The sequence below is a fragment of the Quercus lobata genome, chromosome 1 (assembly GCF_001633185.2).
Source record: "Quercus lobata isolate SW786 chromosome 1, ValleyOak3.0 Primary Assembly, whole genome shotgun sequence".
NCBI lineage: Eukaryota > Viridiplantae > Streptophyta > Magnoliopsida > Fagales > Fagaceae > Quercus > Quercus lobata.
Window position 1 is genome coordinate 17,355,866 of NC_044904.1, and position 72,089 is coordinate 17,427,954.

General features: G+C 33.7%; 3 protein-coding genes across 3 annotated transcripts; 1 reads left to right on the top strand and 2 right to left on the bottom strand.

Moving 5' to 3' along the window:
• The first annotated feature begins 27,516 nt into the window (after nt 1-27,516).
• Nucleotides 27,517-28,344, top strand: LOC115983131. Its single transcript, XM_031105796.1, has one exon. The coding sequence runs from the start codon at nt 27,634-27,636 to the stop codon at nt 28,273-28,275; it is 642 nt and encodes a 213-aa protein (XP_030961656.1). The 5' UTR covers nt 27,517-27,633; the 3' UTR covers nt 28,276-28,344.
• Nucleotides 28,345-48,968: 20,624 nt separating this feature from the next.
• Nucleotides 48,969-54,291, bottom strand: LOC115981544 (pentatricopeptide repeat-containing protein At5g27110-like). Its single transcript, XM_031103759.1, has 3 exons — nt 51,731-54,291; nt 50,562-50,646; nt 48,969-49,461 (listed from the first exon to the last, which is right to left on the bottom strand). Exon 1 carries the CDS (start codon nt 54,075-54,077, stop codon nt 51,978-51,980), a length of 2,100 nt encoding a protein of 699 aa, XP_030959619.1. The 5' UTR covers nt 54,078-54,291; the 3' UTR covers nt 48,969-49,461; nt 50,562-50,646; nt 51,731-51,977.
• Nucleotides 54,292-60,250: 5,959 nt separating this feature from the next.
• Nucleotides 60,251-71,893, bottom strand: LOC115981551 (PH, RCC1 and FYVE domains-containing protein 1-like). Its single transcript, XM_031103772.1, has 9 exons — nt 71,171-71,893; nt 69,872-69,958; nt 68,600-68,689; nt 67,530-67,610; nt 67,161-67,355; nt 64,936-67,074; nt 62,864-63,010; nt 61,117-61,502; nt 60,251-60,770 (listed from the first exon to the last, which is right to left on the bottom strand). Exons 1-9 carry the CDS (start codon nt 71,237-71,239, stop codon nt 60,638-60,640), a joined length of 3,327 nt encoding a protein of 1,108 aa, XP_030959632.1. The 5' UTR covers nt 71,240-71,893; the 3' UTR covers nt 60,251-60,637.
• Between the last annotated feature and the right edge of the window lie 196 nt (nt 71,894-72,089).

Consider the following 72,089-nt stretch of genomic DNA (forward strand, 5'->3'; position numbering starts at 1 on the left):
AAACAAGGATATTTTTGACGAAGTTATAGTTACTTTGACTTTGCTTAACATATCGCCGTAAAATAGGACCCACCATTTAGTTAAAAATATTTCATAAAATGCATGCACAGTGGTACTGGTATTATCATACTCAAAAGAGATGGAGTAAGTGAAGAAAATGATTTTCCTTTTCCTTGTTTGGCAGAAAGAGGAGATTGAAAAGTAATAATTCAATATAAACACCCTTCCCAAAATTAGTTTAAAAAAAAATCAAACCCTCCCTTTCCAAATTTAACTGTCAAGTTGTTATTGATAATTAAAAAAATAATGTTAATTATTAACTTATACGAGAATTAATAAAACCTTACTAAGTTAACTATTGTTACAAAATGCTATAAAAATTGTTGATTTTGTAATATTACTCCTCACTTATTAGAAAAATTGGTTTGATAGGTAAATTCTTTTCCCCTCCTCTAGCTCCTTTTACCATTTCAACCCAACGAGAGATTTCTGTTTTCTTCTCTCTCTTTATCTTATTTCACTTCATCCACCCAAAAATCTAATCAAACAGATTCAATGGAAAAATTAGGATGCCAAAAAAGAAAGGATCAAAATTAATGGGAAGCACTTCCCTCATCAAATAGACATCCAAAAAGTACAAGTCAAAATCAAGTTTTTTCCTTTTTTTAATTTTAGATAAAAGCAAGTGTAGATTCAACATTGCTCTCACCTTAAATATTCTCTAATAGTTATGTCATGGCATAATGTAAAATCCCCCTTTTTTTGGTAAGTAAAACCCAGCAAGCTGATTTTAGGTTTTCTTATGCTTTCATTAGTCTAATCCTATAATACACATGAATCTTTTTCTGTGTTTTCCATCAAAATCACACTGTCAAATTAATCGGGAATAATATGTCAAGATTGGAAAAGAATGAAATGATAGAAAGTAAAATTGATGATGTAAGCAGTAACTGCCACAAAGAAGCCCACATATGCAAATATTCTCTTTCTCTTTCTCTCTCCCAATCAATGATTAGCATGATGAATGGTTTTATTTATAACTAAGTTTAGGCTTAGCTTAATGATTCTAAGTTTTAGGCTATATCTAGTTTCTCCAAATATTCATCTGACTTTTTGTTCTTCTTATGTTTCATTAATAAGTTTCATGATTCAGACAGTTCATCCTTCGTGGGCACTGAAATGAGCAAAAATTTGCTTCCCTTTCTTTTTAACCCTAGGGAGCAGACAGCATTTGACTAGGATCTTGGGTCATATTGTAGTGTAGTACTAGGGAATAGCTAGCTATTATGATTATGATGTTTAATTTGCCTAGTTTATTAAGAAAAATTATTATTGTTTAAAAGGATTTATAGGGCTGCAAGTTCTGTGAAGTGGGGTGCTCTAGGTAGTGCTTCATTTAGTAATTACAATGTGGCTTTGTGAGAGTGGTCACCACTGAGCATCTAGCTGCCACTCTATAGAGATTGTTCATAGCTCAGATTAGTTATTCTGTCAACTTATACAATTGGAAATTATTGTACAGTAACTCAACATCACTAATCCTAAACATGTGAATAAAACCTAGTAACCTACTACATATAGAATTTGAACCTACCATATATAGGTAAAGATGCATAGAAATATATTTTGTACAGTCCAAAAGCAGGAAAGTAAAAAAGCTGGATGACTCTACCATGCTTTTGGCCAGCTTATTTACTGTCAGTCTAATTATTTAAAAATAAATTGATTTTAACAAATAAATTGATTTATTTCAGATATAAATATATCAGGGGAAAAAAAAGGTAACAGAGAGAAAAAGAAAACTGAATAATTGGAGACAAGACAAGAATTATCATAAGATTAAATCAGAAATAATTAGTCAATTATTTGAATCCAAATAAATCAGTGACAAAGCGTGCTGTTCTACAGTGCTACAATAAAGACTTTTAAAATGAAAATTAAACGCAAGAAATGAAGATAGTCAATGAAAACTTGCATTATTACTCAATCTTATTTGATGTATAGTAGTACAAGCAATTATTTCACATCCCAACACCGTTAAAATACCAACTAATAATCCACGTATGTTTGCATATAAGACATAGAAACCAAAGTCACTGTATAATTTGAGTGAGATAGGTTGACAATTATTGTTTGAGCACCGCTTTCTACTCTTGTACCTCTCAACCCCAGCGATTCCAGATGGATAGTAATTTCTTAATTTGTGGATCTGAAAGCCATTAATTGTGTGTGTTTCTTCAAAGTGAAGCATATTTGAGTGATTCAATTTGTCAAAGTTCCAAAATAACAAAATAAAATGATGGTTTATGCACTTATAAATTACTAACTTTACTCGTTTCATAGCGACAGGTGGTTGGACTTTTCATTAAATTACATGTTACTACTTACCACCAAAGTCTTTAAACACTATTGGTGGATTTGAATTCATTGGCCAAAAGTACATTTTTTATTTTATTTTTTATAATTCAATGATTCGGAGAGGGATTTGGATCGTAGATATCTAATTGAAAACATCAAAAAATACCAACTAATTAAATTACAAAACTTTTGACTTACCCTAAGTCTAGTGAACCATAGGTTTTTTTTTTTTTGGTTTACATGAACCATAGTTAGTAATATTCATGATGTGATATTTACAATATGGAATAGATATATGTATTTCATTCAATTCAAAGTTTTATTAATGTTTTAAAATTTTAGCATATATATATATATATAGTCATTCTTATGGGTATATTACATATTTGAATTTTTTTTTTTTAAATGGGACTAGAACAACGGATATGTTTATTATATTCCAATATAATAAACAATAATTTGAATGAAAAAATTGTGTCAAGGTGGTATGTTATCAGAGTATAATTTTGTAATTACATATAATAAAAAAAACCAATTACATATTTTATATATTTGGAATTTTATTTTTCAATTTTTGGTGGTGTTTTCAAGTGATATAACAAAATAATAATAATAATAATAATAATAATCATCCTTGTCATATTATTATAATTTAAATTGATATATAATAACACACATTGACACAATATACAATCATATGGTGCTGATAAGAGTATTTTGGAGAGATTATAATAGCTTAATTAAATTACGTATTTTTGTATAAATATAGTATGGAAGGTGGTTAATCCATGTTTAATACTATCATAAACAACATATATTTTCAAAATATTTTTATTTTTCAATCTAAAATGTAAATTGTAACATGCATTATGATATTTATATTTTACTAATTATGACTTGGACTTAATTATAAGCTACATTACAATATTTTTTTGTAAGGAATTTCTTGATTTGTTCAATTTTTTTGATTAAATTGAGGTTATTTAATACTTTCTGCGAGGTTTTAGATTTATAAGATAAAGAACCTAAGATTGGAGAAAATTCTAAGATAATATCTTGCCAATTCTAAAGAATATATGCAGTAATTATTGAAACAAATACATCCTCCCTTCGCCTATTACACTACAATATTACATATTTTTTCCAGCTCGTTTATTTGTAATTTACTAAATTTTCACGTTTGTTTACACTACAATATCCACATCTTCTAGTAACAAGTTGCCTTCATTTTTCATTCTAAGTAGGGCATATGTTCATGAAAATATTATAAGTTTTACACATTTTTTTCCCTCTCAATGCAATTTTTTTAATGTTAAATTTTGTTTATTTATTGCTAAATAATATTTTTATATATTTTGATGCAAAATTATTTGGTCTGAGAGGTAGTTTGTAAGCTTTATAGATCACCCAGCCTTATGCTGCATGATATTAGTTTTAACATTTGATTTAATGTATATTCTTAGAACTCTATTAAATACCCAATTTTGTTCTTTTCTTAATTTAAATTTTAAGAAATTATAGTGTCTTGATGAAACCAAATTGTGGTGCAATTACTATAATCCTTGATCATTTTAGGATTTAACTTATCATAATATTTTTCTATGGGTTCATTGTACAAATAGAGTTTAATAATAACGATGTAATCATTAAGGACTTTCTATTTTGAAAGTATAATATTTTTCAATGGGTTCATTGTACAAATAGAGTTTAATAATAATGATGTAATCATTAAGGATTTTCTATTTTGAATGTAGGTCTTTAAGGTTGAACCAAGTTAATTTCTTATATAACTCATTATAATATCTTTCAAGTAAACATAGAATTTAATGCTAATGATGTCATCATTAAGGACTTTCTATTTTGAATGTAGGCCTTTGAGGCCGAACCAAGTTAGTTCCTTGGTCGATCCTCAAAAAAAAAAAAAGTTAGTTCCTTGGTCATTAAAATCTCTCTCTCTCTCTCCATTTGCATTCTTTTTCAATTTTTCTAATAATGTCCAAGTAATGCCTCGAATTTTCTGATATAGTACTAGAGTTATATTTTGTCTTTTTTAATATGATATCAGAACCATGTGTTATTTTTTGTAATAGATTTGTAGTTTGAGAATATAAGTTGAAGTTTCTATTCTTCTTTAATTATAAATTGTAATGTTGTCGCAACTTTTCTAATACCAAGTCATCAACAATATGAGATTATTAATATGTTGAATTTGGTAGTTGTGATATATATTTGCGAACGTGGGTGTCTATAATTCTTTGAGCATATGAATATTCCCCTAGTATGTGTAGTTCCCTGTCCAATACACACCATATAATTACAATGAATAATTCATTGGGAGTGGCAACAATATATTGACTGAGAGATTTGAATTTAGGAACTCAAGAATCTCTATAATGTATACTTGGCATGACCGGTACTGACTGATGCATGCTACATGTTTAGGATTGTTTTTTCTTTCTTCCCTTTCTCAATGACATATTGTGAGATTTTCGCATAAGTAAAATATGTCAATTGCCAAATATATAAATAATATATCTGTCAATTGCACAAGGTTTCTTCAAGATCCACCAATAAAGTTTCTTTAAATCAAACCCAAATTCTTAACATTAGTGAAAATTTCAGAGATAAAACAAAGTTAAAATGCACTACTTTTCCTAACTTTAGTGTAGTTGTTCCTTAAGTTTAAAACTTACATTTAGCTCCCGAACTTTAGATTATTGTCAGTTGGTCCTTCAATCAAGTTTTGTTATCTATTGACTGTTAAAGGGTTAAAAAATCATAGCAATTTGAAATTTCAAGAGATTAATTGTAAAATTCAAAACAAATGGGATCAGAATGAAATAATTCAAAAGTCTAGGGAGTTAATTACAAGTTTCAAAATTTGAAGAATCAAAAAGACATAACAAAGTTAAAGGGACTAAGATTTATGAAAAGAAAAGAAGGAGAAGTGAAAAAGGAGAGGTGGATCTGTTGAAGCAGTTTGCTTTGACATGTACTTGAACGAGGGAACTGAAACTATAGTTTTGGCATTTTTTGAATTTTTTATATATATCTTTCTTTGATGGATAGTAAGATTTAAATTAAATAGCTTTAACGTATAAAATTTTAATTTTGAGCCAAGAATTTTATAATTTAATTGACATTTATTGATATTTTTAACAAAGTCATTCAAAATTAAAATTTCCTTTCTCTCAATTATTGAATTATTAAAAAAATTAAGCTTAAAATTTATCAACTAAATAAACTATTATGGGGTTTAGAGTTGGAGTGCAAAATATTAGAATAAACACTCAACTACTAAAATCTAATTATTAGAGATTTAAAATTGGATTATTGCTTCACTCAAGATGTGGGATTTGCTAGAAAAAATACTACTTCCATTTTGCAGCCCAATCATTAAACAAACAAAAATATATATTTAATGATAGATCATCATTAACAATTGAAGTTACCTTAATGATTTTTCAGTTGTCTCCAACTCAAAAAAGAAAAAGAAAAAGTCACAAAAAATGAAATAACTTTATCTTAACTTTATTTGTTTCATAAAAACTCTTTTCAAATGGAATGGAATCGCTATAAATCATATTATAAGCATAACACTTACCCTTATGTTTAAATGGAAAGAAATGAAAAAAATAGGAGAATAAAAGATTATTAAAATGTACAAAATTTTAATATATTTTGATCGCTAATTGTTTTCGTTACTCATCTCTTTCCATTCCAAAGAATGGAGTTTACTATACACAAAGAAGTTCATAATTAAATCCATCCTGTAAAAGAGGTTGATGTAATAGAAATGATTAGCGACGTGGAAATAAGACGCGTGCAAACAAGATTAAGAGTGGACATCACAATTCACAAAGGTGGTGGATTTTATTGGAGGGGCCAATTGAAAGCGTGTAAAATTATTGGATGGTTGAGATTTAAAAGCAAAAGAAAATTTAAAAAAAAAAATTAAATTAAATTGTGACCCTACTGTTGTTGTACGGCTAGGTTGAGACAACACGCCACCTCCGTGAATTTAGGTTTAGTTGTCTTCTCTATTATTATGCCCTTCTTTCTTCTTGAGCTCCGTGCCCTATATATATTTTATTAGCCGTGGTCCTTATACACTCTCACACTCTTTTTTAATCATTATATTACTACTTATTAATTCATTAATTGTTGTTTCTTTACTGTTAATTTTTATTGATTCTGCTTAGCAGAAAGTTCTAACTATCTCTCTCTCTCTCTCTCTCCGTGTCACGTGCAAAGAGCTTCTTTTTATCTTTGTCCATTAAATTATCACCGACCATGACGATTGTCTCCACACATCACTTCCATGGGAAATCATGTCATTTCCAAAAGAGAAAAGAAATTTATGCTTATTCTTCTCTAATAAAGTGTTTTAAACTTTATTTTCATCAATGTTCGGTTTGAAATGTATGTATTTTCTTGTAAATGAGGGAACAAAACCATAGATTGTTGAATTTACTTGGTTTGATTAAGGTGAACTTTCTTGAAAGAGAAAAATTCAGTTGTACAAGGATCCCTAGGTTGTACTTAGATCTCTCAGCTGAAAAATGCTTCAAATTTTTATTAATAAATCACATAATTTGTGCATGAATCTATGTGTGGTGTGCATGAATCTATGTGTAGTATGAAAATACATCAATTAAAAAAAAAAAAAAGTTTTATATTATTTGCATGCAACAATGTAATTAAGTACTGAATGCAACTTGACATGATACTAATATCATAGCAACATCTAATGCAATTATTAGCATTAGCACAATGTTAACACATAATCATATTGACATTTGCGCAAATCAAATCAGAGAGAGCTTCTAAAAATAAAACATATAAAATGTGAAGGGAAAAATGATAGTATGCACTTTATTCAACTTCTAACAACTCCTTAATTAACATGATAAGCACAAATGCCACTGGAATTATCTTATGTAAAAGTACATAACTGAAACACCCCCCCCCCCCCCCCCCCAAAAAAAAAAAGGAGTGAGATTCACATTTGATGAAATATCATGCATTGATTTTGTTTTTGGTTGAGAAACCAATATCATGCATTGATTGATTTAAAGTAATAAGTGAGATTCACACTAAGAACATGTATTCATATATGGTAACAAAGGCAAAAGTGGTAGAATGCATCCGTACAATATTAACATTAATACAAGCGGACCATTCGCAGCTACAATATTTTAATGATTGTCAACAGAATTTATTAATAAACAATAATGAAAAAATAAAACATAACAATGTTAGAACAGGAGAAACATAGCTTCACCCTGACAAAGTATATGAGAAAAAAAAAAAAAAAAAAAAAAAAAAAAAAAAAAAAAAAAAAAAAAAAAAAAAAAAAAAAAAAAAAAAAAAAAAAAAAAAAAAAAAAAAGAAGAAGAAAAGAGCATGGATGTTTCAAAGAGCATTCACAGCAGAACATCTAAAAAATTTAACTTTTAACCACTCAGAATACCACTTTATCTAATTTAACGACTCACTTTATAATATATCCTACAACAAAGATTTTATATTGACATTCAACACATTAAAATAATATAAACAATATAATAAAATAATATATCTAACACAATAAACAACGACCACAATCATCAATACATTAAAATTTTTTTTTTAACTCTACATTAAAATATTATTTTTTGTTTTGAGTTTTGAACTACAATGGGCTGCTATCTATAGCAGCTCACTGTAGTTGAAACTTGAATACTTTTATCTTTAGCTTCTTTGCTGTAGAAGCTATTTTAAGGGAATTGGTTGCTAAATTAACCAATTTAGCAACCTTACTGCTAACAGCACTTACACCCCCCAGTTGCTATTTTACAACCCAGTTGCTATTTAATTTTATGGTTGTGTGTGAAGAGAAGAAAAAGATAGTGGGAGGAAATAGAGAAAATAATACTTTTTATTATTTCATTAGGTAGTTTATATTATTTTATTGGATTGTATTTAAAAATAAAAACTAGGATATAAAGTGAGTTGTAAAATGAATTGGTAAAATAGATAAAATAGTATTTTTTTTTTTTTTTTTTTGAGAAGCAAATAAAGTAGTGTTTAAGAATGCAAAATAGATTTTTTTTTTTTTTTGGTTGCATCCCTAGATGCTAGTGCTCTAATGTTTTTATTAGTCTAAGTTCACAATAGAATGCATTTGATAGTCACGTCTTTATTTATCAAGTTTTATGTGTTATAATGAACCCATTATCCATTGATGGCTATTTATAACAGACTAAGTCTCCATTTGGATACCAATGAAAAATGAAAATTATTTCACTATTCAGCTTATTTTTGGTACTATTGATGGGTTTCACTGCACTTTTTGGTACTATTCATGAGTCATATTGTATTATTTTAACTAACTTTTACCTTTATCTACAGTACTTTCAGCAATAAATTTTCAGTTTCAGCAAAATAAGCAGTATCCAAACAGACCATAAGGCTATGTGTTGTTTCAATGAAAATTGATTTCTTAAAAAAAGAAAAAAAGAAATTCCACTTATGCAAGTGTTTGGGGCAACTGAAATTTTTGGTCAACCAGAAATTGTTTTTTAGTTGATCATAAAATAGAGGCAATTTTGATGGAAAATGTTTTACACTTTCATTTGCAGTTTATTCATTTATAAAATGTTAAATCATAAACTAAAAATATTTGAATTATAAGTAGGATATGAAAAGAGTAGTGTGGCTTAGTGTCATAACCTAGTCTCCCTTACGAGGAAAACTAGGGTTTGAATTAATATCCTCTCTCTCACTTCTTGTAGTCATGGGCGGCTTGATGCATTGCCTTAGGCGAAAACTGAATTAAGGCATTTCATATATATATATATATATATATATAATAAAAAATAAATATTACTTAAACTTTATTTATTTATTTTAGATGCAAAAGTACTAATTAACCATGTATGTAGATTTTTTTTTTTTAGAAAGTCTATAAACACATAATTTATTACACATGTTGATGTGATTGATTGATAGTGGTAAGTAAGAATGTGACGTTAGTGTGGACTAAGATAAGAACAAGTAAAAGTTTGTCAACTCAATTATTGTGAAAAATGTTGTGAAATTTTTTATGTATTGCTTTTTTTTTTTTTTTTTTTTTGAGAAGTGCTACATTCACAACAAATTCCTAGTGTTAAATTGTTACTGTTTCTAATTTGAACTCACCACTTAAATTATTTTTTTGTCTACTAATAATGATCCGTAATAACCTGCCACTTAAGATTTTTTTTTTGAAAAATGTTGTGGATGCAAAATTTTTCTCTTTTTTTTTTCTTGCTTTTCATTTGATAAATAAAATATTATTTTATTCATTGGTTAATATTTGAGTTTGATTAATACTATTATAATGAAAGAAATAACTCTATTAGTTGAAATTTGGGGGCCTTTTTTTACTTGGGGGCCTTAGTTAACCTAATTTGCCTACACTATAGAACTGGCCTTGCTTGTAGCAATTATATATAAGTAGGATTTGAGTTAATTTGCTTGCACTTCAAGAAATGTAGGATTTTACTTGCACTCTAAGTAGAATTAGATACAATGAATCTAAATTATAGTATTGTAGAAAACTTGAGTCTTGATATCTTTAGTTTAATCAATATATTTAACCAAAAAAAAAAAGACAAATTCTTAGGCGCAATGCTATTGATTCAAAGAATTGTACAATAAAGATATACAAAATAAGGTGTTTTAATTTCATCTTTTTGGAAAACTAAATTGATGTATCTCGTCAGTCATCACATTGATATTTTTTAGAAACCTCTTTTTGTTTTTAATTGGTGACCAACAAGAGTTTTCTATAAAAACCTTATCAAAATGAAATATGTTCCATTGCGTGAAAAGTGTCTAAAAAATGTGTGTTTCTGTAATAGCCCAAGTGTGAAAGGACAATTGGCATTGCTGCTTAGGCTGTTTTTTTTTTTTTTTTTTGGGGGGGGGGGGGGCTAGAATGTTGGGACATAACATGACTACAGGTCTAATTGCACTTTCCTATGATGAAATAGGTTCTGGACCCAGCCAATGCTTAATGTTTAATTGCTTAAATAAGTGGGTAAAATCATTCTGTTAGACATACTAATAATGAGAACACAACAAAACAATCCCCATTGTTTTATTACTCTCAGATCTAAACTTAAGATTTCAACATATATACGTACGTTTCTATTCACTATGGGATTGGTGGAATGGATTCTCTCATGATGTTACTACCCAAAAAGAAAGATTCTCCTATGATGCTACACTATTGTCTTTTTGGTTTAGGGGGAAAGTAGTAGAAGAGACTAGAGAGAGGTAGTAGATTATTATTAATACAAGAAAAAGGGTCTATTTTATATTCCTAGTAGGATTTTTGTTTTATTTATTTCTCTTTTCTTTTGTGTAATTAATTTGAACACTTTGGATGTTCATGCATGCTTTATACTATCAGTCGAAAAAGATATTAAAAAAAAGAAAGTAGAATCAGATAAAACAAAAGAAAATAAACAATGGGGAAAAAGATTAGCTAGAGATATAAATCGAAAAAGCTGTAGCTAGCATCCCTTGCTTTACTTGTTTGTCATTAGCTAGCTCTTCCTTAACCATTATTTTTTTACATAAACAACATAAAGATTTTGGTTATAGTATCAATACCCTAGCAATATCTCTAGGCAACTTTGTTGCAAAGCCCAATTTGTGTTTGCTCTACTGGTCCTTTCTAACTTTAGTGGATTTTTAAGCATGTTATTCCCGCCAACCCATAATGGCCATTAATGGCCCTAGATGGTGATTCTGAATGACTAGAAAAACATGATCAGCTTCTGCATGCTTAATGCGATTTCCATGAAAACCTTAATCAAATCAGCTTTTTCTACGAGCTTTTTGGTTATATTCTATGTATTTAATCTGATTATCCTCGCGTAAATTTGAGCAAACCATTAAACCTTCATGAAGCATAAAATAAAATATATACTTATAAAAACATATCTATACAATATAATTAGTTTTAATCTCCAATGCCTTGGGGCTCTTGTGGATGCTTTTAGAATCACCATGATTGAGGTTATATCATATGGACCACCTTTTTTTTTTCCCTTTCACGCTTTAATATAGTCACTAACTTGTGCGATGTACGGAAATAGATACCAAATGAATTTTAGAAAAAAAAAATCATTATTTTTGAGTTGGAGTAGTTAGCAAAAATACATGAAAAAAAAAAAATGATATTGAAATAAATAACATAGAGTTTTATTAGTTAAATAGATGAAAACAATATTGTTTTATTTATTAGTTTTTTGTGAGAAGGAACAAGAGACAGAATATTGTGTCTCTAGTTTAATTATATAGGTATATATAAGATATATTGTAATATATACAAAAAAGTGTCTGTTGAAATGTCATAACCTTTTAAATTTGATATATATCTATTGAAATGTTATAACCATTTATATTAGATATATCAAAAGGTATCTATTTACCGAAAATATGCCTATTGATCGAAAAAGTGCCTATTGAATGAAAATGTATCTATTAACCGAAAAGGCCCCTTGAAAGTGCATATTGAACCAAAAATGTGTCTATTGAAAAATGAAAAGGTACAAATATTTGGTATTTTTAAATGAATATGTGACATTAATATATATAACCACATGTCGCAATAAGGAGTAATCAATAATAAGTCAAACATTTCTCTTTATATATATATAACAAGAGTCATTTTTTTGATAGATATTCACTATGAGTCAGATTCAATAGAATTTTATCAATTTTTTTTTTTTTTTTAGTCGTTAAGGTGGAGAATTGAACCAAGAATTCTATTTTTTTATCATCAATCAAATCACTGTTCGAGACCCAAGATTCTATTCGATCATCAATCCAATCACCGTTCATTTTTTTTGTTTTGTTTTGCCTCTTTACTTGTACGATATAGATGTCTCGTATCTCTTCAAGCATATTGCCCATGAGCTCTGCAAAAATTTGTGACAACTCAACCAAAAATCTGATAAATCTTACTGCAAAATTCTTTTGTTGTCTTAGAATATGCCATTCAATATTTCAAACGTAATTATGAGCAATTTATTAAAGGAGAGACTTGAGGGAATGCATGTAGCACTAAAATCTTACTTTCAGTAACAAGCAGTCAAGATGGGAATATTATGATCCCACTTAAATCAGCGTGCCTATGTGATCTCCTGGAAAAGCCCCATGATGCGGTAAAGAGATCGAGGAGGTAAGCATTGGAGCTTTGTTTCTTTTTGGAGGTAAAAAGCATTGGATATTTGTGGTCTAAATTACTAATAGTGTTAAATTGCACTTTGTTTCTCTCAAATTATTGAGTCAATTTAAATTCTTCATAAATTGCCCCTGTTGTTAATAAATTTCTTTAAATTAATTTTTTTTTTAATAAAAAGTGCATTTGTTTGAAATCCATGAAATGAGCCCATTGGAATGTCTATTAATTGAAGTCTTTCACAACACAAATTAAAAAATGGGGGAAAATCCCCAAATTAATTACTATTTTAAATACTTCACATTATTTAATTTTTTAAACATGTTAGTGAATGCAGATTTACAAGTAGGAACTTGAAAGCCTATTGGCTGGTGAGGGGAAAAACATGTTTTCCTTTTAAGATGTAATGAGAAGAAACCTGAAAACTTTGTTTTGTTTTTTCTTTCTTCAATTTTCTTGAGAAACAAACGAAGTTTAGATGATTAATCATTCAATCCTTGCAAGTTTATTTTCTCGACCAATTTTTTTGGCACACATACAAAAGAAAAATAAAACAAAACTCCATCTGCACATACATTCCATTAGCAATTGATTAGTCTCTAAAAGCACTTCTTATCTCTTGGAAACCCTAGCAAGGCTTTTGGCAAGGTGGAGAAGGAGTTGGGCGAGCATATCTAAAACATGACTTGCTTAAGTGGATGGATTGTTGAAAAATTAAGAATTTTGCTGATTTTTAACATGTAAGAATAATATGAATTGGGGTATTTCCATATTTGGGTTTAATTTGTGAATTTTTTTCGCTAAATGGGTTCCATGTGGACTTAGGTAACAAATTTTTGATCTTTGGGTTTAAAATTTTCATTTTCATTGTTTTTATTTTTTATTTTATTTTTTACTTTCATAACTTTTCTTTTTCTTTCTTTTTAAATTGTGGCATGTAAGGGTCAATAGATATCTCAGTTTGCTCACTAGACATGACTTAAAAAAAAAGATCCCACTTTCCATTTTTAATTTAATTTTAACGAAATTTATTAATAACAAGGCAACTTGCTTATTATCAATCGATTAGGGGAGGCAATGCTCCATTTTTATAATTTATGAGAATTAAAATTCACCAAATCATTTAAGAGACAAAATTATAATTAACACTACATAATAAATTAACTTGATTTATCTAAATACTTTTATATTATGTAATTGGTTTAAAAGTGGTAGTGGACTCAAGAATGAAAGTGACTGATATTAATTTGTAAAGTTACGTGATATTTTTAAAAAATAATTTGACAATATATGTCATGTCATGTGAAATAATTTGTCAAGTCATAGACTACTTTCCTGCCTTGCATCATAACACTACAATATACATTGTTGTAAAATTGGACTGACGGCAATCGCATTTGTTATGTAAAGTTAACCTATAAATATTCTTTGGTGAGAGATGAACATGTGGTAAACTGTAAAAGACATTTCCTGGTTTCTTATATGTAGAAAATCTCTATTAATTATCAGCAAAATATAAATTTCTAAGTAGATTTGAATTTGAATAAGGTAACAATTTACAAATTGTTTATTATCATAATAAATTCATAATATAATTACCAATATTTTCATTTTGGCTTAGAGTTAGAGAATTGATGGTCAATTTATTGGTTTACTCCATTGAAGCTTTAAGTTCTTCATAAAAACAAAACTTAGGTACAGTATCTTAAGTATTGTTCTTTAGATTCTCCTTTTAAGATTTAGTCATGTATCTAATTAATTAAAAAATACACTTCTACCTGATGAGAAAAATTTTACATAATTTTAAAAGAAGAATCTAAGAAATAGCATCTAAATATTGTACCTATGTTTTGTTTTCTTTATAAAATAGGTGGAATCCAATTCAATAAGTTCTGTGAAATCCATGGGCTTTTAGAGCCAAACCCCAATTATTTGGTAACTACAAAAACACAGGCACAATAAGAGTATGATGTGGGTATGTGAGGAATTGCAGGAAATGTAAATGAATGAATGAATGAATGCATATATATAGGCATATGATTGATGATGAGAATGACATTACCGAGGTAACAAAACAGTAAAAAGTAAACGCAGTGAGAAAGTGAAGACAGACAGAGCATACCATATAGAGTATGCACACAAAAAAACAAACTACAGTACCTTCCAAAGCCCAACACCACACAACACAGCATAACACAAAACCCACCATTATATCTACCTCTTCTCTCTCTCCCCTAGTTCTCCACCCCCAAACCAACCTTTTTCAAAAAGAAAAGCGGCGCTCTCAGAAACCTATAGACTTTTCTATCTCTCACTCCTCTTTCTTTCTTTCTTTTTTTTTTCTTTTTTTTTTTTTTAAGGGTCTCTTTGCCCATCCACTTGTTATGTCCCCTCCATTTACTTCCTACTCTATCCCCAAATTTCTTACATTAGTAGGTACACAACACGTTCAAAAAGTGAAAAGCAATCCCAGTGATACGCCGACAACGTGTTAATAATATTTTCGCAACAACTATTAATGATAAGACGTTATTAACTCGGACTCATAAGTAAAATTTTTTTTTAAAAGTATTATGAACATAACATTTTTCTATATAAATTGTATTTTTTTTTTTTTACAATTAATTGAAAATTTTGAATTTTTATCCACTCCAAACAAAATAGGACTTGAGAATTTTTTTTAGAAAAAAAAAAAAAAAAAAGTATGAACAAGAAAGGGCATGTAGCACACGCGGTAGTGGTGAAAATGAATATTGGCAACACAGTGAATTGTATTGTATTACAGCGCGGATCTAGTTCTCACCAGCTCTCTTAGGTGACGCACATGCCGAGGATTTGCCTCGAGCCCTGCAAATGAGAGACCTAGCCCCACTTTCCACACAACCCCCCAAGCTCTCCCTCAATAAAACCCGCAATATCTTTCACCCCCCGTACTTTTTGTTTTTTTTTTTTTTTGTTGTTGTTGTTGTTGCTTCCCAAAACCAGTAAGCCCAAACACAACTCCACGCGCAACACCATGCTTTTCACACACGCGCCTGTTGTTTTCCCTGCGGGTCCCATTAGGTGTTGGAATATCAGGCGCGTGGGAACTTGTTCTCTTGTTAAGTCACATGGGTAGGGATAGGGAGTTAGAGAAGGGTCATGTTGGGTTTTGGACCCAAAAGTACTGCATAAAGAGAAGCTAGGAAAATCGGCTTTGGAACAAAAAGGCCTATCATGCTATATATGAGAGAGAGAGAGAGAGAGAGAGAGAGAGAGAGAGAGAGAGAGGTTTTTTGGTTTTGGGGAAGAGAGGGAGAGAGTTTGTATACGTGTTATCACCTAAATGGGGTTATTGCCAACACTGTTTTTTCAAGAATGGTTGTTCCAGATGTAAGAATTTTCCACTTTTTAGAAAAAATAGGGCCACTACATTCTCCTTAAAGTCCTAACCATTGGATTTTATTTCTCAAACTATATTAATTATTTATTTGCTAAAATAAGCGGATTGGGATTTGCCACGTGTTTGTAGGGAAAAATAAATAAAAATACTGTTTTGTTTAAAAGAGAAATTTGTTTTTGTGGGGGTGTAGTGTACTACTTAATAAAAAGAAAAGAAATGGAAAGCTACTATGACCTGAGAATGGGAAACTTACTGGCTTTAAGGAAGCCCATCAAAGGGTCATGTCACTATCTATATGTTAGTATAGGATTCTACCTCTATATAGGGCTAGGGCAGGCCTTGGGTCACATGACTCTTATATCAGCCAAAATATACGTTTGGGCTTTTTGGATATCTGATCCAATATTGGGTTTTGTAAGCAATTTTGTAGGTCAGCTTTATTTTTTACTTTTTGAATTATCCTTCTAATTATACTTTAAAGTCATAAAATATTTACCTTAACCAAATTAGCCTATAATCTTTAGAGGTCAGGCATGTGAAAGTAGAAACAAATGGTACAGTAGTGTTGACCTAAGGGTCAACACTTCTGTACCTTTCAAACGATTAATTGCTTAAAATGGTCCCCTTTCTAAAAACTATTTAGGACGGCCTCCCTAGTCACCCTAATACCTATCTATGGCTATGCTATTGCTAACATAGCTTATAGTCTCTACTCTATAGCCTCTAGTCTATAGGGTCTAAACACCTAAAAAAAGGAGCTAAAACGAGAGAGTACTTTTATGAAAAGTGGGGTCCCTTCTAATTTTTCCATAGCTTTGTAGAGCCTATAAGCTTATAAATTATTGATATAAATAATGTCTACCCGCCCGTTTGTTTCCATAATCCCAACAGGACAAGTGGCCAACAGTAATCATTTAAGTGTTTCCTTCATGTACAATGTTTTATTTATATTACAAAATTTCATTAGTTTATAACAGAATAATAAGAGGGTGAGTTTAATTTAGTTGAATTTTGAGTTTAATATTAGTTTGATTCCAACCTCCAAGTCGTTTTTTTTTTTAACCTATGAATACACAAACAAGAAGTTATGCTTTGTCAACAAAAAGCAAGCAACTTTGTTTTCAAAACTTTACGATTAAAGAGACGTTTAATTTGTTTTTTTGTTAATACTTACAAATGTGTGTATTATCATTAGTCTTTTATCTCCTAATCATGCTTGTGATTCTTAAGGAACTTGATCTGGCCCAGCCTTGAAATACAAAAAAACTTTCTTTTTGAAGAGAAAAAGAACAAACTTTCTAGAAATTGAACTTCTAGCCCAAGGAAAAGCAGGCTTTCAAATCTTAGGGCCCATAGTCATATAACCATAGAACATGGCCGATGAACTAGTTGACTAACTTTAATCTTATGACCCAAAAGAAAACAGAAAAATGAAAAAGAAGAAAACACAAGCCCAATCTCTAATTGGGTAATTCATCCAAGGCAAAATAGTTTAGGCTACAGACAATGTCTTTTAATGATGATCCTATGGATCCAAAAGGTTTTCAGGGTTGTCCTGAGTTTAGACATATCTCTCTCATTCTTCTTATTCCTGTTTTTCTTGGACTAGGTGTTTGGTGTTGGGCTCTTGTTGCAACTTCAATCTAATGCAGCCTGCTTAATTTAAATCTCATGGATGGTCTTGGACCTCTTGGTTAATTTAGTTGATAATGATGCCAACTAGTTGGTTAATTTAGGTTGCAAATTTGTTCAATTTGAAGGTGATGCCAAGGTCGTAATAGACTCCATCAATGATCCTAATCAAATGCCAGGTTAGGACTTCATTTCTGTTGTGGAAGACAATATATTTTCTCTTTAATTTTAATGTATTTTCTTTCTCCGTTTGCCCAAGGCTCTTAATGGCCTTGCACATAATGTAGCCCATTGGCTTCCTTTTAGAGTGGATCAACTCTATTCTCCTTTAGACTCTTGTTGATGTTAAGAGCATCTCCAATGGTGCAAAATACTCTCTATAATAAAGAGTGAGAGCAAAAAAAGGGGCTCCAACAGCCTCTCTATACATCAAATTTTTTTTTGCTAATGAACAGTAGCTCATCAGGTTTGATGAGCTACTATTCATTCTTCAAATCTTTTTTTTTCTATTATAATAATTGGGTGTTGAATAAAAAAATGTTGGAAGATGTGTAGTTGTTAAAAAAATAATAAGTAATGAATGAAGAAATAATATTTAAATGAGATAGAGAGTCTGTTGGAAAGTGTATTTGAAAAAGTTGGTAGATAAAGGTAAAAGTCACTGTTCATTCTCCAAACAGTACAAAAATTTGCTGATTCTGCTAGAGATGCTCTAATGGGCCAATTCTCTTGAATCCCTTGTTTTGCTAGTCTCTTTCAATAAAATTACTCTTACTTATTGGGAAAAAAAAAATTATATGAGAAATCTTGACAAAAAGTATTTATATATACTATATATTTAAATAATAAGTATTAATAAATAAATGAATCAAATTATAAAAATTTTGAAAAAAAAAAAATTTAACGTAACTAGAATTCATTTAGAAAAATAAAATTTATATTAAAGTACACTTTTAGCCATTAAAGTACATTTTTAACCTTTAAAGTTTGATGCTGTTTTCATATTGGCCCTTTAGATTCCAAACTTTTCATTTAGGGTGCGTTTGGATTGTAATTATAAATGATAATTATTTCACTATTTAGCTTATTTTTGCTACTATTCATGGGTCTCACTGCACTTTTTGGCACTATTCTTAGACCCCACTGTACTATTTCAACTAACTTTTACCTTTATCTACAGTATTTTCAGCAATAATTTTTCAGTTTCAGTAAAATAAGTGGTATCCAAACACACCTTTAATCTCTTCATTTTTTGATATTAATTACCCTCTGTTTATTTCGATAATAATATTTTCTAGAAAATGAGTTATTTTTCAAAAAGTATTTTTCATAAAACTATCTCATTTTCCTATGTTTGGTCGCAATCTTGAATTAGTTCAAAAACAATCTACTAACTTCCATTATTTTGCTTAGTGTGAGATATTGTTGTTGTTGTTGTTTTTTTTTTTTTTTTTTTAAATTTTTTTTTTAATTTTAGTAAAAAACAATATTTAAAAATAAGCCATACTTTTTATGTTGACCAAAAATAGTTTTCTTTTGAATTATTTTTTCTAATGCTATCAAACACTAAAAAACATGAAAAACAATCTTTATACAAGATTTTTCATCAAAATAAATAGAGCGTTAGTAAAAATTTTTGAAAATGGTGATACAGTCATATATATGTTATCTTTTATTACATACATTGTGCCGTTTCGACACCTACTCTCAATGCCTTTTATTACATATATTGTACCGCTTCGACACCCACTCTCAATAGAAGATAAACAAAAGAAGTAAAATGCAAAATTGACCCTCTAAGTTTCTTTAGATTTCATTTTAGTCCTCTAACTTTGATTTTGTTTATTTCAGTCCTCTAACTTTTAAGTTTATTCAATTTAGGCTTTTCCATCAACTTTTGTTATATGTTGTGGTTCATTTTTCAATTTTATAAATTTTTCTTCAAATTTTTTAAATTAAAAAATTTCAATTAATGATTGAAAAATATTTTCCAAAATTTTTTTTTCAAATTTTTTTAACAAAAGTTAATGAAAAGATCTTAATTGAATAAATCTAAAACTTAAAGGACTGAAATGAATAAAAGTAAAGTTAGAGAACTGAAATGAAATCTGAAAAAAGTTAGAGGATCAGTTTTGCATTTTAGCCAAAGAAATATAATAATTAATTCTTGTCTTGTTGGAAGATTCAAGCTTATCACATCTCTTCAAACTCGATGAGCAGGTTACATTTAGGGGGGAAAAAGGGGAAACTAAAATAATTAAATTAAGAACTTTAAGCTAATCTCTCGGGCAAAGATATGTATCCTATTAAAATATAAAGTTGATAGCAGCCTGTGTCGTTTTATTCTTTGATTGCTCGAATATCTTAGTAGCCCATATGGCCATATCTAAATCTAGTGACATAATATGATACCACGGTATTGCATCATTCTCATTATAATATCAAACTGCAGAATGATAGTAACCAAATTTGTGGTTGCAACTTGAGAATTGTGTGCTGTGACTAATTCAATTTGTTCTCTAATTCGCAAGATGCATGTAGAATGTTAAGACACTTGCATAATTGATCAAGTAACTTGCATAAATAAATAGATATGAACTATGGCCGACATTGGAAAATGACCGGTTTGCTTTTGATTTTTTCAGAATTTTTTTTAAGAGTTCTAATCAAGTGATCAATTGTAAATTGACAAACTTTAGATCTTCACTCCTTATGGATAGTTTATTTATTTGAAGAGATGATAAGGTTTAATAAGAATCGATTAACTTTTATGTGGTCATAACTGAGTGGTTGAGGATAACAAAGACAAGGATGATGTATTTAGAGTGGGTGACAATGGCAAAGACTATATATGATGGGGATGGTGGCTATTAAAGTTTTTTTTTTTGGTTGAGATAGTTTCAACTTATGACTTCTGCTTAGGGGTATCAATTCGGGTTAGTGTGTCGGGTTCGTGTCGTGTTAAGGTAGGGGTATTCGACTAAATGCCTTAATCCGGATCCATTTAATAATCATATCATGGCTCTTCAGCCCTAATTCGACCTGTTAATGGAGCGGGTTGACATAACCCGACCCACCTAACATGCTTAATAAACGGGTTGTGTTGGGTTGACACGAATGTGACACAACCCATTTCAACCCGCTTAATATAAAATATAACATCCATACGGAAATAAATTCTTTACATATTAAAAGTAATGCATATATTTCAAGTCTTCAACCCACATTCAAAATAGCATAAATCAACAAAAATAAAACATCAATCTAGAAATAAGTTATTTACACTTTAAAAGAAGGGCATGCATTTCAACCCAAATTCAAAATTACATAGTTCAACAAAAATATAACATTCACAGAACTCGTCAAACATTAAGTATCAATATTGAAAGAGTTGGTGCAAATAGTAGACAAATTATGACTAGAGAAAGTTTCAATTTACAACTATATCACTTGTAAGTTTTTGTAATTACTCTCTTTTCTTATTAAGTTTAAAATATAGGTTAAATATAAAAAAATATTTGAGAAATCTAAAATAAAATGAATATTTATTTGTTATACGAGTTAAACAAGTTGTGTTAAATGGGTCATTTCGGGTTGACAAAAATAAATTGAAATGTCAAATGGGTCTATTGCGGGCATAGTTGTCAAGACGTGAATCGTATCGTGAATCAATTTTTGATTTTTTCGTATTGCGTATCGTATCGTATCGTATATCGTAAAATACACAAACACTTATTAAAATTTATAAAAAATTATAGATATACATATATAAAAGTATATTTATTATAAATTTTGAATATATTCAATTAATGACTAATTTATTCATCACTTATGTAATAATATTTAACAAGCTAAGTAAATAAATCAAACTAGTATGTGTTTATAACATACACATTCAAATTGCTTAAATTCAGAAGTGATAATATATTACAAATGACCCAAAAATTAATTTATTTTCATCATATTCATCATATTGGCTAATCAATCTCATCTAAGATCAATGCTATCATCATGTTTATCATTTTGCAAATTTATTTCTTCATTAAAATTTTTTTCATTGTCATTAACATTTACTATCTCTTCTTGTTCTTTTTATTTTAATAATTAAAAAAAAAAAAATTCTTTTTGGCATTCTAGTTTCTTGGACTTATAAAAATTATGAAAAAATAAAATAAAAAATAAATATATTTTCAATTAATATCTTATTCATAGTATAGAAAATAAATTTGTAAATATTAAAGTGAAATGTAAGTGTGTACTATGTAGTCCAAATTTTGTAGAAGAAAGAGAGGGAAAAAAAACTTATGAATATGTTGTTTTATTAGGTTAAATTAAGTAACCTAATAATTTTGTGTTTAAAACAAGTCCAACAACTTGTTAGATTCAAATAAAAGTACAAATTTTAAGAAAAAAAATCTCATTTTAAAGCATTTGTCTATGTATCATACGATATGTACGATTTTACGATACGATACGATTTATACGATACATACACTGTATTGTACGATTCATGAGCACTTACAATACGCCGATATGATATGAAACTTTTTACACACGATAGGATACGTATTGTATGATATGTATCACGTATCATACGATACTGACAACTATGATTGCAGGTCATGTAGGTCAACTTGCTTATGACACGTTTCTTATCATATCGCTTTCAAGTCAATCCGTTTATGACACAAATCCGCTAAGGCCCAACACTAATACTCAAAAACCCATGTCATGTTTACGGGTGGAAGGGGAAGGGGATTCCTTCAAAGTTGTCTCGGCAATTAATAATTCTGAGCCGAATAGGTCCCATTTGGGTCATATTATCCTAGGTATTCAAAGTGCTAGTCAATGTATGCATTTCTGTCATTTTATTCATGTTTGCAGGGGGTTAACAGATTAGCCCATGCCTTAGTTAAGAGAGCAATTCTAGCTGCGGATACCGATGTGTGGTTAGAAGAGCTACCACCTAATTTGGATGATGTACTCTAGACAGATTTTCCTTAATAATATTGATTTACCTGTTTCTCAAAAAAAAGAAAAAAAAAAGAAATTTTATTCATTGAGATAATTAGAACCCACAAGATGAAGATATCCGGTATTAGATTACACAGTTTGTTGAGCTTGTCAAATAAAAGCAACAAATTGAAGCAAAAAATACTTTATAATTTTCGAGATCCGAGTACATTTCTCGTGCTCATAGGAACGAATATTAAAATCAGAGATTTGGTCTTGATTTCTTTATAGTGAAGAGTATTATTCTCTTACAAATAGTCAAAGAAGACTTTCTCAAGTTGTAATTGTAAAGTTGTATCTGGATTGTATAGCTCCAATTCCAATTTATAAGATGAAGTCATATCTCTCCCTCAACATTTAATTTCATGTGTGGAAATTGGGATAAAGGCCAAATTTGTAGCTGTAAGTTTCAAATTCAGCTACAAGTTATAGATACCTCCAATTTAATTAGTAGGAGTACTTTTCAAAAAAAAAAAAATTAGTAGGAGTACTACTCATTACGCGTCTCACTATTTAATTGGGTACCGACCAAAAATGTACGAGAAAAGAGATGCCATTATTTGAGGTATAATACTGTATGCATTTATCATTTTGACTGTTATGTTCATTAAAAAAAAATTCATTTTGACTATTATTTCTTTATCAAAAATGCACAGTATGCATGCAGTGCACTAAGCATTAAACGCATAATTTATCATTTTGACCATTAATTATTTAAGTAAAATATAATGATATATTAGTTTCATCAATTAAATTCAAACACAAGATTACGTTAAATTTAATTATTCTTGGATTAAATAATATTATTTGTGTTTATTGATAATGTAATCATGTGTTTAATTTTTCAATGAAAACCTAATATATATATGCTACCACCTAAATAAACGTACCTAATTTTACTAATAATTAAATGAGCATACGAGTTAATGGCATTCCACTTTTTTTTTTTTTAATCATTAGGTTAAATACGAAATGAAATTCCTTCAATTTACATATCAATATTATTTTCAAATTGTAACACCACGTAAATGGAATGAAATATCATATATTAAATCTAGACCTTTCTTATTGGATCTGGAGGAATCGAGGTTAAGTTGCATGCGCTTCAATAAAATATCAATATTCTTAAGATTGTATTACCAAATTAACCTCGTAGTTTAATCGGTATTTTTGCCTCTCTACAGTGAGAAAGGTTTATGTTTAATAGATGAGGGCATAATCCCTCAATTGGTACTTCTGCCTCTCCCTAGTGATAAAGTTGTGTTTAATGCATGAGGTTGTAATCGGTAATCCCCTTAATTAATTTTTCAAATCTTTTAGTAGCCCAAAAATAAATCCCATGAGGGTATTCCAATTCCAACATCTAATTAGTTATTTTGAAATTTGAATTGATTGGTAGATGCTAAAAGCCTATAGTATAATAATTTTGGAATACGAAAAAAATACTTTACATGTCATGGTCATACTCTTTTTTTCATGCCCATGTCATGCATACCATACAAACAAAATGACATAAGGAGAATAGTGTTTTAGATACTACAAGTTTTACTATATTGGTCTTAATATAAGATGTAATTCAAATTTCAGTTATGAAGTGGTTGAAACCCACCAATTACATTTATTGTCACATTAATTTGTAAGTTTTATATAGTAAAATTTGTAGAAATTTTAGCCTTTTCTTCTTAAAATTCACGGGTGTGAGATTTAAAAGTTAAAAGATTTAAAAATCTAAAGTAATTTCTTTTATGTAGAATAACTTCAATACGGCTTAAATTGAAAATTATTAACATAATAATTCATCATGCACACATATATGCTAGTGCTAGCAGCTGACCAGTAAAAGCTGGTCAACTATTTAGATGTGTCTTTGCTTGATGAAAATTACCGATGATTACAACAACAGCAATTAGAAGTGATTCCAAATCTCACTTCTCAAGCAAACTTTAACTATTCGCTAATCTTTTGCTAATTTTTGAAGTTTAAAGGTGCTTCTATTGAAGATTGTTGACTCAAACATAAAACAAACAATAAGGGAAACTTTGTGCTTGAATATGTTGTAACGGGAAATGAAACACCATGAAATACTATGGTTCCATCCATCCCAATTCCCAACATATCTTTCTAAATCTAAATAATCATTGGGAAAAGTTAACGGATGCCCTACAAACATTGGTTTAGAAAATATTTTAGATACTTTTTATGGGAAAAGAGGAAAATAATTTAAATTTTTTGATAATTTTTTATATTTCTAATGAAAATGGTGTCAAAACTTAAGTTTGATTAATGTAACAATTGCCCTAAGTTTGATTAATAGTGTCAAAACGGTTTATTAACAAGGGTTTTACTAATGTATAAAATGAATGATTAATGTAACAATTGCCCTAAAAGCACCTATTATCGGGATCCGTGATCATATATCACTCTAGTGACAATAATTAAGATTACTAACAAGATTAGGGTGGCTTCCAAAATGACTTAATAATTACTACTTACCCTAGAATGAAAGTTGATGATGCCAAAAATCGATAGTAAGCTGCGCAGTCCTCACGTGCTCTAGACAAAACTTGCACAATAAAGAAGAAGAAAAACCCTACAAAGAGCATCGGTGTGGTACTGGCCAAAGATCTTCCGAAAGTTAAGTTAGAGAACTTTCACTACTCTAGAGTGTCAGAGTTTGGTAAATTATGCGTACCTTGTTTTTTAGAGGACTTGGGGTTTTTATTGTAGTGTAGAACCGACTCTTATTTCTTGGGCAAAAAGATGTTTCCTTATGGAGAAGATCCTAATAAATGTGCGTATTTTGCGGTATTCTTCCCATATAGGGATTCCATCGACCAAGGTCAATCGTAGGGTGCAAGATATTTTCATTTAGGATTCTTTGGAGTTTACTTAAGCCATGTAGGTGCCACGTGGCCTTGATTCGGCCTCAGGCCCGTGTACCTAGAATCCGTTCATCGTGGAGGATCATCCGTCCACTATGGGGGACCATCCAATAACTCAGTACCATCACCTATGGCCGGTTTGTTTGAACAGATCTGTGAACCTTAACTTTTATCCTCTTCAAAAGTGATCAACTACTTTTGAATATAGCATGGTCAATTGGTCATAATAATTAGAGGTCAACTAATTACATCTGCCTATGCTCACTGGGGCTCCAATGACTTTAAAGACATGTACATCTAGAATTCACTTCATAAAAACCACTTGTTCTGCTGGGCCTAAGGAATGCAAGTGTTAGTTATGGACATTAATGGCTTAGTTGAGAACAACGCTCTTTTTAGTTAATAGTTGTTTAAAAGTCCACAATTTTAGTCGACATATATATCAATTCTTAAAGACCGTGATCAACATTATCACGCACTTTATGTGCAGACTTCGATCAAAGGTCATGTGGTTGTTATTCGAAACCTAAAACCCAGGATACCCCAAATTGCTTAGTGATTATGATTAACAATTAAATGCTAACATGTATATGTAGTTTATAGTTGATTATTTAATTAACAAATAATTTTTTTTTCAAAGAAAACTATACCTACTCACTAGATTTAATTACTAAAACAAAGTATTAGTATTGTTACAATAAAATCAGAGGTGGAACTAATATTAAACTGAGGTGGAACTAAAATCATGATCACCATGATTTTTTTTTTTTTTTTTTGGGTATAATAGTCTATATAAATGTATAAGATTAAAAAGTTTGAATCCAAAACTTTATACCTAACCCTTCAAAATTGAAAATTAGGTCCCCAAACAGGTGAACAACCGTGAAGCATACGTGAGCATAACTTGCACCTTGGTAACTCCTCCATACCAGTTGTGGATTCAAAAAAATTGTCAAATGTTTCTTAATTGTGCGATTGATCGATAAGTACCATAAAATTAATAGTCTATTAACTTATTTAGGGAGTAATTGTACTTATATTTAATTACTCTTTTAATTTCTATTGCTACTATAGAATGAGTATTTTCAACCTTTTTAATATTTTTAAAAGTAGACTTCACATCTAAATGAAAAATGATTTTTTTCTTTTTTTTTTTCATGGTTTAGCCCCCAATAAAGATAAACTATTGATTCCATCCCTATATACAAATGTAATAATTCTTTCTTTTTCTTTTTCTTTTTCTTTTTCCTTATTTTGTGATAGAAGCATTTATGTAATTGCATCCTTGAAAGATAATAAATGCCCAAATTTACTGCAAGCCGACATCAAAATAATAAAACTGATTTCATTAAATAAAGCTTTAATTACATTTCATAGAATCTTGAAATTTGAAATCGATCATTTATATGAAAAAAAAAAAAAAAAAAAAAGACTGGACCCTCTTCTAAAAAAAATAGAGTCGACCCAGACGCTATAGGATACACACTGAGGGAACAAAACACTTTTGGTCTTACATGCGTACGTCAAACTGTTCCCTAATAAAAAATGAAATTCAAAGATAATTAAAGAACGTTGATATTGATTTTATTTATTTATTTATTTGTTTGGGTTGTTGTAAATTTCACTAGTCCTCACGTTTAAGCTACAAGAGGAAGTGGTAGAGGAATTCAGACAATTCAGACTCATGCCAATAATAAGTGAATGAATGAATCTAATACCAATATACGAGTTGCAATTGACTTGTGGGGCTATTATATTACAATGAATCTAACCTATAACCTTCCAAAACATTTTCCACGCAAACTATCAATTATAAAAATAGGAAAAATCATAATTTTATATTCAAAACAAGCATTGTAGTTTATAGCTGTTGAGATTATGACTTTATATATGAGTTGGATATTGCGAGTCCAAAAGTGTTTATAAGCAATATATTCCACGTAATACAGAGAGATATAGAGGTGTTCAAAGCCGGCATGGTTGACCAGACCACCGACCCTTAAAACCTAACTAAAAAACAAGCCTAGACTTTCTCAAAGTCAAGCCCTTTACACCCTCACCTTTCTTCTATATATCTTCTCATCCCAACAGCCCCCAAGAAATCCCATATTCTCCATCTTTGATTCTTTACCTCCTCCTCTTTCTAAATGGGAAATGCAGTATCTCCATGTTTCCGATCAAACCCTAACCCTAATTGCAGTTCTTCCTCTGTGAAGTTGGTCTTTTGGGAAGGAACAACAAGAATTCTCACAGGAAAACATGTTGCTGGGGAGATCATGTTTGAGTTTCCTGACAAAATGGTTTGCCATGGAGACTCTTTCTTTATCGGCCACCCGGTACCGGCCTTAGGCATAGATGATGAGCTTATGTATGGACAAACCTACTTTGTTCTTCCTATTGATCGCTTTGCTTGCAGTGTCCTCACAGCCTCTTCTCTTGCAAGCTTAGGATCAAGCCCTAAAAACTCCCCTGTCAATTTTGGAGACTGTCCGTTTGAGTACATTAAGGGTGAGAATGGAAAGGTTTCAATTAAGGTTGTGCCAGAGCTCATAACAAGGCTTATTACCCGAGGTATGGAAATTGGGTCTAGTAGTCCTAGCAATAGTGTTCTTTGTAGCACGCCAGAGTTGCAAAAGCAGTATGATCAACTTGTTGGGTCTAAGGAGCAAGTATGGTCACCTAAGCTTGAAACCATTTCAGAGCATAAGATTAGGTTATCACCTTGCAGATTTATAGGGTTGGAGTGGAAACAAAAAAAAGAAGGAAGGGTAATTAATATGTTATGGTAGCTAGAGAATTTTTGTTAGTGGTGAAAGAAAGACATGTATAATACAATCTGATCGATTTGATTTTTTTTTTTTTGGTTGTTGTTATAATTCTTCTTATTTTGTTTTATAAGTTGTACAAATAATTGCATACTAATCAATTGTCGAAATATTTTTTCTTTGGATATCTCAAACGAATTCAAACTCATAATCGTTTTCTTTAGTCGTGTTTTCTAGATAGCATGAATCTTTAGTCATTTATTATATATATGGCAAGAAGAATTTCTTCCCATACACAAATTTATCATCTTCCTAGCAAAATATATATCTTAATTTCTACTTTGTAGAACATTTGCATATATATAACATGTTTTAATATAAACATGTTTTAATATGTTTTTTCTTTTAATATAAAATTATTACTATTATTGTAAATAATTTGATAATTTTAATAAGGAGAGGAATGGTTCTTAGTAACTCATGCATATGATTTCACCCCATGTACATATGTTTTGTATGCGTGCTGGAAGAAAAGTAATTTTTTTTTTCTATTTTAAGAATTAGAAGAACAAATCTTTGGTTTTTGTTCATTGGCTGTATACTTCTGGATTCTGGTTTTAGATAATGTTATAAACTATGAAAACTTTCAATAACTAACCCAATTGCAACAAAGTTTACAAATTACTCCTAATGGTTATGTGTAAGTCACACGAACATCTCAACAATTTTTCGCTAAAATTGCAATCTAAGTTGGTTCGTATTCATTAGCCTTGTTCCTTAACTTCTTATGCCTGACAGCGTATATTTTATCATACTGCACACAAACTAAAAATTACACTAAATGTAACAATAATTTTTATGGGGCATATTTGTGATAAGATAGTATTTTTCATGGAGAAACTAATTACAGAAAAATAAACTCATTAAAATTAAAAATATTTCTACACCAGAAACCCTTGCTCAACATGTTAGGTTCTCTAAAATCCACAATGCTATTGTGTATTTCACAGGGTTTTCTTCCTTGTTTCCTACTTTATTTGAATAAAATGGAAGATAGAATGATTATATTTCTAAAACATTTTAATGGAGATTGAGATGGAAGCAAAGTTTGTAGTGAAGCTACTCAAGAATTATTACTCTCGTGTAATAACTACTTAAACATTTATTTTTATTATTATCACCATATTCTTTGTTAAGTTCTAAATGTTTAAACAATTGGCAAATCGTGAACACAAACTTGTCTAGATATAGATTTTAGAGTTTATAAATATTATTAAACAATGCTCAAGGTGATTCAAGTCAAGATTTAAGAACATACGTACAAGCTGCAGGAAGAAGATTTCATAATCTATTTGGTTTGATCGATCGAAAGACAGGCTCGATTGATCGAAAGTTGTATATGCAGAATTTTAATTAAACCCAAACAGCAGTTCAAGCCCATTTAGGATTAGGGTTTCTAATCTACTTCTCCCAGTATATAAAGGAAACCCTAAGCATGTTTTTATAAGGCTTTTCAGAGAAAAAAGAGTGTGCCTCTTTTGTATTTAGGGTTTTCTTCCTAAAAAGCTCTCTTATGTCTTCTACCGGTATTATTCCTTGAAGAATCTCAAGATCCAGTGTTGTAGAAGTTGCTGCCTTCTCTAGTCATCAAAGGTGTTGATCATCTAAACCTTCAAGGGTGGTCTTGGAGTCACAAACATGAGAGTTTGTGTTGCTAAACCTTTGAGTAGGATCTCAAAGTCACAAACGGGGGTGTTTGTGTTTTGCAAAGATCAAAGAAAGAAGGAATCCGTGGATTTGGAGCTTGCACGTGGTCGTGTCAGTAAGTTCTACTGGTTGGTAGCAATAAGAAGTCGAGCGTAGGGGCTTGTAAGTCTTATTGTATGAACTTCGATTCTTTCTAGTGGATTTGCTTTTTACCTTGAGGATAGTTAGGTTAAATCCTCCCCAGGTTTTTTACCGGTTTGGTTTTCCTGGGTGATCATATCATTGTTTTATTTATTTTCCGCTGCTATGCATGATATGATTGTTTGATTGTGATAACCTAGACTTGCAATTTAGACTAAGTAACAACTTGGCTAATTAACTAGGTTAATCCAATTGTATTTTAAGGGGTCTAAAAACTAACATTCTTAAAAGTAGTTGTGGATTAATGATTTTTTTTTTACAATTTTTTTTCTTCTCATACACAAATTTATCTACTTCTTAGAAAAATATATATCTTGCTACTTTGCAGAACATTTGTACATAACATGTTTCAACATAAACATATTTAATTGTTATTATTATCACTGTATTCTTAAAATTAGCTATGGATTAATATACATTGTGGTAGGCAAAAAGTAATCAAGGATATAGTCAAGTACTATTTTACTACTTTAGCTCGCCCAATTAATTTTTAAGAGGTGGGAAGCTTAATCAACCTTAAATACTGTTAACAAGAAGAAAAGATTTAAGCAGGTGTGATAGAATTAATTCAAAGTGTGGACCAATAATATTTGATAAGGAACCATCTTGAAATGCTTATACTAGGGTCCTCGGGTTTAGTCCGAGGATAGAGGTTACAAATTGTTTTCTCTCTTTTTTCGAAAATTCGTCCTTCGATCCAGGGGCGTCTTGGCTTTATATAATCAACCAAGATGTATCTGAGCCCTACATTTGGAAGGTTAGGATCGGATTTCCTTGATACTTGTCTCATCAAGGCCTTATTAGAAGGTTTCTACACTGAGATATGAGTTGTGTGGATACTGTTCATAGGTCATTTTCTCATTAATGTGGTCAGCTAAGTGGCTGCAGTGTATTAAATGCAGAGGTGATGGTTGCTCTATCCATCCTCTTTCCTTTCTTCCTTGTTTAGTGCCAAGTATCTCTCTTCACCCTTGGTTTGAACCAACAACCTTTAGCCTTGGTTCTCGGCTTTCCAAGAGCATGTTGGTATCCTCGAAGTTCTGGTCCATTGTAGTCTTTCTGCATTTGCATAAGGTCGCTTATATCTTTCTGAGGACATTTTGTTGGTGTTTTCTGAAGTTCGTATCCTCAGCGCTGTCCTTAATCCCTTTATTTGTATTCTTGGGTCCTCATCCCCTCACACACACACACACACACACACACACACACACACACACACATATAATTCAATAATTAAAATAAGGAGAGGGAAGATTTGAATTTTGAATGTTTTCGTTAAAATCATTAGGAGATATAAGTTGAATTGCAAATTTTTGGTGATTATTATGGTTTTTATTAATACTTTATTTATGAAAAGAATCAAGATTATAAACACAAACCTTGTAGGTAGGGGTGTTCACCAAATTCCACACACCACAAAAACTGCACCAAAACCATCCGCAAAATGGCATAATCGCACTGCACCGCAAGTAACAGTGCACCGCACCGCATGATGTAGTGTAGTTTGCGGTTTTATAATATGAAAACCGCACAAACCACACTGCACTGCACCCTCTATATATTATATATATATATATGATAGAGACAAAAGATCAATACATTAATAATTTAATACCCTAGCCGTATCTCATTGTCCTGTTACTTCTGTTAGTGAATAAAAAACAAAAATCTTATCACTCTCTTAGCCCTCAAAAGTCAGACCCTAGCCGCCACACTTCCACTTAGACTACTTATTGTCGTTGCACCAGTTGCTTCTACTATTGAGGTATTCATGTGTTCAATTCAAGTTTTTCTTTGTTAAAGTTAATTTATTGGCCTATTATACTATTAACTCAGGACAAGTTGTTAAAGTTAATCTATTGTTAAATTTTTTCTTTGTTCAATTCACTGTTGTTGCACCAAGTCACTAGTTGTTAATTATATATATATATTTTTTTATAGATTGTTGTGTTGCCGTTGGTCCTATGTTAGATATTTAAGTTAGATATTATTTTTTTATTGATGGGTCCTATGTTAGACATTTTCTTCATTTTTGTTTGGTACTGAAACTGTTTTTGGTACTGAAACTGGGTATATAGATATATATAAACTTTTCTTTTTGCATCTTTAAGGAATTTGTTAAATTGATCACAGGAATTTAAGTTAGATATTATTTTTTTATTGATGGGTCCCATTGACTTTGCTTGTTTTTAACTTCCAACAATTATGACAGGATTTGTTATAAGTTTACCAACAGTAACGATTCCCTGGTATTGTTAACATTGTTAGGACATATGTGATTCACTTGTTAGAAACATATGTCACTATTTTATGTAATTGACTAATCGTTTGACAAAACGCACTTTACTTATATTTGGGTAGATCTAAGATGTGTTTAATACTTCAAGAAACAAAGTTTAATACTTCAAGAAACTTTGTTTCAAGATCAAGTGTTGAAGCCATGCAAGTCTGTCCAAGATTCAAGTCTGAAAAGTGCCTTTCATTAAAGCTTGACAGCTAGCCATCTATTGAGCTTGAAGAGCTGTTCCAGACCCATGACTCGACAGCAGCTCGACAGATAGGGCATCTGTCGAGGTTTATGAAAACAGAATTTCACATCTGTTTTGACTCTAATCCGTGATTATGTGTTTGAGCTTTCTTTTTTCGCAACCCTAGACATATAAAATGATTATTTTAAGGGCCGTCAAAGGTGACACAAGTTGCACAAGTTAGATATTATTTTTTTATTGATGGGTCCCATTGACTTTGCTTGTTTTTAACTTCTAACAATTATGACAAGATTTGTTATAAGTTTACCAACAGTAACAATTCCCTGGTATTGTTAACATTATATTATGGAAATACAAAAATGTCTTATAATTACTGTTTTTTTAAGGATAAAAGAAAAAGAAAAATAAAAAGAGAACACACTTCTTAAGTGGCTACAAATTGAAAAACATCTTAAAAGATAATTAGAATGCATATGTTAGGCATAAATAAGTACAATACATAAATAATACTGTCACTTCTTTTTGAAAGAAAAAGAAAATAAAATTTGTGATTGATGGTTATCTGTAGTATATTCTTCCTTCACTCTGATGCTAGTGTTAAGAAGTTTGATGACCAAGAATCAAAATAGTTGAATCAAAGAAGTGAAAAACATCAATGACTTTACAAGTCTTGGTACTTACAGTGTTTCTAACTGGGCTTGATAAACATTGAATTGTAAGAGGAATCCCACCGCTTTGAGTGACAATTGCAGCATTTGCTAAATCTTCTAGGAATTTGTTATATGTTTAACTAGAAGCTATAGGCTGTGATCAATTTCCATCTTCAAGGAATTTCTTATTTTATATATTCTATGGCAAGTGGCATCATTACTATGTATTCAATTACATTCAATATATATATATATATATATATATATATATTTGCCTTGACCTCCTGCAAAACTCCTTTTCTAACCTATATATATGTGTGTGTTTGTTTTTTCAATGGCCTTAGATGGATGCTCCCTCAAATCCAAATCCACCAGCACCAAATGGCCATAATGACCCTTTGATTGTGGATGATAAACCCCTACCAAAAAAAGCTAGAGTTAATGAGAATCAGTCCACCAGAGAGCCATCTGATGTTTGGGAGCATTTTGTTAGGTTACAAAATTGTGAAAAGTCAAAATGCAAATATTGTAAGAAGCAATACAATGTTGCAAGGAGGAATGGGACCTCATCCATGCGGGCTTATTTTCTAAAATGTAAGAAGATTCCGGGTGTCATTGACACGAGCCAAACCAGTTTGAGTTTCCAAGCAAAAAAAAAACTGGTGGTGTTGAGGGAGAGTTTAGTAATGAGCTTGTTGTTGCTAAATTTTCTATTGAGAGAATTCAGATGGCTCTTTCAAGGATGATTATAGTGGATGAGCTACCTTTTAGATTTGTTGAGCATGATGGTTTTATATACTTTATGGAGGTGGTTGAGCCTAGGTTTTCTGTGCCTTCTCGTCTCATGGTGACAAGGAATTGTATTAAACTTTGGTTTGGGGAAAGGAGAAATTGATAAGCTATTTGAAATTGGGCCAAAGGGTGTCTTTGACTACTGACACATGGACTTCCATTCAAAACCTCAACTACATGTGTCTCACTTGCCACTATATTGATGGTGATTGGACCTATCAAAAAAGGATTTTGAATTTTTGTATAGTTCCAAATCATAAAGAGGAGACAATTGGGAAAACTATTGAAAGGTGCTTGAATGATTGGGGTATCAAATGGTGGTAATTGTCACAGTTGATAATGCTAAATCCAATGATGTGGCTCTTGATTATTTGAAGAAGAAGTTGGAGATGAAGGATGGTTGTATGTTGGGAGGCTAGTTCTTGCACATGAGATGTGCTACTCATATATTGAATTTCATTGTGCAAGAGTTATTGAAAGGCATTCATAACTCAATTGTTAAGGTGAGGAATGCAGTGCAGTATGTTAAATTATCTCCAAAAAGAATGGATAGGTTCAAGGAAGCTGTAGAGGATGAAAAAAATCCAATCTAAGAGTTTGTTATCTCTTGATGTCCATAATAGATGGAATTCCACATATCTTATGTTAGAGGCAACCGAGAAGTTTGAAACAGCCTTTGATAGAATGCATGAAGAGGATGTGGAATTTAGTTCTTACTTTATGGAGGTAGATGGAAATGGGAAACAAAAGCACATAGGTCCTCCCAAGGGTAAGGATTGGGTGAATGTCATAATGCTTTGTAATTTTCTCGGGTTTTTTTATGAGGTAACTCTACATTTTTCTGGTTCTTTATTTGTCACTTCAAATACTTATTTTTGGGAGCTAGTGGGAATTCAAAATGAATTGCATAGATTGTGTGGCATTGATGGTGATCCTCTCTTAAATAAAATGGCACAATCTATGAAGGAAAAATATGAGAAGTATTGGGGAGACATTGAAAATATGAATTTGATGATGTTTATTGCCGTGGTTCTTGACCCAAGATATAAGATTAAATATTTGAAATATTGGTTTAATAAGTGGTATTCAAAAGAGAAAGCAGAGTTTGCTTTAAATTGGTAAGGGGTGCTTTAGATAAGTTCTATGCCCACTATGCAAAGGGTACTGAATTATCTAGTGCTAGTGGCAATAGGCAGGCCACTAATGTTGGTTCTTCAACAGAATCAAGTGCTAGTTTTCCATATGATCCATGGAAGATTGCTCCACATGAGTTTGTGGAAGGTGAATTCTACTAGATATGTAATCCTTTCTGAGGTAGCACAAGATGTCATGGCTATTCCTGTGTCCACCGTTGCTTCTGAGTCAGCCTTTAGCATGGGGGGTCGTGTTTTGGATCCTTTTAGGAGTTCATTAGCTCCTAAAACTGTGGCGGCCCTTATTTGTGCTCAAAATTGGTTAAAAAAACCCATCTAAACCAATCAATCTTTGGGAAGCAATGAATGAAGTAGAAAGTCTTGAGCAAGATGTTGAAGCGGGTAATTTTCTAAAACTATATATTTAAATTGTATATTAGTTTATTGTTCTTTGTTTATTAGTTTACTAACATTTTCTGTATTTATTTTCATAGAATTGATGAAATTGGCAACAGAGAAAGAAGATTAAGTGAAGACTTGGAGTGTGAGCTACAAAATAGAATTGGGTGGTTGAGAAGTATAGCATTGGATGGACAAACCTTTTTTTTTTTTTTTGTTGCGTTCATGTTCATTTAAACAATTTCTTGTTGGGTTTACAATTAATACTTGTTTTGGATTTGTAATTCATTTCATGCTTTGCTTTAGACATGTTCACATTATTGTTTTGATAATTGAAACTTGAAATTAGTAGGCATGACTAGAATTGCTTTGAGTATGGGTAAATCCTTTTTGCTTTGTACCTAGTGTTTCACATAAACTCTTTACCTCATATGCTTGATCTAAAGTGAAGACTGAAGAGCATTAGATTTTAATAGTTAAAACATTTAAGTTGCTTGCCACTCTACCTTATTCAAAGTACTTGACTTCATTACATGTTTGATGTATACCTGAGAATCTGAGATAGTGATATTACTGATACATTTTGAATTGTATGGTGATATATGTTGAATTTTTATATAGCAGGTGAATTTTTATACACCACACCGCACCGCACATGTGATCGCAAAAATGAGGTGCGGTGCGGTTATTGTTTTGGCTAAACCATACACCACACCGCACCACACATATGACTGCAAAAATGAGGTGCGATGCAATTATGGTTTTGGCTAAACCACATCACAAAGTGCAGTTCTAAAAATGGCCTAAAACTGCACTACACCGCATCGTGAACACCCGTACTTGTAGGCTAGACCTAGTAAATATAAATCAAGAAGCACGTACATTAAAACCCCTTCAAGGTTTTTTTTGGGATAAATCCCAAATCCTAGAGGAGTTGTTCTTATGAGAAATGAGAAATATTAGTTTTTTTTTTTTTTAAATCATTTCCTTTTGTTTTTTGTTAGTTCCTTAATTTAAAAGGACAAAACAGACAAATTTAAATTGTCCATTTTATTACAAAAGAGCTTGGTTTGTCAAAAGTCAACAAGGATTTGACTTGCAGTCATTTACAAAAGGGCTTAAGTAATTATTATACAAAGAATGATTCTTGATCAGCTTCACTGCAAACTCTGCTTCCATCTCATTCTCTAAGTTAGTGATCCCTAAAAACAAAACGCAATGTATGCCTTATAGAGGATAAAATCTATGTGAATATGAGTGCTTTTATAAGGAGGCTCAAGTCTACATTAATCCACTTCTCATAACTGTTGGGTCCCAATTTAGTCTTGTGTAAATTAAGAAAATCAATTAACAATTTTAATCAATCCCCAAAAGATATTATCACTACAATACCAATCCAAAATAGCTATCACACACACGAACACATATATTTACGTGGAAAACCCTTTTGTCCTTGAAAGGAAAAACCACACGACAAACTCCAAATCAATTCCACTATTATCAAATTCATTACAATATCTCTCAAGTTTATGTCTAACTTGAGATCCACACCAAATACAATAATCAATCATCTTGTGTATGTTTCACAGCTAAAGAAATCTCCTTGTTTTCTTTGCTTTCATACACACTCACTACTTTCACTACAATTTCTTCTTCTTTTTCTTCAGGTAGCTCACTTTTGACTGCTCTCTCTTTTTTCTTTTCACCCAGCCATCCTTAGATGTGTTTCTTTTCTTCTTTTTTCACTTTGCAACATCAAACAAAGTCTCACAAATTCTCCTCAATTTGTGCACTTTACAAAAAATGTTGTAGACAAAATTAAAACCTTGTTGTCTCTTTCCTTGCATTACTTCCTAAGCGAAAATCTCATTTTTCTCTCTTGGTTTTATGCTTTATTTTCCCTCTCCTCATACAAAGGACCCTTGGGCCAAAGCTGTCAAATTCTTTGCAGCACTGTCTATTTGTAAGACTCAAATTTCCTATCCTTTGTGGACAAGGAATAATTTTTTTTATTTTTTATTTTATAAGGAATAGGCATTCATTCCACAAAAAGGAAACTAAATAATAACAAAATTAATTTTTTCTTCTTCAACTAGGAAACTCAATTAGCTTCCAAGTCACAATTGGAATTTGAGGCAATTTCCCAACCATAACACTAGACACCTCACTATAGCTTTGCTTACTTTTTGTTGTTTTTATGAATAAAGAATAATAAAATAAAAGGTATTTCATAATTTAAAAATTATAATTTAAGTAAGAATATTTCACAAAAGTTCTATATCATCTCAAGATAGAAAAAAAAAATTAGAAGATATTACCTCATTAGTGCTTTGACATGTCTTATAAAATGAAATATGAATTATTTACCCTCAAGTCTATAAGATTGAGGGTGGCCAAGTTGAAGCACAAACAATATTGCTCTTTTGAGATGATACACATGCTACTTGCAAGATATTTTATCAACCAATGAATCAAACTTTTGAAGGCACACCGTCTTTGGGATACGACAACTTGGTCACCCTTATTGTATGTCTACACTCTACACTACTAAAGTAATATAGGAAATTTTCGGGAAAAAAAGAAAAAGAAAAAAGGGTAACATAGGAAACTCTAAAATAGTACTCTCCTTCATATCTAAGTGATGTAGTTATATATATATATATATATATATATATATATATATAAAATACAATACAATACAATACTAATGTTACTTGTGAGGGGACGAGGATCCGAGAATAAGAATAAAGGGATTAAGGACAATGCCAAGGAAACGAATCTCGAAAAGCACCAGCAGAATGTCCTCGGAAAAATACAAGTGACCTTATGCAAGTGCAGAAAGACTACAATGGACAAGGACTCCAAGAATGTCAACATGCCTTTGGGAAACCGAGAACCAAGGCTAAAGGTTGTCAAGTGCAAACTGAGGGCAAAGAGAAAGATTTGTCGCCAAGCAGGGAAGAAAGGAAAGAGGATGGATAAAGCGTCCATCACCTCCGCATTTAATTCATTGTAACCACTTAGCTGACTGCATTAATGAGGAAATGACCTATGAACAGTGTCCACCTAGCTCATACCTCAGTGTAGAAGCCTTCTAGTAAGGCCTTGATGGGACAAGTATCAAGGAAATCCGATCCTGACCTTCCAAATGTAGGGCTCAGATACATCTTGGCTGATTATATAAAGCCAGGAAGCCCTTGGATCATGGATGAACTTCTTGAGACTTAAAAACTACTTGTAATCTCTATCTCGGACTAAACTTGAGGACCCCGATATAAGCTGATAGGCCAAGAATGTATTGACCCCTTTGGTAACTTAATCAATTAATTTAGCCAAGTGAAATTAATTAGATTCAATTACATGCAATAAGCATGGTAGCACAAACAAATCACCAACTAAGTTAAATGCAGTGGAAAGTAAATTTGAAACAGATGATTTGTTTATGAATGGGAAAAACCACTGAGGTAAAACCTTAACGGATGAATTTAAGGTCACCACTCTCGAGAATCCACTATTATTAAAACAAGTGGTTACAAGTAAAATGAATCACAGTACCTAATACCAACCTACAGTTGAACTCTTACCCCAATACCTAATTGGACTTGTGATGTAGTGACAATCTCTCCTTTCAATGCACGACTCCCAGTACATGAATAACCAATCGATGCACGGATCCAAGTACGTAACTAACACACTAACTTGGGAAAGATTTTGGATGCAAAGTTCTTCAGTTCATCTAGATGATGAAGATCAAGAAACTCCTTGGTTACAAAACTCTTAGCACAAAGACGCAATAGCTTCTACAAAAAATATGATGAACTAGGGCATATTCTATCTTCGGTCACAATTTGCATGCACAATCAATTTGCATTGAGTTGCATCACTTTACATCACCTTTAATGGCCGTTAAAATAATCCTTATATATGTCTAGGGTTATGAGAAAAGAAACTCTATACAAATAATTTGGATATGCGTGAAAAACAGATCTGAAAATACGAATTTTGTAATTCTCGATAGATACAGCTTTTGTTGAGAGCTGTCAAGAATTCTAATTAAACCTCGATAGATTTATCTATCGAGCTAGCTGTCGAGATTTAATGAACAACACTTCTTCACTTGTTTCTTGAATAGATTTGCATGGCTTCAATACTAGGCTTGAACTCTTATTCCTTGAAGTACTAAACCATCCTAGATCTACCCAATTTCAAGTAAAGTGCGTTTTGTCAAAGGATTAACCAATTTACAATAATATATATTCTAACAAGTTTCACATATGTCCTACCAATCTCCCCATTTGGCAATCCATGACAGAACCACAACAAACAAATGAAATATGAGAGAAATCATAAATCACTAAACTCATAATCACTTGTTGAGTACAATAAAATCTAATCCTATCACAAACTCTTGAAAAATTTTGCAAGAAGAGAGTTCATGACATGATAGATTTTGACAACCTATATTTCTGAAATACTTTAAACAAAACTCATCAAGACATCTTAGTGTAAAACAGAAATAAAAAATTGTATACAATAATAGAAATATGTGTATAAAGAGAGAAAAGAAGCAACACATGGAGAGATAGGTGAAATGATAACAACATCAACATATATATAAAAGATAAATAAGTACAATGTTTGTTATTACTAAATGCTCACAAGACCGATGTATAAAATGATAATGTAACTAAGATAAAGAAAAGAAAAGTACATAAATCCTCACTACATCCCTAAAAAACAAAAGACACTCCCCCTATCAAAACATCCTATGATAACACTCCCCCTAAATACATGACTACTCTCAACCCAAAACTACTCTACTCTCCCTTTTCGCCATGAATGACAAAGGGTAAGTCACTAAGAAGTCGTCATCTCCTCATCACTAGAAGAGCTAGCATCCTCATTCTCATCCTTATCCTCATCCTCATCATTATCATTGGAACCATCATCAGGATCCTCGTCTTTAGAAGCCTCTAGAGAAGGAGAGAGAGATGGAGACGCGGTGAAGCCACCTATGCGAGCTTGTCGTCGTGTGATACAACTAACGCGGGTGTTTACCTAATACAACTCAGTAGTGAGTATATCAAGGCAAGCATCCATGCGCTCAAGTTGCTCCATGACAACCTCAAGCGTCACACCACCCTTAGAAGAAGAAGAAGGAGCGGAGGTGGATGGAGTGGAAGGGGCTGGAGGAGTCGTTGTCTCAATCCGTGGCTGCTTCGGTCGAAGCTGGGCCTCGCTTCATCGAACAGACGTTGCGCTAATGGCACCCATGACTGTGAAGTGAGAAGACTCGGGTTAAGGAGTAGAATGATGGCGAATGATCCTTGTGATAGCAAAAGGAAAGATAAACTTATCACTGGTTGCCGTATCTCTATAGACATCGATAAGAGAGAGAATGAATTGAGAAGGAAAGTCTATAGAGAGGTCCTCAATGAGGGAAAGCAAAAATCGAGCACGAGGCTTTATAATGGAGTTATAGTGAGACAAAGGATGGAGAACAAAATTCAAAACCATATTTAGAAACCTCAGACCTTTTGCAAAGCCTGAGCATAAGGTGTTTTGGCAATCACCCCATGAAAAAGGTGTCTCATAGAAGAGAGACAAAAGTTCATCATTGGACATAGTCCTTAGACGTGGACAAGCAGGGTAATCAAGATGCGAAACCAGCAAAACGTGTAGTATCTCAGAAATAATATCCAAAGCGTAACAAACCAAGGTATAGAGGTATCAAAACTGTGCGTGTTGGAGTAGAACTCTTATATAATCATGATGGGACAACTCACGGGTATCTCACATAGAGATGCCCATCCCCAACTGTGAATGACAATGGGTAGAGTAGTATCGGAAAAGTCCAATAGAATCACGCGACATTCTGAATGAACACCACATTTAGAGAAGTTCTTCGAGAAGTCTTGACGGGCCTTCTCATCACGGAACCGAACATGAAGAGGAGTAGGATCAGAGGAAGATGCCCTGGAACAAAGAGGGTTCTGAGACAAAGCGGATTTTTGCTTGAGTGCCATGCGTAGACTATCCGAGAGAGAGACACCATCACACCAGGTACTAAAATATAAAGAAGAGAGAGGGAACGTATGCATGAAAAATGCATGAACATGTGATATGAAAAAAAATTTTGCATCATGGGTTCAACCTAATCCAAACCTATCAACAAACAATTTTCAACATATAAACACACATCTAGATGCATGAAACATTGTGAAAATGCACATGGAATGCAATGCATGATCATATAACATCAAATAAGAAAAACCTAACCCAAAAATTCATAAGAATCTCAAAAGTTTTCAAAAACCCCAAAAAATTCAAGAAAACCCAAAACCTAGGTCTAAATGCATGAAATGCATGAAAAGTGAAGGATTTAGAACACTTACCAAGCGATTTGATCTTGGACAAGGTTGAAAAACCCATGGGTAAGGAGTTTCGAGAGAGCAAAGAGTGTTTGGAGGGAGAAAGATAGCTTTTCTATCGAGAGAGATATGAAAAAGTGAAAATAGATTTCGCGCTAAAGCTATTTAAATAAATCGCAGCTCAATGGATCGAGGATCTGTCAAGATCTGTCGAGCACTAAATCTTGACAGATAGAATCTATCGAGGTGCTATCGAGAATTTATCGACGGCAAAAATACCTCAATGGATTGAACAGCTATTGAGCAACTATCGGCCAGACAAAAACTTTCTCGATTGATCGAGAATCTGTTGAGAAGCTATCGAGACAAATTCCAGATAGCTCGATGGATTGAAGATGCGATAAAATCTGTCGAGAAATGAAGTCCAAGGGTCTCGATAGATAGCAATCTGTCAAGGATCTGTCGAGAAGCTATCGAGCTAGATAAAAGCAGTTTTTCAAAGAGAGAAAAAACACACAGAAATGAATGCAATCAAGCAAGTTACTCAACCAAAGATCCAAACAACATTTTAAGCTTTCAAACACATCTCTCAACAAGAAAAATGCAAAGCATTCATGATCCAAAATGCACACACACACACACACACTAAACAAGTCTAACTAATTTTATATTTCAAAAATAAGTCCAGACAGCTTAGTGAATACACATCAACACATGTTTCCTTCGTGATAGCCAAATCACATTGTACTTACACATGTCAAAAGTAGCAAAGAATTTTGCGTGTTGTGTGTGAAAACATTGCAAGAGTGCATAAGTATCTCATATTATGATGATTTGAGATATGAGAAAATCAATTTAACTCACACACAATCATAACTGCTTGATGGGGACTTTCACCTTTGAGGTACATCCTATAACTCCCACATCTCCTAGAAACACACCTGCAACCATATTTAAAAGCATTTTGATTCTTTTTGCTTTTGTTTTTCTTGGCATATTTTTCTTTTTTAGCATAGCATGCATGAGCATATAAGAGAGAGAAAAGAAATACCCAATTATGTTAAGTTTTAAACACCATAATTTTTGCTATGCTGAAGCATGTAGATGTTATTCATGATTAGCGGGCTTTAGTGGTGAGATGGTTATTTATACCTTTCTTTTAGGATTTTTTAGTCATTCTCGTCAAAAAGAGTAATATGAGTGTTAAATACTAGAGATTACTTAATTGTACTTATCACAAACACGAGTCACAAAGCTTACTTGCTTAGTTGTGTATTAAGATGCTCATCTAAGCTACAAAAGATACAAAGTTTAGAAAACTTTGCTTCAATGGCCATCCAAGGTGTACAAGTACCAAAGTACACAAAACACACACTGTTTTTATAATTTTCTGATTTTTTCAATTTTTTTGAATTTATTTTTATGACAAACAAAATAAAGCAAAACTAAAAACAAACAAACAAAAACATGTTAGACAAAACATATCATAAAACTAGACTTACTCAACAACAAAAAAGCAAAACACACAAGTAATGCATAAATAAAAAGAGGAAGAGAGAGAAAAAAAAGTGACAAAATTACTTTGAGCCTTTTTCCTTTTACACCTTGGAAGAACCTTTCCATTGAGCGAAAAAGGATCTCCAAGAGGAGCAAAAGAAGATGGAAACTAATTTTGGTTTCCAGATGAAATCATACTGTTGCTCTTTTGAGTGGCTAACCACTTGTAGCAATTTGGATGAGTATGCCCTGAAACTCCATAGTGATGACAGAGATGCTGCTTCTTTTGTTAATACTTTTGGTTATTACTTTTCTTAGTTCTAGGGTTTCTAGTCTCTTTCTTTTCAAGTTTAGGGGGTGCTTCTAGAAGAGATTTGCCTTTATCTGCGTTCTCACTAGCTATATTAATTTTACATTCATTGTTCTCAGAATTAACATTATCAACAAGTGAGACAAACATAGTAGAACTAGAAGAGGCAATATTAGAAGAAGAGAAATCATACCCCAAACCAGTTCTATCAGAAGTAGATTTCTGAAAGCTAAACATTTCATCAACCTTTGCACTGGAAGTCCTCTCCAGTTGAGCTCTGACTTGAAATAGCTCTACTTCAAGCTTCTTGGTCCTTTCTCAAACCATAGTGCTCTAATTGTTTGATTAGCTTCATCAAACTTTGTGGAGAGCTCCTCTCGATCTAGCTCAATATTACCCAGCTTCTTGGTGGCCAGCCTATATAGTTTCTCATGCTTCTTAGAAATCTTGTACAATTTTTCATACGCTATATGGATATCGTCTTGATCATCCATTTTCTCAAACTTAGAGTGCACCAAGTCTTCTTCATCATCTACTGTTTCTAAACCTCCATCAGTAGGATCAACTGTAGCAGTGAAGGCATTCAAGATTCCCTCATCATCATTGTCATCTGAATCATCCTCAGGCTCGGTGTCACTTAAGGTAGTAGCAAGGGCCTTACTTTTCCCAATAGTCTTGAGATAAGTTAGACATTCTTGTTTCATGTGTCCAAAGCCTTGACACCCGAAGCACTTTGGTCCGAAGGGAACAGTGAATTGATTGCTATCCTTAGCATCCTTCTTCCCTTTCTTGGTTTCTGAATTGTGAAGAATTGGATTGCTTTTGGTCCTTGTTGAATCCTTTTGCATTAGCATTCTTCATAAACTTCTTGAATTGCCTAGTGATATAGGATTTCATCTTGGAATCTTCATCCATGCTCTTGCTTGATTTCCCGATCCTAGTCAAACCCAACTCATGGGTTTGCAAGTTGTCAACCAACTCTGTCAAAAGAATTTTGTCAATGTCCTTTGATTCCTCAATGGCGGTGATCTTGGCATGGAATCTCCATGGAAGAGATCTGAGCACCTTTCTTACAACCTTGGGTTTGGGAATGGTTTCCCCAAGATTAAAGGCGGAGCTGACTATGTCTTTCAGCTTGGCATAGAACTCAATAAACGACTCATCCTCCTCCATCTTAATTTCTTCAAAGCTTGTGCTAAGCCTTTGAAGCTTTAAATCCTTGATAGCCTTAGTCCCTTCATAGGTTGTTTAGAGGATAGTCCATGCTTCCTTAGCAGTTTCGGTAGAGGATATCTTCTTGAACTCCTCATTAGTGACTGCATTGAATAAAACATTCAATGCTCTACTATTGAACTTTGCCGCTTTGATCTTGGCATCATCTCAATCAGCCGACGCTTCCTTTGGCTTAATTTTGGCAATCTCCACAGCTTGCCACACCTTCTTATCTAAAAACTGTAAGAAAGCTCTCATGCGTACTTTCCAATATGCATAGTTAGTGCCATCAAATAAATGAGGTATAATTAGAGATTGTCCTCTATTCATGACAAACAGCAATCAATGGATCACATAGCAAAAATTAACCCTAATCAGAGTGTGCCCGCTTTGATACCACTTGATAGGCTAAGAATGTATTGACCAATTTGGTAACTTAATCAATTAATTTAGCTAAGTGAAATTAATTAGATTCAATTACATGCAATATGCGTGGTAACACAAACAAATTACCAACTAAGTTAAATGCAGCGGAAAGTAAATTTGACATAGGTGATTTGTTTATGAATGGGGAAAACCACCGAGACAAAACCCCACCGGGTGAATTTAAGGTTACCACTCCCGAGAATCTATTATTATCAAAACAAGTGGTTACAAGTAAAAAGAATCCCAGTACCTAATACCAACCTACAGTTGAACCCTACCCGAATACCCAATTGGACTTGTGATGTATTGACAATCTTTCCTTTTAATGCACGGCTCCCAGTACTTAACTAACCAATCGATGCACGGATCTAAGTACGTGACTAACACACCAACTTGAGAAAGATGTTGGCTGCAAAGTTCTTCAGTTCATCTAGACAATGAAGATCAAGAAGCTCCTTGGTTACAAAACTCTCAGCGCAAAGACGCAGCAACTTCTACAAAGAATATGATGAATTAGGACAAATTCTATTTCCGGTCACAATTTGCATGCACAATCAATTTGCATTGAGTTGTATCACTTTGCATCACCTTTGACGGCCCCTTAAAATAATCCTTACATATGTCTAGGGTTATGAGAAAATAAACTTTACACAAATAACTTGGATATGCATGAAAAACAGATTTGAAAATCTGAATTTCAAAATCCTCGATAGATACAACTTCTGTCGAGAGCTGTCGAAAATTCTTATTAAACCTCAATAGATTTATCTGTTGAGTTAGCTGTCGAGATCTAATGAACAACATTTTTTCACTTGTTTCTTGGACAGATTTGCATGGCTTCAATGCTAGGCTTGAACTCTTGTTCCATGAAGTACTAAACCATCCTAGATCTATCCAAATTGCAAGTAAAGTGCGTTTTGTCAAAGGATTAGCCAATTTACAATAACATATGTCCTAACAAATTCCACATATGTCCTAACATAATCATTTCAAGACTGTTCCTTATCGAATATCATTTTTCTTAGGGGTGTGCAGGAAACCCACCGACCCGCCAAACCCAACCTACCGGGTTGGGTCGGTTTTTAAGACTTGGTGGGTTGGGTTGGGTTACAAAAAAAATTTTATAGCGAGTCGGGTTGGGTTTGAGTCATAAAATTACAAACTCACCAAACCCGACTCGACCCACCATATTTAATATATATTTAATATTTTTTTTTAAAATCAGCTGTATGGCACTTATATATATATATATATATTTAATAATTTTTTTACAAAAATCAGCTATAGAACAACATTTTCTCGGTTCCTCCTACTAATACTAATTTAATATATATATATATATAAATATAGATAAATATATATAATATATTATATAATTACTAATTTTTTTTAAATAATCAGTTCTTCCTATCCTATATAAAAGCCAATTAGTTCACACAAATTCTAATAAATTACTATTGTTGTTTAGTCATTAGTGTTGTTTGCTTTTAAGAAGTTACATTGATACTAATCTTTAGGTTTTTTTAATATATTAATATTTATATTTTTTTTACTCAATTTAATAATAATAATAAAAAATTGTCAAACCCATGGGTTCAACCCGACCCATTTGGGTTGGATTGGGTGGAACTTATGTGATGGGTTGGGTTGGGTTGGGTTGAATTTTTTTTGACCCATCATGGTGGGTTGGGTCAAGAAATCCTCTCAACCCGACCCAACCTGACCCATGCACACCCCTAATTTTTCTACACTTGGAATTAATTCAAACACACCCACTTTAATCTTTTCATCTTGCTAAGGGAATTCAAGGTTGATTGAGCATCCCACCTCTTAAAAATTAATTGTGTGAGCAAAAGTAGCAAGTTTATACCTAACATAATCCTTAGTTACTTTTTGCCCGCCACATTACTAATTTAATTTAATTTATTTATTATTATTTTTTACATTAGGTAAATCCATAAATGAGGTTGTGATTGTGTGTACCATGTTCTATTTTTCTACATGTAAAATTCTAACTTGTCATGTTACTGTTGAAGGGTGTAAATAAGACCTTTTACACTAGGTTTGGATTGAATTAATCCTTAAAAAAGAAAAAAAAAAAAAAAAGATGCAAATCATGAAAGACATCAATAACAATAAGCTGGCCGAACTAGATTTTCATTTTTCCCTTTTATGGTATAGTTTTATTTTATTTTATTTGGGTATACTTTGATTATTATAACAAATGAGGAGGAGAATTGAACTATGGTTCTCCTAATAAGGAATTCCATACTACAAATTAAGCAATGAGGCTCTTGGGTTTTGCATTATGGTTAGGTTTAGAGTGATGTTACACAAAACTAAAAAATTAACTAAGAAATTTGTATATAACTATTTTTTATTTTATTTATAGATATGATAAAAATTTTAACCTATGGCATTTGCTTCATGTTGATTGCTTTTTATAATTAGGGCAAGACACTGATTGGTTTATGGTATAGTTGGAATTTGAACTCAAAATATCTTATTTGATGGTAAGTGACTTTACTAATTAACCTAACTGGAATTTACACACACACATAAATTTATAATTCAATTTGTTACAATAAGTGGGGGAGAAGTATTCAAACCCTAGTTCACCTTATAAGAAAGGCAAAGAAATGTCACTGAGTTATAAGCATCTTGGCCATTTGCAATATAATTAAGTTTGTAGTGACATTACATAAAATGGGGGAAAAAAAGGAAGAAATTTGTTTATTATATTGTTGATGTGAAACCAATCAATTTTTAAGAAACCCCATCAACTGAAAATTGTATATTATGTTGTTCATGGCTTGCACCTTCATCCTCTAAGGGAAATTGTTCCTCCACTTTCATCCCTCCTCTCCCAGTCCCAGCAACAAACCCCATTGACTGAAGTTTTAATTTATTAACTATAGACTGCTATGGCTTTATTTCTTCAGCTTTTCTCTTGTTGCGATTCCATATCTGATATCTCTACATCAGAAGAGTATGGTTGAATACATAAATCCACTAAAGCTATCAGAGGCTCAATGATACGTACACGTATTTGGAATTATGGGTCGATTAAATTAATTATAGGAGTGCGGTTTTCTATGAAGGGGATGTGTGTTTGTGTAGTTGGTGTCCATACAGGTAACACTAGAAGAGGTGGGATGATGAGAAATAATAAGAGCCAACAACTTAAGTGATGTGAGAAATAATAGATGCCATTGGTAATTTAGTTTATTTACTATTATTTTATTAACGATAGAATTTGGCATTCGGTATTGTTGTTATTATCTTTTATTCATTGTAATGTTGGAGTTTGTTTTCAGTTGTGGGCCCTTGTTTTTAGATTGTAAACATTGTGGGGTTCTTATTTTTCGATTGTTAAGTTGTAGTAACTGGTATAAAACCAACAAAGTATTATTGAATAAAGATATCTAAAAAGTTTAATCAAATTGTGTAAGTATCATTCAACACATAAGTCACTAGTATAAAACCTTACTATATGGGACTTTCTTTTTTTGAGAGAGAGTTTCAACCTATAACATTTACTTCTGATAATAACTCTTTATCATCAGACTAATGGTAAAAAAAAAAAAAAAATGACAGCTCTAAACACATCTAATCCACAAAGTTTCAAAAGAACACTCTTAAAGGATGTGTGACTGAAAATCTATAAACACCATAGATCACCAAATATCTATTTTGACCAGCAAATTCCAAAGAAGAAACTAAAAACGTACGTCCAATAATAAACTACTGGTAATGGTTCAATTACAGAAAGTTGTGGAAGATACAGGGAAGAGGGCTTGCAAGTCTTCCTCCAAGTAAAAATTATCATTATTTGTAAATGGAGGCACCAGCTCTTTTTGATTTAAGGTAATTTGTATTAATAGCTCCTATGCTGCAGACAGAGGGTAATCATCGGTTAGAAAACTATAGGGTTGGTGTGCTTTGTGCTTATGGTTTAGCTGTTGATCTACTAGCAAATCTCTGGCTGCTCCAATAAGAGGTTATCAAGATTTCAAGATAGGCCTGCATATTACAAAATATCACAAAGTAATATAACAAAGAGTAACATTACAGTAATCGAGTCAGTCAGGCTAACCAATTTTTCATTCCAGAAATATATAAATAATCACTCAATTCTATATGTTTTCCTTATAAGCAGTTGAGCATGGGATTCATGAATTATGTTACATCATGAACACTGAATTTAAATTGCTATCACTTCAAAAAAATCTCTCTTCTAAAAATCAACCACCTGTTTAAAATAGCTAGAACTTGAAAGTCCTATAACTGAGATCGTCACCTTTAATCAATGATGCACATCAAGCTTAACATCAGAGGCAAAATGCAGGTTATCAATGCAGGTCTTCCTAAAATAACAAATTCTTGCTCAACAGATGCAACTTGTTAAATGCCAGGTAGATATGGTAAATATAAACTGATGGTTCAAAAACATACCAACATAAAAATTAAAAAAATTAAAAAAAAAAAAAATTCAATTTGATAAGCTAAGAACCAAAGACACCAGGCCAGTCTGGGAGCAGATTGCAGAAAACAAGAATTGTTGATAATGTGAACATAGCTAGCTTATCATGGTCATCTAATCCACCGATGAAAACATTAGCTACAGCAAGATATGTTTAATTGCTAGAGCAACAAAGCAAGGTGTTACGGGTATGCATAATTATTGAGAATCCTTTAAATGAAACTTCCATGACTTAGATTGCTCTAGGCAGACAAAGATAGAGAGTGATTTGACACAGATGCAAGTTAAATTGTAAATGGCATAAAATGCCTATTCTGCAGTTTATCAAATAACATAGAAGCTGAAAAATTTATGCACACCACTTATCTGAATAAAATACATTCGCGATACTGATGGCTAGATTTAATACCCTCTACCAATAAGCATGATAATATGAATAAATTATCCTAAATTGCAAAATCAAAGATCATACACAAAAGTTCAATTCCAATTAGCTAATAGATTGCAATGATGAGATTATAAGATGCACAATAAAACCTGGAGGAAGGGGGTGGGAATGCATTAGCATGCTTGCCGAATATAAAATAAACTCAAGTAGAAGATTGCATTCACATGTCTGGAGAAACAGGGCCAAACTTACATTAGAAACAGCAATGGACAAAACTTGGACTTCCCCCTTCTTCAATACTTAAGCAAGTGTGCTCCTTTCTTTAGACAGTAATGGCCTGTAATTGAGATCAACCAAGAATCTAACTTAAGCATATTCAGCACTTGGAAGCAGGTTAATATCAAATTAGAAGAGGATGAAGTGAAGATAAAAATTCGACAGCATATTCAACCGGCTCAGAAGAACATAATGAAAAACTGACATGTACACTATTCAGAGTTTATAAACACTAACAATCTTAATGCCTAGTAACAACAGCAGACGGGATTCCAGACATAAAACCTAGAAGTAAGAGTATAAGACCCCTTTGAACCAGCTCAGTTTCCCCTTATTGATTGGCGAGGTAGCACCAGCACACTGCTTACACATGTACTTAATGTTTTACATACATTTGTCAAAGAAATTTTATCACAACACGCTTTGTGAGAAAACTTCCAATAATTTTGTTAGTTCTTAGTTCGTACTCCTAGAAAGGGCCGCCAGTTTTCTCTCTTTGTGAATGCAGCTTGGTTAGTAAAATCCTTGGCCTAAACCAAGACGCCAATATTAAATCCCACCTCCCAGTATGTAGCTCAGAGTCCCTAGTGGGACACAAAAACAATTTACTACTTTCTAATCCCCAATCTAAAACCAAAATAAAAGAGAGATAACATCCTAAAAAAACTTCGTTAAACAATGGTAAAAGAGCCCATTGTTTCAACTATTCAAGGTAGAAAGTCAACCCACACAAAGAAAAGGGTCATCTTCCAGCTTATTCCAACAACTTGAAAACTCATTGGTAACAACTACTTTCAGTCAGTTCAAACTTTGAACAACACAATCAGATAATTAAACCCAAACCCTACAAAATCCAACCAGTAACAACCCAAGTCTACACATCACTTCACCATCACTATTAAAACCCAACTTGATCACACCAAATATGTTATGCTAATATTACAGAAAGCAACCCAATGAAAATAACACAGTTAGCACAAACAAACAAATAAAAGCAATCCACAATGTTTTTCCTTGCCTTTTATAAGCAAACTAGTCCCAGACAAAAATCTAAAACCAACCAATACCTGAATGTAAATCATTGAACAACACTGAAATAATCTAGAATATCCAAGAAATGAGAAGAAAAAAAAAATAAAAAAAACCTGCTTGATGCTCCATTCAATTGGGCTGGTCCAGCTAAGATCCAAAGCCATCCTATTCCTTCATGACATCCACACAAACCGAAAAAACTAAACTCCATCGCAACCAATACCAGTACTATTCTTAGACTCACCCATTCTCAAAACAAACGCTTCCATTCACCAATATATCCAACTCACCCTCAAAATTCACACACAGGATTTTCACATTTCTGTCTCATTTGAATACAAGTTGCTGCAAGTTAGTACATCATTTGACTGATCTACAACATGAAAAGAGCTCATCTTTCTCCATGTGACTGGTAAGTAATTTGAGGCATTCATACACCATCTCGGCTTGTGGGTGTGACTTATCATCAATAAAGAAAGGTTGGACCCTACTGTTAATCTCAATCCAGCTACACCCAGGGTTCTTCTTCAATCCTAGCTCTTTCATCTTAGATCTCACCTTGCGCACCTCATCCCATTCTTTTGCAGATGCATACATATTTGATAAAATAATATAAGTTGATGGATCATCAGGATCCTTCTTGATAAGCAATTTTGCAATTTCTACCCCCAAATCTACATTTCTGTGCAAACGGCATGCGGAAAATAGTGTGCTTAATAACCCAACATCCTCACTAATTTCTGGGGTTCTTTGGAGAATCCCATAAGCTTCATGCAATCTTCCAGCACGTCCAAGAAGATCAATCAAGCATGAGTAGTGTTCAATTCTGGGACTAATACCATACTCAGTGATCATTTTATTAAAATGATGACAACCTTCATCAACCAATCCGGCATGGCTACAAGCAGATAAAACTGCAAGGAAAGTCACTATGTCTGGTTTTGCATTGGACTGCTGCATTTCACCAAACAGCTTCAAAGCTTCTAAAGCTTGACCATGAGACCCATAAGCTGTGATCATTGACGTCCATGACACAACATCTCTCTCAGGCAATTGATGAAAAATATTAAGTGCTTCGCCTACTGCACCACATTTAGCATACATGTCAAGTAGAGCCCCCATAACTACTTCATTGGTTTCCAACTTACTCTCTATGACATGGTTTTGAATGTCCTTACCCTGTTCCAAGGCTGCTAGTTGTGAACAAGCTGGTAAAACACTAGTATATGAAATGGCATCTGGTTTAATACCAGCTTCTTTCATTTCATAGAAGATGCCAAGAGCATTGAAATAATTGCCTACTGTCACATATCCAGAAATCATGACATTCCATGAAACTGCATTATTCTTGGGCATCATTTCAAAAACATTTTCAGCAGATCCAACCCATCCACATTTGAAGTATAAATCAATTAAGGAGATTTCAGTAAAGATGTCAGCCTCTATTCTGTTTCTTACTATATATCCATGTATGAATTTTCCGTGTTGCAGTTGGGCTGATCTTGAACAAGCCATTAATATGCTGGTTAAAGTAGTCAAAGTGGGTTTAATTCTTTCCTTGTTCATCCTTTTAAAGAGTTCCATGCATGATCTACTGTCACCTTTTAAACTGTATCCTGCAATCATGGAGTTCCATGAAACCACAGTCTTTCTTGAAATGTGCTCAAAAACCTCTATAGCCATGTCTAAACAACCGCACTTTCCATACATGTCCACAAGAGCAGAGCTGATGAAACCATCCAACTCAAAACCATTTCTCACCAACTCCATGTGAATCTCCTTCCCTCTTTCCAAATCTAAAAGCCTTGCACACGATGAAATAACAGTTGTGAGTGTCACCGAGTTAGGCTCAAACCCAGAACCTCTCATTCTTTCAAACAATTCCAACGCTTGTTTAGCTTGCCCATCTTGATAATAACAGGAAATCACCGTATTCCAACACGCCACATCCCTCTCAGGCATTTCATCAAACAGCTGTATAGCATACTCAAAAGCGTTGCATTTTGCATACATGCTCACAAGAGCACTGGCCACAACAATATCATTTGCAAAACCAGTTTTTATCAAATGGGTATGAATCATTTTACCACAACCAACTCTACCCAACCCACCACAGGCCTTTAGAACACTTGGGTAAGTGTAACTATCAGGTTTCAAATATGGATAACGCAATAGCCTCTCATACAGCTCAAGAGCTTCAATGAACATGAAGTTTTTGGTGTAAGCAGCCAAGAGGCCATTCCACAAAGAGATGTCTAATGAGTTATCAATGGTTTGGAAAACAAGGTTTGCAGAGTCATACAAATGGCAAGAAAAGTAAAAGTTGATGAGGCTTTTGCAAATGGCAGTGTTGGTTTGTAAGCCTAGAGAGACTATCTTTTGGTGAATTAGCTTGCCTTGCTTGACTGATTTAGAACCTATGCATGCTCTTAAGAGAGATAATAGCTTTGTGGTTTCCATTCAATTACTAATAGTAGTACAGAAAGATAGTAAAAATGGAAATGAAACTGCATGAAAAATAGGCAGATTAAGTATAAGCACATAAACTATGAGATACATGAATCCGTAGAGACAAGAGAGAGAGATTTACGTTAATAAAAAACAAGCGGCCTGCATGGACACGACAGAAGTATTCACTTCTCAACTTTTCAATGGGAATTTGGGAAATAAAGGCCAGGATAATTTATAAGGATATTTACCTATATTATTTAAATAGGTGATATAATTTATTTAAAAAAAATCATGAATGATTTCTTCAATAGCCCACATTGTGGGTCAAAAGAAAAATAGTTTTGAACTAGCTTTTAGGTGTATAGTTTTTATTACCAAATTAAATTTTAAAAAAATATAACTATATTAACAAATGATGTTATTATTTTAAAGAGGTTTTTTTTATAAGACAATTTCAAGGATAATTAAATTCAATACACTTATATGTTTAAATTTATTTGGTGAATAAGTTACAACATTTTACGAAATTTTTTGTACCTAAATTTTACCAATTTTTTCATTCTTCTTTATGTAGTTGTAAATATAATAAAATTAAATAGAAAAAATAAAATAGTATTAATTAGTAATTAGATAAGTTGAGGTGGAAAGCAATAAATATTTAATAATGATGATATGGATACTATTTTTTTTTAACCGTGAGAAAACTTAAATCCCAAGCCCGACTCAATACAACTTGAGGAGGCCTAAAGGCCCTAAAGTGATCATTTTGAATAATTATTTATATATATATATATATATATATATATATATATTGTGGGGCCTGAAATTTGAAATCCCAACCCACTTCATATCAAGGGCCCAAAGCCCAAGCCGAGGAACCTACTGCCGAGGACGTGTGATGAAAGCCCCTTCATGGTCCAAGAACGTGGCCGAGGACGATCTCACGCTCAACACCTCACAAACGCCTGAAAAAAAGGACAAACTCAGTACAAGAGCAGTACAAACGAGAAAGCTGCCAACGTCATAATGTGGAGCCCAGCGCCTGGCAAGCCCATACTCCATACCATGCTATCCAGCTTTTCCCCAACCACTCTGACGTATGGATTGATAGGACGAGTAATTACCCCAAACAAGGAAAAACTGACACGTAAATGAAGAACTGGAGGTGAGTACTAGTATAAAAGGGAAAGGGAGCTAAAAGAAAAAGGGGAGGACGAAAAAGGAGGAAGGATGGAGAGAATGTAATGCTCCTCGGACTAATTCCGAGGAGCCAAACCCTTCATACTACATCGATGTAAAGCTCAACTATGCAGTCCAAACCCACCTTCGTAGGAGCTCTCATGAAACCAGGACCAGACCACTGCCTAGCCCCCAAGGGCAGGCCTTTCCAAACCCACTCTCTACAAATCACATTGTCTGGGCCCTTTACATACGAGCCCAATGTCATCCTTGGGTCGTGAAAAATCGTGTCCCTACAATTGGCGCCGTCTGTGGGAAGGCTTGTGCATTGGCGCAGGTGGCGGTGGAGTCAAGTCTCTAGCAAGCAGAGGTTCACGGGGTTTCCTCCATCTCCGACGATAAACAGTTGTTGCTCCGACATAAACTTCTGCTAGGAACTACGCCTTGCAATGCCAATGGCGCGGGCAGCTCTAGGGGCTTCCGGCCTCAAGCCAACTCTCCCCGCCCTGGTCTAGAGGCTGACCTTCGAAAAATAAATAAATACAGATAAAAAACTACTTAAAAGCAAAATTACAAGTTTTGGACAGAACCAAGACCTTGTATGGTCCTCGGACTCAAGCCTATGGGGAAACCAAGTACTCTAAAGCAAAATTACAAGTTTTGGACAGAACCAAGGCCTTGTATGGTCCTCAGACTCAAGCCTATGGGGAAACCAAGTACTCTAAAGCAAAATTACAAGTTTTGGACAGAACCAAGGCCTTGTATGGTCCTCGGACTCAAGCCTATGGGGAAACCAAGTACTCTAAAGCAAAATTACAAGTTTTGAACAGAACCAAGACCTTGTATGGTCCTCGGACTCAAGCCTATGGGGAAACCGAGTACTCTAAAGCAAAATTACAAGTTTTGGACAGAACCAAGGCCTTGTATGGTCCTCGGACTCAAGCCTATGGGGAAACCAAGTACTCTAAAGCAAAATTACAAGTTTTGGACAGAACCAAGGCCTTGTATGGTCCTCAGACTCAAGCCTATGGGGAAACCAAGTACTCTAAAGCAAAATTACAAGTTTTGGACAGAACCAAGACCTTGTATGGTCCTCGGACTCAAGCCTATGGGGAAACCAAGTAATCTAAAGAAAAATTACAAGTTTTGGACAGAACGAAGGCCTTGTATGGTCCTCGGACTCAAGCCTATGGGGAAACCGAGTACTCTAAAGCAAAATTACAAGTTTTGGACAAAACCAAGGCCTTGTATGGTCCTCGGACTCAAGTCTATGGGGAAACCAAGTACTCTAAAGCAAAATTACAAGTTTTGGACAGAACCAAGGTCTTGTATGGTCCTCGGACTCAAGCCTATGGGGAAACCAAGTACTCTAAAGCAAAATTACAAGGCCTTGTATGGTTCTCGGACTCAAGCCTATGGGGAAACCAACTACCCAACAGAAAGACTTCAAGCTGTGGACACGACTTGGACGTATATGGTCCTTAGAATCTACCCCGGAGAAGAGTTCCCCATTGATAGTTGGGCCGATCCCTAAACTGCATGAATTCCCCAGTCCACCCTCAGATCCCCAAACCAAGAGGATCGATGCAATATAAGGCCACATGTTGTCAAAAACACAATCAAAGCCCCTCGCTGCTCAGTTACCTTATCAGACGAATTATTTAAAGTTTATCGTCCTCGGACGGTCGTCTCGCACGCATTACGAAGTGCTCAGCCATTATCTCGGTTAGTTTTATGAATTTAATCTACTAGGAATTATCATTATTATGCTTGATAATGTCAGTAAGTTCAAAATAGAAGGAATTTGTTTCAAGGTTTTTTCCTGCTCTAAGCATCATTAAAGGAAAGTGCCCATTTAATATTCATGCACAAAGTAGTTTTTGCAGAAAAGAAAAGTATTTGAGAGTAAGCAAATTCATTTCTTATTAAGACAAAGGAACAGTACAATGTACAATGAAAGAGCTTAAATAAGCTCATACTGAAACTAACTGCACTAGCGAAAAGAAAAGATACAAGGGGATGAAGGAAAAGCCGAAGAAGAGATGCAGAGAAGAGACATGCTGCCGCTCCAAAATTTCGTCGAAGGAAGCTATTCCTCAATACTTTTACATGCCTTTAACTCAGGCAGCAAAAAAGCCCAACTTGGGGCTTGCACCGTTGAAGAAAAGGTGTAGAGAGCCCAACTCCGGGCTAGCGCTGCTGAAGAAAAGGTGCAGGGAACCCATCTTGCAGCCAGCACCGTTGAAAAAAAGGTGCCGGGAGCCGGAAGTTGATGAGCCTCCACATAATCATGCCTGCGATAAAGCAGACGGCGCTGATGGCGGAAAACCTTTCTTCTGACACACCAAAAATCTGATGTGACCAGAACCTGCTTCGGATTTTGACTGAAAGAGGTGGGGGTACCGTCCCCACCTTATCCAAGCGGGAGGTTACCTTAAATCTGTGCCTCCCCTGCCCAGACCACACCACCTTAAGTCTTGGAAGGGTCCGGTGCCTCTGTGGCGGGTGAAGTTCCTCCACCTCCACCCCAGTCTCAAACATATTGTACTAAGGGAAGACAAAACTGGATGTGGGAACTGGTTATGGATAAAGAGTTATGATTTTTAAGAGAGCAGAATGGTTTATATGCCCGGAGAGTAACCACTTATCCTACTTATATAAAGGGTAAAGTGGTGTCATTTAATGTGAGCAGATTCCCAAGAAACGCTGCAGACAAGGCAGCTCTGGCACAATTTCCAACACTATCCGCCACCACAAGATTTAAAGGTCCTCGTGAAGGCGCGCCTCGAATACTGAAACATCAAAGGACACTGCGCGGGCGAAGAATAAAGTAATGCCTCTTAATTCGGTACATCTCCCATGCAAATAGAAGAACACGAACATCAGTAAGGTACGAAACTTGAGCAAGCTGCGAAGTGGGCCCAACATCGCCAAAACCCTCCTCCCCAATTGAAAAGTCAGGAACCAGGATTTTGAGGAGCTATTGTGGGGCCTGAAATTTGAAATCCCAGCCCACTTCATATCAAGGGCCCAAAGCCCAAGCCGAGGAACCTACTACCGAGGACGTGTGATGAAAGCCCCTTAATGGTCCAAGAACGTGGCCAAGGACGATCTCACGCTCAACACCTCACAAACGCCTGAAGAAAAGGACAAACTCAGTACAAGAGCAGTACAAACGAGAAAGCTGCCAACGCCATAATCTGAAGCCCAGCGCCTGGCAAGCCCATACTCCATACCATGCTATCCAGCTTTTCCCCAACCACTCTGACGTATGGATTGATAGGACGAGTAATTACCCCAAATAAGGAAAAACTGACACGTAGATGAAGAACTGGATGTGAGTACTAATATAAAAGGGAAATAGAGCTAAAAGAAAAAGGGGGGGACGAAAAAGGAGGAAGGATGGAGAGAATGTAATGCTCCTTGGACTAATTCCGAGGAGCCAAACCCTTCATACTACATCGATGTAAAACTCAACTATACAGTCCAAACCCACCTTCGTAGGAGCTCTCATGAAACCAGGACCAGACCACTGCCTAGTCCCCAAGGGCAGGCCTTTCCAAACCCACTCTCTACAAATCACATTGTCTGGGCCCTTTACATACGAGCCCAACGTCATCCTTGGGTCGTGAAAAATCATGTCCCTACATATATATATATATATATATATATATATATACACGTTCAACTTTCTATATGATATCCTTCTCAAAAAAAAAAAAAAAAAACTTTCTATATGATAATTTTTTAAAAAAAATTAAAATACATTTTCTTACTTTCTCATAGTACAAAATTAATATTGAAATTTTTGTATTCAAATTTTGTTAATATCCTAAACGACTTTTCCAAAAAAGAAAAGAAAAAAGAAGTCAATAAATATGAGATATATTATGTTTTAAGGTGGGTATAAAAATATGATATAATTGTCTAAATGACATATAGGCTATATAGTCTATGAGTCCAAATCTTTTATCCTACTTTTCCTGCTCCACCATGTACTCCACAAATAAAAACTTGACACATGTCTACCTATTTAATTACTTTTTTTTTTCTTATTTCAAACACCTAAAATAAATAAATAACCAAATACATTCCCACCACTACCACTGGTCACCGCTAGCAAAGATTGTTGGCGCCACTAGAAAGAGATCGCCAGTGCCATCAACACTAGCACTCACGGCCAACCACCGCCTCTTTGTTCAAGGCACTGCCTTTTATGTTTAGCAAACTCAAATATTAAATTCCTATTGTTTTGAGCCTTTTGACAAAGGGGCTTTACTGTTTCTGCAGCTTTCCTCTTCAACCATCAAGGCACCGAAATTTTCCTTTTTGCTTCTTTAATTTTGAATCACAACAGATTGCAAGCCTAGCTAGAAAAGTTTACGCTTTCTAAGTTTCAATTCAAACCAACGAAGCAATTTGGTGGTTTGGTCTACAAAGACATAGATCCGGAAGAAATGGTGAGTTGGGCTTATTTTGAAGGCATGTAAGTAGGTTGACGACAGTCTTATACAAAAGAGAGAGGGGTTCACGTCGTTGACGGCAATGTGCAAATTTCTTTTTTATTTATTTTAGGTATCTGGAATAAGAAAAAAAAAAAAGAAATTAATTAAATAGGTAAACATGTGTCAAGTTTTTATTTGTGCAGCATAGAGCGGAGCAAGAAAAGTGAGATAGAAGATTTGAACTCATAGCCTATAGGTAAAGCCGGCCATGATTGAACATATCTCTCTCTCTCTCTCTCTCTCTCTCTCTCTCTCTCTCTCTATATATATATATATATATATATTTATATATATACAGAGATGGGTAAAGCCGGCCGTGATTAAACCCATCTCTCTCTCTCTCTCTCTTGAAATGTAATTAGTTTACGTTTACTTAGATGGGTAACAACATCAGTTATCTTCGCAGAACATGTAACTATGTATTATGTAAGCCTAATTGAAAAAGAAGATGAGAGACAAATAAAGAAAGAACATGCATTTGTAAATGTACATAGCAGCTGCCTTTAATATGGCTTGAATGAATTTATAAACCGTAAAGGGGAAAAAAAATCTGCAGATACATTCACTTATGGAATTTACATAGCAGCCACAAGAGCCAGCAACCTACTAAGAATTTACATTTCTCACCCTCAACCCCCACACAAAGGCACATATAGGGAAAAAATGGCAAGTAAAATCAAGTAGAAAAAAATATCAAAGAAAAAAAGGGGACATACAAAAACACAATCAAACCCCTCTAATTCTCTCCTTATACCAAACCTTGCTTCCATCCAACTAATTCTATAGCAGATGGAAGCCAAAACTAATCAATTAGTATGGCCTCTCAGTAAGTCAAGCTGTAATCTGGAAAATACCATTTCATTTACAGATGATTGTTTCAAAATGTCAATGAGACAAGTCCTCACTCCCAACACCAACATTTGACTTGTCAGCCATGCGCACATTGTATTGTTTGTATACTCTATCCCGGTTCTCTGCCCACCATTGTTCTGCTTGTTTCTCACTAAACCGCTTCCGACTGCATGCATCATTAATAAGGTTTACATTTGTTACAGGGGATGATCATGATATAATCAACTCTCAGAACTCAATTAATTAAGGCAAATTAAAGTAAAACCCCCAAAAAAGAAAGGATTGGGGAAAAAAGTTGGGTGGGGGGGATATAATCATCAACACAAAGTCTAATTTCACATCAACTATGTACTATCAAGCACAGACTGCAAGTGCAGGTTTGATGGCCGGTTAGGATTTAATGTGGACAAAGGGCATCATATCACTAGATGAATCAGCTTGGACATCTCGATTACCAGGAAAATCTTGCATATTATTTAAATAGTAAGAAAACTGCATTGAAGATAATGTACCTGAAGCGAACTCGCTTGAGATCCTTGACTCCTCCGGGTAAGGAGGTTAGTGTAATATATACACCAGGCTCATCTTGCTCAACCCATTCATTGTCAAGGCGAGATTCACTTTCTTTCACTCTGCCTCCATTTCTAGTCGTTGCATCAGAATGGGCTTGTTTGTTATGACCTAAATTACGATTACTGTTGGTGGTTGATCCATTAGAAAGCAACTGGTTGTTTGATCCATTTGAGTCTGGTTCTTGGAACACTGCTTGACCATTCATTCGGTCAATAGAAGCATTAGAAACTTCGTTGGAAGCAGGGCTGGAGCCAAAGGAAGAAAGAGAAGGTGATTTGGTATTCCGAGCTGCTCCCACAGGCAGCCTTTCAGCCATGTCCTTCAACTATTCAGCATAAGAAAAAGGAAAATTTTAGCTACCAATAAAAGCTCAAGTAACAACAGCCCAATAGCTTCAGTTAGCAAGCACTTTACTGGATCAAGTCCTAGATGCAAATTAAGAAATTTCTTGGTACACCGTTACCTTGGGTTATTAGTAACTGGTAACTAAAATCATGCCACATGAATTTTAAGTTTTCAAATGCATATAATTTACAGTATAAAAACTTGAACCCTATCAAGGATAACAAAGCATTAAAGATTCCATCAATATCCAATGAAAACACAAGTGAAAAACAAACCAACTCATCTCTGAATATAATGAACTCTATATACATTTGATGACCCCCTAATCAAAGCTACCTTTACAGAACTTTGAGAAAAGTCTAGAGGTTTAACAATATAAGCCTCAATAAATGTCCCAGCAAAAACAATTTACCAGGCTGAAATACAACATTACTTTAACCTCATTAACAAAAATGATGTTCTACCTTGAGAAGGGTGGCGTGGCCACTTTCAGCTCAGTATACTATAAAGATTACATCAAGCACTAGAGAAACAGACAGGAGGAATTGGTAGATTACAACTTAACAAGAAAAACTGGTAGTAGCAAAATCATTTACAAGTTAGCGCTGTGACTGACAAATTCTCTCTTTCTGCATCAGTGACTAGCAAGTAGTGAATGTGTACAGGGACAGTTAAAAACACACGACAATAGAGCCTCCTGAGAATTAAGGAAAGGCAAATTCAAACCAGTGTATTTATTGTCAGTGTTTTTGGCAAGTTTATGATCTGAAAAAATTAGAGTGGAAAGCACATTTCAACCTGTCCTGGCTTTGGTTTTCTACATGCTCCACATAGTCACTAATTTTTTTAGATACAAAGTCACTAAATTTTTTAGATAAAATAACAAACATATAGCTGTAGATAGTAATATGATTGTTATTATACATATTTTTTGTTTGACAGATAATCAAATTCATTACAAAGAATAATAAAGGGTTTTTGGACGTCCAGGGGATAAAACAAAAGAAATAATTCACTTTCTTCCACATGACATTTGAAGGAACAAATATAACACTAAAAAATGAAGTATTTGCAAAGCAAAAAGAGTATTGTTCCCAGTTAGGAGAAATTCTGGAATAGAAAATAGGAATTACTGCAGATAATTTAATTTCATCTTCTTTTTTGCCTTCTTTCTTTTTTAACTGAATGTCCTTTAAACTGGAACTAGACATATATGAAATTGACTAAATGGAAATGCTTTAGGGGAAAAAAGGACTCCTCCTTGTTGCCATGCGGAACATAACTGGTAGATTTCATGTACACGGTAATCCAAAATCCCATAATATTAAACATCAATCTTACTTGGGCTGTAAGTGATTTGATTACATCCTTTGCTGCTCTACATTTTTCAGCTTCATCCTCTGCAAATGCTAATGCTTCTTTTAGCTGTTTGGTTGTTCTATCCAGCTCAATTTCTTGAAGTTGTGCTTTGCGAGTGAGATTTTCCACCTACAAATAAATATTGGTCAGAAATAATGGACAAATATAAAACTGAGCCAGTTCTATATGCTTGTTAGGTCATGGAAAGAGGAATTTAAGTTGTAAGCTAGAGATATCAACTACAACTTTTATCGCTAAGTAAAAGCTTAAAATCAGTTCTTTATGCAAACGATCAAAGTAACTGATCATTTCAATATGTATGAATTATTTAATTTTGTCACATATATATATTTGATAGGTAATAGAAGTTTTATTGATTTCGTGCAATCATTTTCTGTTTCTATTTGATTTGTTTTGTACAATCTGTTTATCATCATGAACATGATGTACTTTTTTTAATGAAAATATCTATTACCTATCCCAAAAAAAAAAAAAGTAGGACGTGTTCATGATGATGAACACATTGTACTTGAAACAATTAGAAAAATATCAATAAGAAATGCTAACAGATTGTAGGAAATCAGAAATAGAAATACATTGCGTAAAACCCTAAATACCAAAATACTCAAACAAAGTCCCAACTAGCATAGACATCAACAGATCTAAGGGTCTCTCAATATCTTCAAAAGTACATATCTTACAAGGAAAACTCGTGCTCGTGCTCTGGTGTCTGACCCCTCACACAATCACGTATAAAATAATTAGCTTCAATCGCCCATGGCATTTGCAGATTCAGACAATGTTATAAGTTTCTCTGTGTCTGTGTGTGCATGTGCATGTGTGTGTGTGTGTGTGGGTTAATGTATATATACATGTAGTAAATTTTTTCACTTGACGTATTGTTCTATTATATGGAAACACATCCTCAAACATATATAATATATCATCATAAATTCACAAAGTCACATGCCAAACACAATACTGCCATCGTGATCAAGTGGTACCACTTTGGCACGAGGAAGGTCTTTAGTTCAACCCATGGGAAGGGATAGTATGGGCCCGGGAATTATACCCACGCTCTGTTGCCTACATTTTTACAGTTTGAAAAAGATTCACAAAGAACAGTACAGCCAGGTCCTTGTTTATAGATGTGTGAGAGTTATATATATATATATATATATATATATCTGTGTTGAAACATGACTCTTGAAACCAGTCCTCAAACATAAATGGAAGTCTTTTAGAGACCAAAAATTAAAGGTAAACTTTGCATCTGTGTGTCACACCTAACTTGCCATCATATAAATAGCCCATAAAATTAGATCATGAAATATCCAACCAAACCTACCAATCTCCCTACTTCTACATTTCAAAGCAGCCTCCAGTATGGCTCCTACATGTTTTAACTTTTAACATAAATCCACTTCATTATTTATTTTCAATACTGCTTAAACTGAAATGTTCTGGAATATTTCTATTTCTAAAGTTGTTTTATAAATGATTCTATGATTTCTTTAATCACAAACAGACAAGTGACGAGATACCCATTGGGTCTGCCAGAACTGCTAGGAACATACTGAATAATTGGTACATCCATCTGAAAAACTAAATCCATAATAAGCAAGAATGAGGAAAAAACAACGACGACTTCCATTCTGGAAAATAATGTTCAGCTGTAAGATACGAACTATTTTTTTTGGAGATGTCCATTTTACTGATAATATAGTGGTCCACTTTTTTCTTTCACCATTTCAGAATTCATTAAGATAACAGAACCAACCCCTGGAGAGAGAGAGAGAGAGAGAGAGAGAGAGAGAGAGAGCATTTTTCAACCACATCAAACTTGTATGCAGTCAATCAAGAAATATGTACAGTTTCAGCATACAGCCTACCAACTCAATTGTCCCCCATAAGAAATCAGGAATACAAAGAATCCAAAAAATCTATAAGATTGGAAGGCATGAAAATTTCCATTGGTAAAAATAAAAAGATATGATAAGTAAAGCAACAAATTAGCACAAGTGAGCAATTGAAAGGTAGGGAGAACTATGTACCTGTGCTCTTAATTTAATAACCTCCTGGCTAAGGCTATCATTTGTCCTTCTAGTATCATCCACAACAATCTTTGGTGAGGTAAGTCCTCCTAGAGTAGGGGTTGGTGTCGTTGAACGAGGGGGGCTGGGCCGCCTTGATATTGGGGATGTTGCTCGAGAAACAATTCTTGATCCAGGAACAGAGGCTGAGAAAAACTTCTTAGATGACCCAAATACAGGATTAAAAGATTTAGAAATATTAAGTGGTCCCCACTGGGAACTTCCATTTGGAACAGGTGAGACACGACTGCTGTTAAATTCTAGTTTCTTGTTTTTTTTAGAAGATCGGCTTTCCACTTGCTTCAAGGATTCCATCGAAGAAAATCTTGCAAGTTGCACACGAGATCTGGTATCCAACTTCTCATCTTTTTCAGTAAACTCGAGTGAACCTTGATTGATACTTCCTCTTCTGCTCACAGAAGAATGAGATGAGCCATCACCTTCAATCGTTTTCCTCAGTTTGTTAAAACAACTATCACAGACACGATAAGGTTTGTTCGGATTTGGTGCCATAGACGCCTTAAGAGACTTCTTGCTACTGCAAGAATGACAAAAAACAAGTCCACAATTGTAACAATTGTGACGTTTTCTTTTGAAATTAAATGGAAGGCGGCAGCCAGAACACATAGACTGGTCAACACCTGAGACCCACTTATGAAGGCAGATAGCAGCGGTAAAATTAGTACCACAGGCAATACTTTTGACTTGCTTATCTCTTAGAGCTTCTACTAATGTAGGGGAATTCCTATCATCTATATCCCCATGACCTAAACGACCATTTGCTCCCTTGCCCCAAGTATAGACTTCTGTTCTTGCAGTTAAAACTGCAACATGATAAGCACCACAAGCTATCTCCTCTACAAAACTCTTGGAAAGCTTTCCTTCAACACGAGTAGGGAATTTTCCATCAGATTGGGGGTTCCCCAACTGGCCATAAACATGACTGCCCATTGTATATACATGACCTGAGGTTGTAAGGGCAACAGTCAGACTATGTCCACAGGCAACTTTAGAAAAGTTGGGATCAACAAGGGCAGCAACACAGGTAGGCACAAGTTTTGCTTCCTTGTCACCATGCCCAAGTCGACCTTTATCCCCATCCCCCCAAGTAAACAGCTTCCCTGAAGAGCAGTTGCTGGAACTAGGATTCCCAACCATGACTTCTACAACAGCAGCTGTATGCCAAACACCACAAGCTGCTTGGACAGTGCGGAGCCCCTTAAGGGATTCTACTTCCCTTGGTATTGAAACACTTCTCCGATCTCCATGGCCCAGAACACCAAATGTGCCATCACCAAAAGTAAATAATTGTCCAGCAGAGGTCACAACAGCCGTGTGCCAGGGTCCACAAGAGATTGATGAGACATGTATGCCCTCCAAGGGCCCAATTACTCTTTTTGGGATCCAGTGACTCACTTCATTTCCATGCCCAAGAAGGCCAAAATTGTACGTGCCATCACCCCACGTGTACAAATCACCAGAAAATGTTATAGCACACGTATGGTTCTCACCACAAGCTACAAGCTCAATGTTATTACTACTTAAGGCATCAATTAGCTTTGGCTCAACAACATCAGAATCTACTCCATGCCCAAGCCTACCTCCAGATTCCTCCCCCCAGGAGAAAATCTCTCCTTGCTTGGTTACTAAGGCAGCATGTCGTCCACCACAGGCAATGTTCTGGACATCAAGCACTACTGCAGATTCTAAGGCTTTAGGCAACAAAGAATCCATTTTGACACCAAAACAACTCCCAACCCTTTGAATTCCACCTCCAAGAACACCATCCCCTGTGCCTTCACCCCAAAGAAAAACATCCCCCAAGGCATCAGCATCATCATGACCAGAACCTTGGCTTGATGAGCTAACCGCACTCGAGAGACTAACTCTAAAAGCATCCATTGCTGTTGGCTTCATGTGGCCATGTACACTATCTGAGCCTCCAGATGACAAAGAATGTACTGAAACACTAGCAGATTCTGAAGGGAAGAAACCTTTGGGAGGAACAGTATACAATATCACATCAGAATATGCCTTATCCAGACCATTCTTGGGGGGGCTTTCATACGGACTATGAAGACGAAGGTTATCTCCACTATCCTGAATTGAGCATAAGAAGATTTTTTTTTTTTTTAATCTGCATTTTCAACTCAAATCGGAAGCAGTATTAATCAATATAAATTTACCTTCTGCAGGCTGTCATTACTACCAAATGGAGAATTCAGAGGAGAACTTCTTCGTGTGTATGTTCTAGGACTATTTGCTTCGGAAGGAATCCCATCACTCCTTGATTCTGTTCTCCATTTCCGGTGATGACTACGTGAAATTAAGGCTTTCAAACCACTAAACCATGATTCAGCTTCATCTTTATCCTTGCAAATCTGGTCCAGGAGAATCAGATCACCAGATTAGAAACCACTTCAACAAACACAATCTTAAACCTCATAGACATGGATAAAGGAGAGAAGATGTATTAAAAGGACCATGGAATCAATAAAATGGAACTAAAAATAATAGAAATGGATGGGAATGAATACTATAAAGGAAAGTCTTACCAGATCTAGTGATCTTTCATTATATATGAGAGAAAATGACTGATATTCCTTCTCAGGCCGTGGATACCTTTGAAAGATTGGCTGGAAAATATTAGGACAGGTTCAATCAGTACACAACACAAAAACGTATGACATAGCATGAAGCTATCACAGATGGTTAAGGGCAAGACATGGAGTTGGAAAATAGACAAGAATACAACTGGAACACATGTAGACACACACAAACATAATCAATAACATAAGCTCATAAGAAATTATCAGTACCACTTCAGTCAATAAAATTTAGGACATATTCAATCTGTACACAACACAAAAATATATGACATAGCATGAGGCCATCACAGATGGCTAAAGGCAAGAAATGGAGTTGGAAAAAAGCAAGAATACAACTTGAATACATATGCAGACACACAAAAACATAATCAATGACACGCTCATAAGAAATTATCAGTACCACTTTAGTCAATTAAATTTAACCAAGAAAAGGAAAGGGGGTTGGGGTGAAAAAGATGACCAATATACTCATGGATATATACAAATTTAGGATCTGAACCCAGCAAAACATCTTCATTAAAGTATATCCTAGTACGAAAGAGAACCCCATCAGTAACCATAAGCTGACACATTCAAAATAAGTGGCAATGTGTCTACAGATTCAAGATCCATGACAAAGAAACCTCTCAATGAACGATTGAAAGTTAGTGAATGATAAACAGTTTAGAGGTCAAAATAGAATGGATGCTAATTTAGGATGGACTTATTTTATAAGTAGATTAATATGGAAATTATGAATATGAATTGGATGTAATGTATTCCACATTCTAGTTACACATAACTGGACTATAATGACGATAATTTTTCAATATAAAATATAAGATATTTGGTCAAAAAATTGTCAATATAAGTTTGTCAAAATCCCATAAGAAACAATCAAGAAAAAGGAATTTGAATAATCCGATAAAGACGTCTCTCTCTTTTGTCAAAAGATCACAGTAAAGACATTACATTCTCCTATCATTATGGCAGCATAGGCATATAAAGAAAGTTTTCTTCACAGCAAAGACACTTACAGTGCGTTGTCCAGAAATAATTTTAGAGACATGGCTTAGTTTAAGATGCTTCTCCTCTTTCCCTGAGAACCATATCAAAACAGACTCATCCTGAAAGCAAGAAGAAAAATCAATCATATTATACTTCTATTAGCAAAAATCTCATTCTGCAATTAATTGCACTGAAACAGAAAGAACTACTATTTTAAAAATAAAACAAATCAATAAACAGTTTACAAGCTGTCTGCATTATACATGTGTGAGTGTGTGCGCATGTGTGTGCGTTTATATATATTTAACTTGTTTAAAGATGAAAGAATCCAATGGATTGGTTGGAAGGAAAATGATATACAGTATAGTTCAGTGGCGTTTGACTGGACCTGAAAGGGAAACTATTTGATGAAATTGTCAAAATATCCTGACTAAGGTACATGTTAATGTTATTCAATCTTCATTTTCTTGAAGTTGGTATTAAAGCCAAACTAGTTTCTATTTATTATACTTAATATGATGCAATATATATAAACTAAGTACATTCAATCCGTTTGGCACATATGGCTATTAACCTACTTATTGTACTTCTGTAAATAGGATTTGGTTAAACAGCAAAGCAAATCAGTTATCCTTCTTTTTTAACAGAAGCAACTATAATTGCAGAAACCATCCCTAATTGTATGTGTTAGTGACTGGAGTATCATGAACAAAATGAGTACTTTGCTGCTAAAAAAATGATTGATATGCAGCAAGTTAGCATGAATATAATGTTTCCATTGACAGTGTCATACATAGAGAAGTACACCATATGTGGAGCTCTCCGATTCTGTCAGATAAGTACATGGTAACTTAATCAATACCTTAAAAAGTAAACTACCTGCGCAACCCCTCCCCCCAGTAGAATCAGACACACACACGCACATAATTTATCGAAAACTATTTGAATAATCATCAGTCAACTGAAGAAAAACATAGAAGCTGAAAATTTTGTGCATATCACTCATCTGACTAAAACATATGAGAGGTACTTATGACAAGATTTAATGACTTCTGCCCACAAGATAATATGAATAAATGATCCTAAATTAATAAATAAAGAATCATACACTAAAGTTGAATTCCAATGAACTAATACTTTGCGATGCTCAGATTATAATAAGCATAACAAAACCTGGGGGGAGGGAGTTGTAAAGCACTAGCATACTTCCCAATTTTTTATATTTTTTTTAAATTTTTGGATAGGTAGCATACTTTCCAAATATTACAAACACATGTTGGGGAAAACAGGGCCAAGCTTACATTGGAAAGCCGGAATGGGCAAAACTTGGGCTTCCCCCTTCTTCCATACTTAAGCAAGTATGCCCCTTTCTTTAAAGCAGTAATGGCCTGTAATTGAGATCAGCCAAGAATGTAAATTAAGCATATTCAGCACTTGCAAGCAGTTTGATATCAAATTAAAAGAGAATTAAGTGAAGACAAAAGGTTGGCAACATATTCAACTGGCTGAGAAGAAGATAAAGAATTTCTATTGAATTTAATGAAAAACTGACACGCATTCTCTTCAGAGGTTTTTTTTTTTTTTTTTGATGATCCTCTCTTCAGAGTTTATATAACACTAAAGTTACAGCCTCAATGCCTAGTGACAACAGCAGACAGGATCCTGACATGAAACCTGGCAGTAAGACCCCTTCAAAGAGAGCCTATCAAGCTTAGTTCCTTTCTTGATCAATGAGGTAGCACCAGCACGCTGCTTACACATGTACCTTATGTTTTACATACATTTGTCAAAGGAAGGTTACCCCAACGCTTTGCAAGAAAAAATGCAATAATTTTGTCAGTACCAACTCCTAGACTAAGGGCAGCCAGTTTTCTATCTCTTTGTGGATGCTAGCTTAATTATTAAAGTCACTCTTTGCCTAACCCAAGAGGCTGGGACCAAATTTCAAATCTACTACAGAACGCAGATTTAACTGACGGGAGATGACTACCTCCCAATATGTATCCCAGAGTCCCTAGTGTGCTTCAAACAGACCCCCCCCCCCTTTTTTTTTTTAAGTTTCCTCCTTTCTAATCCCCTATCTCAAATCGAAATCACAAATCACAAATCACAAATAACATCCTAACACCACTTACTTAGCCAATGGTGAAAGAGCACATTGTCTAAAACTATTCAAGGTAGAAAGTCAGACAACCCAAAAAATAAAAATAAAAATAAAAATAGTCATCTTCCAGCTCAGTCCAACAACTTGAAAATTCATTGGTAACAACCATTTTCAGTCAGTTCAAACAACATAATCAGCTAATCTAAAAACACAAATCCCTACAAAAATCCAACAAGTACCAACCCAATTCTACACATCATTTCACCATCACTGTTAAAACCCCACCAAAAATATATATATTTTAATATACTATGCTCAAATATCACAGAAAGCAACCCAAATAGCATCATTACAAACAACAAACCAATAAATTAACACACTCATCATTTTCTCCATGCCAATTATAAGCACACTAATCTCATTCTTGAATGTAAATTATTGCACAACAATGAATAAAACCAAAATTAATTAATTAATTAATAAATAAAAAGAAAACCTGCTCGACGTCTCTTTCGACTGGTCCAGTTCTGCTAAGATCCGAAGCCATCCTATCAGTCCGTGACATTCACGCAAGAACTGTAAAACCTAAACTCCACCACCAACACTATCACAACCACCACAACAACAACAACAAGCAGTACAACTCTTTGACTCAGCCATTCTCAAAATCACAAGCTTCCATTCACCAATTCATTGAACTCGCCATCGAAATTCATACACACACTCACTCAGCCCTAAATCCTCGGGCGAGCCTCCGAATCGAGCATTCTACTTAGCTCCTCCAATTCGGTGCGGTTACGGCTTCACAGTAACCGTACCATTAACCGGTGCTCCTGAATTCAAGTACAGCTCGTGAAAGTGGAAGTGGAAAACAGTAGAAGAAGCAGAGTCAGTTTATCGGTTTTCTTTGGATATGGAAAGAGATTCGATCGAAGAAAGAAGAGCAAAGAACAAAAAAGCAAGCTCCACTGAGCGACAGAGAGAGAGAGAGGTCTATCAGAGTCTATGAGAGGTGGAGGTGGTAGCTGCGTGTGTGAGTGCGTGCGTGCGTGTTTGTCTGAGAGAGAAAATCGGGGCGAGAAAGTGCGGGAAAGAGTGGGAAAATCTAGGAAACTATATGATCTGATTGATTCTCTCTCTAAGTTGCAGAAGAGAGAGAAAGAAAAGCAACTATAAAAATTTATGTGTGAGAGAGAGAGAGAGAGAGTTATAAAAGTAGAAAAAATATAAATTGCTGTTAATATTAGTCTGAGAAGACAAGTAGTAAAGAGAATTAAGTGGAGGTGTGTATGGTGTGGGAGATAATGCCCATTATCTTTATCTTAATTTTCCATATTGACACTCCTTTTTTCTCGGGAAAGCTCTTTTTAGATTCTTTGTTTACGGTGAAAATATGTCAAGTAAAGAATCTTTGA

What these genes read in the sequence shown, in the direction of transcription:
- LOC115981551 (XM_031103772.1), bottom strand. Translation starts at nt 71,239, where the DNA reads ATGTCACGGACTGATAGGATGGCTTCGGATCTTAGCAGAACTGGACCA. An exon ending in TTATTTCTGGACAACGCACT is followed by an intron (nt 67,611 to 68,599) that starts GTAAGTGTCTTT and finishes AATATTTTCCAG; the next exon opens with CCAATCTTTCAAAGGTATCC. An exon ending in CTCAAGCGAGTTCGCTTCAG is followed by an intron (nt 60,771 to 61,116) that starts GTACATTATCTT and finishes TGATGCATGCAG; the next exon opens with TCGGAAGCGGTTTAGTGAGA.
- LOC115981544 (XM_031103759.1), bottom strand. Translation starts at nt 54,077, where the DNA reads ATGGAAACCACAAAGCTATTATCTCTCTTAAGAGCATGCATAGGTTCT.
- LOC115983131 (XM_031105796.1), top strand. Translation starts at nt 27,634, where the DNA reads ATGGGAAATGCAGTATCTCCATGTTTCCGATCAAACCCTAACCCTAAT.